This window comes from Salvelinus fontinalis, chromosome 14, assembly GCF_029448725.1.
Source record: "Salvelinus fontinalis isolate EN_2023a chromosome 14, ASM2944872v1, whole genome shotgun sequence".
Classification (NCBI taxonomy): Eukaryota; Metazoa; Chordata; class Actinopteri; order Salmoniformes; family Salmonidae; genus Salvelinus; species Salvelinus fontinalis.
In genome coordinates, this window is record NC_074678.1 from 22,238,319 (window position 1) to 22,310,407 (window position 72,089).

General features: G+C 43.0%; 3 protein-coding genes across 3 annotated transcripts; all 3 read right to left on the reverse strand.

The window, feature by feature from the left end:
• Positions 1-5,782: 5,782 nt before the first annotated feature.
• On the reverse strand, positions 5,783-27,784 carry LOC129869626 (platelet-derived growth factor receptor alpha-like). Its single transcript, XM_055944211.1, has 28 exons — positions 27,544-27,784; positions 24,806-24,884; positions 24,341-24,628; positions 23,967-24,230; positions 23,451-23,581; positions 21,514-21,676; positions 20,821-21,013; positions 20,598-20,713; positions 20,135-20,434; positions 19,640-20,040; positions 19,336-19,504; positions 19,002-19,191; positions 18,638-18,753; positions 18,308-18,434; positions 17,895-18,091; positions 15,624-15,718; positions 15,139-15,271; positions 14,207-14,311; positions 13,409-13,519; positions 12,436-12,589; positions 11,640-11,797; positions 11,149-11,264; positions 9,744-9,866; positions 9,474-9,585; positions 9,223-9,322; positions 8,839-8,944; positions 7,507-7,742; positions 5,783-7,268 (listed from the first exon to the last, which is right to left on the reverse strand). Exons 2-28 carry the CDS (start codon positions 24,861-24,863, stop codon positions 7,127-7,129), a joined length of 4,404 nt encoding a protein of 1,467 aa, XP_055800186.1. The 5' UTR covers positions 24,864-24,884; positions 27,544-27,784; the 3' UTR covers positions 5,783-7,126.
• Positions 27,785-35,906: 8,122 nt separating this feature from the next.
• Positions 35,907-36,874, reverse strand: LOC129811167 (pancreas/duodenum homeobox protein 1-like). The gene is made up of 2 exons (XM_055862366.1): positions 36,508-36,874; positions 35,907-36,292 (listed from the first exon to the last, which is right to left on the reverse strand). The coding sequence occupies exons 1-2, from the start codon at positions 36,872-36,874 to the stop codon at positions 36,030-36,032; spliced, it is 630 nt and encodes a 209-aa protein (XP_055718341.1). The 3' UTR covers positions 35,907-36,029.
• A 3,736-nt stretch (positions 36,875-40,610) lies between these two features.
• LOC129811168 (GS homeobox 2-like) lies at positions 40,611-42,224 on the reverse strand. The gene is made up of 2 exons (XM_055862368.1): positions 41,788-42,224; positions 40,611-41,469 (listed from the first exon to the last, which is right to left on the reverse strand). Exons 1-2 carry the CDS (start codon positions 42,158-42,160, stop codon positions 41,132-41,134), a joined length of 711 nt encoding a protein of 236 aa, XP_055718343.1. The 5' UTR covers positions 42,161-42,224; the 3' UTR covers positions 40,611-41,131.
• Between the last annotated feature and the right edge of the window lie 29,865 nt (positions 42,225-72,089).

Genomic DNA, 72,089 nt, shown 5'->3' on the forward strand with positions numbered 1-72,089 from the left:
AAATCATTTATTGAAATATAAATCATCTGACTGTACATAATGCATATTGAAACATGAGGATAACTTCCGAGTATTAGGGCTAACTAACTATATTTACTGTACCGTGGATTATACTTCAAGAGCCAAACCAAGCCCTTCCTCTCACATCAAATACAAGGACAATAGAAAAAAGTGCAACAGTTTTAAGGTGATGGCAGAGAACGTCTAAGTTGAGCCTGGTCTCAGAGTAGACATAACATAGTAGATGTAAATCCGGTATACCCAAATTAGTATGATATGTTAATAAGTTTGGTATGGTTACATATGACAGAAGGTTGCGTATGAAAGTAGGGCGGTTGGTCAGGGTGGATGGTCGGGCGTTGCAAATAATTAGCATGTTAGCTAACCCTTTAACCTAACCCCTTGCCTAGCTAATGTTAGCCACCTAGTTAATGTTAACCACCTAGCTAACATTAGCTACAACAAATTGGAATTCGTAATATGTACAAACTGCATATTCGTAACATATCGTACGAATACGAATTGTAATTCTTAACATGTCATATGAATTGGATAATGGACATCCACAAATTACCACATACCATACGAAACGTAACATATCATACTAATCAAGTGTTTTGTAATAGCATTTACTATGTTACATCTACCCTTGAGTCCAGGTTGCACAGTCAACCATAAAGACAGACAGAGAGGCAGTGAGGACAGCTAGTAGAAGATACTGCAAGATTAAACATTAAACATACACATAATGATGTATGACATCACGTTATATATCTCAACTAGTGTATTTTACATGGATAGAACACCCTACTGTTGTCTCTTTACAGGACGGCAACATGGCTGTAGATATAACATTAGCTAAATCACAACAACACATACATAATGTCCTCTCTGATTTGGAAGAAGATGTACTTCTTCCAGCTCCTTGGCTTTGAGAAGCACAGGAGCTGTCAAACAACCAAATCAGATGGCTATGTTGTTTTTCTCTCTGGTCCTCTTCCATTATCTGCAGCGAATAATGCTCTGTGTTTATTATTAACATAAATTCATTATTATTATTACAATGGCATAATCTCAAAGCTTGAAAAAATAAAATTCTTGCATGCTGTACTAATGCACATACATGTATTTTGGCCCAGGTTCAATGTCACTCATACTTAGCTTGAGTTCATTTTACAATTTGAATAAAACAAATTACCATTTCAAAATGTACATAAATGGCAGATTCCATTATGTAACAGATAATGTTCTATGGTTATTTTTGTAAAAGCCTAATGGTTACAGAAAAGAGTCAAGAGTGTTGAAAGATGGGTTTCACATGTTCAAATGGAGCTGCACATAAGTTGCATATAATACTGGCATGTTACCTCCAGTTCTTCTCTCAAATATAAAAACACTCTACCACTATTTACATTACAATCCAACTGGGGCCTTTCCTAAACATACCTCTGCATGTGAAAGAGAGACATTGGTTTACATAATGGTGTACAAATGTTGTCTTTTGGAAAGTGGTAAAGTTACAAGCCAGGTTAAGATAGCTGTATTCTTCAATTAAAACCTATATCATCACCTTCCTCCATCCATTATTCACAAATACACACACACACACACACACACACACACACACACACACACACACACACACACACACACACACACACACACACACACACACACACACACACACAGACACGACTCCAACACCATCAATAAGTTTGCCGATGACACAACAGTGGTAGGACTGATCACCGATATTGATGAGACAGCCTATAGCGAGGAGGTCAGAGACCTGGCCGTGTGGTGCCAGGACAACAACCTCTTCCTCAATGTGAGCAAGACAAAGGAGATGATTGTGGACTAAAGGAAAACGAGGACCGAGCACTCCCCCATACTCATCGACGGGGCTGTAGTGGAGCAGGTTGAGAGCTTCAAGTTCCTTGGTGTCCACATCACCAACAAACTAACATGGTCCAAGCACACCAAGACAGTTGTGAAGAGGGCACGACAAAACCTATTCGCCCTCAGGAGACTAAAACAATTTGGCATGAGTCCTCAGATCCTCAAAAGGTTCTACAGCTGCACCATTAAGAGCATCCTGACTGGTTGCATCACTGCCTGGTATGGCAACTGCTCGGCCTCCGACCACAAGGCCCTACAGAGGGTAGTGCGTACGGCCCAGTACATCACTGGAGCTAAGCTTCCTGCCATCCAGGACCTCTACACCAGGCGGTGTCAGAGGAAGGCCCTAAAAATTGACAAAGTCTTCCCGCATTCCCTAGTCATAGACTGTCCTCTGCTACCACACGGCAAGAGGTACCGGAGCGCCAAGTCTAGGTCCAAGACGCTTCTAAACAGCTTCTACCCCGAAGCCATAAGACTCCTGAACATCTACTCAAATGGCTACCCAGACTATTTGCATTTCCACTCCTCTTTTACGCTGCTGCTACTCTGTTATTATCTATGCATAGTCACTTTAATAATTCTACCTACATGTAAACTCAGCAAAAAAAGAAACATCCCTTTTTCAGGACCCTGTCTTTCAAACATAATTCGTAAAATCCAAATAACTTCACAGATCTTCATTATAAAGGGTTTAAACACTGTTTCCCATGCTTGTTCAATGAACCATAAACAATTAATGAACATGCACCTGTGGAACGGTCGTTAAGACACTAACAGCTTACAGACGGTAGGCAATTAAGGTCACAGTTATGAAAACTTAGGACACTAAAGAGGCCTTTCTACTGACTCTGAAAAACACCAAAAAAAGATGCCCAGGGTTCCTGCTCATCTGCGTGAACGTGCCATAGGCATGCTGCAAGGAGGCATGAGGACTGTAGATGTGGCCAGTGCAATAAATTGCAATGTCCGTACTGTGAGTCGCCTAAGACAGCGCTACAGGGAGACAGGACGGACCGCTGATCGTCCTCGCAGTTGTAGACCACGTGTAACAACACCTGCACAGGATCGGTACATCCGAACATCCCACCTGCGGGACAGCTCCATGATGGCAACAACAACTGCCCGAGTTACACCAGAAACGCACAATCCCTCCATCAGTGCTCAGTCTGTCCGCAATAGGGTGATAGAGGCTGGACTGATAGAGGTAGGCCTGTTGTAAGGCAGGTCCTCACCAGACATCACTGGCAACAACGTTGCCTATGGGCACAAACCCACCGTCGCTGGACCAGACAGGACTGGCAAAAAGTGCTCTTCACTGACGAGTCGCGTTTATCGTCAAAGGAATGAGCGTTACACCAAGGCATGTAATATGGAGCGGGATCGATTTGGAGGTGGAGGGTCCGTCATGGTCTGGGGCGGTGTGTCACAGCATCATCGGACTGAGCTTGTTGTCATTGCAGGCAATCTCAACGCTGTGCATTACAGGGAAGAAATCCTCCTCCCTCATGTGGTACCCTTCCTGCAGGCTCATCCTGACATGACCCTCCGGCATGACAATGCCACCAGCCATACTGCTCGTTCTGTGCGTAATTTCCTGCAAGACATGAATGTCAGTGTTCTGCCATGGCCAGCAAATAGCCCGGATCTCAATCCAATTGCGCACGTCTGGGACATGTTGGATCGGAGGTTGAGGGCTAGGGCCATTCCCCACAGAAATGTCTGGGAACTTGTAGGTGCCTTGGTGGAAAAGTTGGGTAACATCTCACAGCAAGAACTGGCAAATCTGGTGCAGTCCATTATTCCATTTCTGTTAGGCACATGTCTGTGGAACTTGTTCAGTTTATGTCTCAGTTGTTGAATCTTATGTTCATACAAATATTTTATACATGTTAAGTTTGCTGAAAATATACGCAGTTGACAGTGAGAGGACCTTTCTTTTTTTGCTGAGTTTACATATTACCTCAATTACATCGACTAACCGGTGCCCCCGCACATTGACTCTGTACCGGTAGCTACAATACATAGCCTCGCTATTGTTATTTTACTGTTGCTCTTTAATTATTTGTTACTTTTATTTATTTTTCTTATTTTTCTTATTATTTTTATTTGTTTAACTGCATTGTTGGTTAAGGACTTGTAAGTAAGCATTTCACTGTAAGGTCTGTAAGGTCTACCTGTTGTATTCGGCACATGTGACAAATAAAATTTGATTTGATATATAAATACACACACTACAGGATCAAAAGTATGTGAAAATCTCATTCCAAAATAATGGGCATTTATATGGAGTTGGTCCCCCCTGTCCTGCTATAACAGCCTCCACTCTTCTGGGAAGGCTTTCCACTAGATGTTGGAACATTGCTGCAGGGACTTGCTTCCATCCAACCACAAGAGTATTAGTGAGGTCGGGCACTGATTTTGGGCGATTAGGCTTGGCTCGCTGTCTGTGTTCCAATTCATCCGAAAGCTGTTCGATTGGATTGAGGTCAGGGCTCTGTGCAGGCCACTCAAGTTTTTCCACACCGATCTCAACAAACCATTTCTGTATGGACCTCGCTTTGTGCACGGGGTATTGTCATGCTGAAACAGGAAAGTGCCTTTCCCAAACCTTTGCCACAAAGTTGGAAGCACAGAATCGTCTACAATGTCATTGTATACTGTAGCGTTAAGAGTTCCCTTCACTGGAACTAAGAGCCTAGCCCGAACCATGAAAAACAGCCCCAGACCATTATTTCTCATCCAACTTTACAGTTGGCACTCCACATTGTGGCAGGTAGCATTCTCCAGGCATCCACCAAACCCAGATTCGCCCGTTGGACTGCCAGATGGTGAAGCGTGATTCATCATTCCAGAGAACGCGTTTCCACTGCTCCAGAGTCCAATGGCAGCGAGCTTTACACCACTCCAGCCGATACTTGGCATTGCGCATGGTGATCTAAGGCTTTTGTGCGGCTGTTCGGCCATGGAAACCCATTTCGTGAATCTCCCGACGAACAGTTCTTGTGCTGACGTTGCTTCCAGAGGCATTTTGTAACTCAGTAGTGAATGTGGCAACCGAGGACAGACAATTTTTACGAGCTGTGCGCTTCAGAACTCTGCGGTCCCATTTCGGAAAGCTTGTGTGGCTTACCACTTCGCGGCTGAGCCGTTGTTGCTCCTACACATTTCCACTTCACAATAGCAGCACTTACAGTTACTGGGACAGCTATAACGGTGCCACGTTGAAAGTCACTGAGCTCTTCAGTAAGGCCACTCTACTGCTAATGTTTGTCTATGGAGATTACATGGCTGTGTGCTAGATTTGATACCTGTCAGCAACTGGTGTGGCCAAAATAGCCGAATCCACTAATTTGAAGGGCTGTCCACATACTTTTTTATATATAGTGTGAACAAAAATATAAATGCAACATGTAAAATGTTGGTCCAATGTTTCATGAGCGGAAATAAAAAATCCCAGAATGTACAAATTTGTTTACGTCACTGTTAGTGAGCATTTCTCCTTTGCCAAGATAATCCATCCATCTGAAAGGTGTGGCATATCAAGAAGCTGATTAAACAGCATGAACATTACACAGGTGCACCTTGTACTGGGGCCAATCAAAGGCCACTTTAAAATGTGCAGTTTTGTCACAACACAATGCCACAGATGTCTCAAGTTTTAAGGGAGCGTGCAATTGGCATGCTGACTGCAGGAATGTCCACCAGAGCTGTTGCCAGAGAATTGAATGTTAATTTCTCTACCATAAACTGCCTCCAAAGTTTTTCAGAGAATTTGGCAGTACGTTCAACCAGCCTCACAACCGCAGAACATGTGTAGCCACGCCAGCTCAGGACCTCCACATCTGGCTTCTCCACCTGCAGGATAGTCTGAGAAGGGGGGGGGGGGGGGGGGCTGAGGAGTATTTATGTCTGTAATAAAGCCCTTTTGTGGGGGAAATGTTCTGATTGATTGGGCCTGGCTCCGCAGTGGGTGGGCCTGGCTGCCAAGTAGGTGGGCCTATGCCCTCCAAGGCCCACCCATGGCTGCACCCCTGCCCAGTCAGGTGGAATCCATAGATTAGGGCCTAATAAACTAGTTTAAATTGACAGATGTTCTTATATGAACTGTAATTCAGTAAAATCCTTGAAATGTTTTTTCCCCCCCTGTGTATGTATGTGTGTGTGTGTATATATATATATACACACACACACACTTAGGCTCCCGAGTGGCGCAGCGGTCTAAGGCACTGCATCTCAGTGCAAGAGGCATCCCTACAGTCCCTGGTTTGAATCCAGGCTGAATCACATTCCCATAGGGCGGCACACAATTGGCCCAGCATCGTCCAGGTTTGGCCGGGGTAGGCCGTCATTGTAAATAAGAATTTGTTCTTTTAACTGACTTGCCTGGTTGAATAACCAGGCAAGTCACCAGGCAAGTTTGCTATATAATATATATATATATAATATATATGATAAAATGTTTTTAAAAACACAAATGTTTGTACTGCTATTGACAACATATGCCATATGGGCAAATACAAAAACATGTTTTTTAATCAATGTATTGCTACTGATTGTGCCAGCATCAGATATACTGTAGTACATATACTGCAGGTAGGTGGGTTGTGAAGTAAAGCCGTCTGTTGTGTAGCTGGCCTCATACTGGTCTGTTTGCTGGCACTGGTGTGATGTAGTTTAAATAGTGGGTCTGTCTGTAGTGGTTCTGCATGGCTGAGATAAACTGCCCGTCATTCTGGGTCTTTGACTTTCACACCTGATGCATTCTGATCCCTCCATCCATCCTTGCTTATGATGCTGTTCGGAATGCCCATTACAATAAGGTTTTATACGTTTATATAAACATCTTCCTCCATGTTCTCCTCATGTGCTCTTATTCCCATCCAACACTAACGTTCCATAGAGACTCTGTAACCACATGGTAGTGGTGAGTCGTTAGTGTAGCATCCATCCATGCTGCTCGTCCCTCCAGCCCCACAAGGGGTGCTGTCAGTCTGACGAGGAAAACGGCAGGCGTACCATGATCTGGCCACAGACTCGTCCAAGCAGTGAAGTGGTTTTGCTCTGTCCTCCTGAGAGGAATGGAGGTGTATGGGCAGAGGATGAGGAGGGTTCGAGATAGGGGGTTGCGAGGAGGGGTCTTTGGGTGGTCTGAGAGTCTGTGTTCAGGTGTGTTTCCCCGCCCCCTCTCCCTCTCTTTAGCAGGCTTTTAGCTTCTCCAGGCCTTTCACAGGAAACTGTCTTCCACCAGCTCTGAGTCCAGACACATCTCATCCAACAGGCTGATGTCCTCCAGGGTCTCTCCTTCCCTCTTGGCCAGCGTGAAGCTGGAGCCTGTCTCTATGGCACTCTCTTCCGATGTCTGAGAGCTTCACAGGACAGAGAGGAGCAGGTCAGTGTTAGTAAACAGTTAAGTGAGTGATAGGGTATAGTAAACAGGAGGAGACCATTAATTAAATATAAAGGATATCTATCTTGTTTGCTGGATGTTTGCATTTGGTAAACAGAACTAGCACGTTAGGTTGTAAAATGGTGTTATCAACCTATACCGCATATAAGAATCTGAGATTTAAGATACACATGTCTGAGATTAAGGTGGTAGCCTACCTGTGGCGGATCCTCTTGATGTACTCATCATCAGACAGAGGGTCCAGGTCAGGGAGGGGGATAATGTAACCGCTGTCAGAGCTGAGGCGCTGCTCGTCGAAGCCACTCTCCCTGTCCTTCAACTTGTCCTGACTCTTATAGGTGATCCCAATGTAGGTGTCTTCACTCTCCACCTGGACCCTGGTCACTGCTGGATGGTCGCTCTTCAGAAACTCATGGCTTGCCCTCTCGAAGCACTGCACAGCAGAGAGAATGCCCAATGAATATCAACCTACAGTATCGAGGAGCATTGGATCATAATGTCTACAGTACCATGCAGAAAACTTAGCTATATGTCTAACCGTTTTTTTTAAAACAAGAGTGATGTGCATGTAAATAAAACATTTTTGGCCTGGAGTATTCAATAGTTATTTACTGCTCTGGTACCTCCCATACAGTACCTCCAAAACAGTAGCATCCCCTTCATAATCACAAAACATAAATCACTTCAACTCATAAATCAATCATAAAACAGATTTATCAGTTGAACCAGTTGAACCAGCTGTCAGTGGTGTGTGTTCTCACTCAGTCAGCCTGGTGGTGATCTCCCGTCCCACCCCACCCTAGCCCAGCCAACCCAACCCCAGCCTGAGGTGCTAAAACAGGAGCTAACTCCTCCACTCTCCTGGAACAGCAAAGCAGAATAGTGGGGGGAGGAGGAGTTTTGATGTGCCATGTGTGGCGTGCTGTTTAATAGGCTCATTATAGTTAGCCTAGCTGGTGGAGGGGAGGTGGAGGAGATATCTGGGGCTGCTGCTGCTGACCGCGTCATTACTGCGGTTGGGGCTGGTCACTGACCGCCAGCTGGAGCATTAGCACTCTAATCATCGCCAGAGCTGGGCTTTAATACAACGGAAATGCACAGTACTGAGCGCCCACATAAACAGCCTCAACTGGCAGAGCCCACAGAAACACACGACACTGGCAGCGTTGGGGGAAGTGGTTGGAGTTTGTGAGCCTGGTTTTAGATGAACTTCACTTTGTTAGTACTGTAGAACTATAACAAGCCCCAAGGCTAGGGGGAGCGCACTGGCTAGGAAAAGTGTGAGAAAGGGATGGAGAAAGAGGATGGTTGAAGCACTTACTCCCTTCCTGTGTAAAAATAGGATAGGTCAGGTAAGGTAAAAAGGGGATGAAACTGATTAGAAAGGACAAGAAACATTAAGAGGGAGGAGGAGGTCCAAACGTTGGAGGTCAGGGTCAGGAATTAAAGAGAGAGGGACATTAGAAAGCAGAGGTGAGGAACCCTGGGAGAGATGGTAAGGTCAGAGGTCATACTGAAGAGACGCTCACCCTCTTGTAGCCGGAAGGCAGCAGTGAAGCCACACTCTCACTCAGGCTGAGGAAGGAAGGCCTCTTCTCAGGCTCACTGTTCCAACACTTTATCATCATCTCATACCTGGAGGAAGGAAAACACCCTAGTTAAACAGAGAGAACGGGACAGACAGTACAGGGAGTGAAACGCCATGGTATAACAGTCATATAATTGTATTGTATATCACAGTTTAGTACTGTGCGTTAGACATTCACAGCAGTAGTAGCGTTCCATAGTATTTGCATGACATATGGGACAATGTTATCTGATCCAGTGTTTTAAAAATTGTTTTGGCATAAAAAGTGTTTCAACATAATGTACACAACACAATGTAGAATTATATAAAACAAATATGTACATACACATCAGCGGGGGCGTGCTCAGGTTTGGCCATCCTGTAGCCACTCTTGATCTTGTTGTAGAAGCTGGAGTCCACTACCATCCCTGGATATGGGGTGCCACCTTTAACACAAACACACTGCCATCAGTACACCAGCAAACAGTAGTATCACTGTCAACACTGTATCTACACACTGATCTGGAGTCAGATGTCTCCTTAACATGCTTCTCAAGATGTGTCTTTGTCACAGATTTGGGGTCAGCTAAGCCTCACCTAGAGAGAAAATCTCCCAGAGGAGGATGCCATAGGACCAGACATCACTGAGGGTGGTGTACATGTTGTCAAAGATACTCTCAGGAGCCATCCACTTCACTGGCAGGAAGGTCTATGGTCAACACACACAGCAGATGGATCAAACACACCGCACTCATATAACGGGCACTACAATAGTGGAACATAATGGAGTGCTAACATGAACAAGCAGGATACATGTCTATGCTTCGGGGACACAAACAAACAGTATGGTCATAGAGAAATACTCACACTGCCTTTGGAGACATAGTTGTTGTCATGCATGATGTCTCTGGCTAGGCCAAAGTCACAGATTTTCACTATCTTCCCCTGAGAGAGCAGGACGTTCCTAGCAGCCAGGTCACGATGCACACACTGTACCGCAAAACAGACACACAGAGAATTAATTTAATCTCAATTCAAAGAAACCATTTGTATGTTCTCCCTTTCCATTTATTCATTCTTTCCTCATGTGTTACAGGGTGGCTTTATATCAACAGGCCAGCCTAAGAGACAGCCTTGACTGAACACTCCTGGCCAGGGGATATTCAGGGATAATAACTGGGAGGCTGTATGAGGAGCTTATAGCTTCTTTGTACCCAGTGTAATTCCAGCCTACTGGGTGTTCTATATAAAGATCTGGCCTGTCTCCTGAGCAGTGAGCTCAGCCTTCACAGGGCCGCTTATCACACAACCCCTGATTTAGCCAACCTCTTGGCTTTCACAGCTGTCATCAAGCACAACAGCAGCCCACAACCTGCCTGCCATCATTACCGTGGTTACCACTGGAACATACAGACGGCAGGGTTGACGTGGCAACCAACCCACTCCCTGTTGTGTACCAACAGAGAGGTCAGAACAAGCTTGCCAGAGACACTAGCTTCTGCTAAGCCAATGGAATCATGTGACCATCACTTCCTTCCTTCGTTGCAAAGTCAGGCCAATAAAAGATGGCTATGGCATCCTAGGCTTACTTCTGTATCTCTTGTTGATATATTCTGGAAATTCCCTAGGTCTCTCCTGAGTTAGGTAAATCAGATTTTAGTTTTCTTGCACCTTATTTGTGTAAAAATCTAATAAATGTTGTTAAAGTGGATGTTTGTTTTGTTTCTTTTTACCTACGTATATTTTAATAGGGAAGACATATTGAGACCTAGCTCTCTTTTACAAATGCGCCCTTTATATACACAACATAAATATTCACATTATACCCAACCTACATATATACATTAACATACAAAAACACAGTCATGGGAAGCACAAATAAAACATCACAAATGACAGAAAAAAAAGTTACACTCCTCCAATAATAAGTCCCCAATCAATACTTTAAATTGCCCGATCTGCACCAGAATATCAAGATGAAATGTACAGCCTGTTTTGGTGCCTCTAGGGCAATTCACAACGCTGATTAAGGACCTTATTGCTGATGAATGCATTTCTTTTTTTTGACTGTGTTTTTCTTTCTGCTTACATTTTGTATTTATATTTTAATGTGTGTAATTTCTGTAATTCAGGGCTCATCTGTAAAAGAGACCTTGATCTCAATATAGCGTTTGTATTGTATGACATTGGCCTGTTATCCCCAGCCCACTGCACTGACCTAACATCATGTCCCACTGATCTCCAGTCATTCACAGCCCTTGGTCCCACTCACGTTCTTAGAGGACAGGAACTCCATGCCTCTGGCCACCTGGTAGGTAAAGCTGAGCAGGTCTGTGGTGCTGAGGCCCTCGTTGCCGTCTTCTGACAGCAGGCTGTCCATCTCATTATCTGGATCAGAAAAACACACAAATACAGACATTTAGCTTCAGTATGTCTATGAGTGAGTGAATAAAGTTTATTTGTATGTTTATGTGCATGTAAATATAGAACTGGCTGCTGTAACCTGGCTTTTCCTAATGGGAGGGAGAAATAGGCATTATTATGTGTCTGCTACAATTACCCTCTCTATATAACTACAGGCTGGACCCCGCAACCAACCCAACCAGCGCTGACTAAAACCCTGCGCCGAGAGAGAGAGAGAGAGAGAGAGAGAGAGAGAGAGAGAGAGAGAGAGAGAGAGAGAGAGAGAGAGAGAGAGAGAGAGAGAGAGAGAGAGAGAGAAAGAGAGAGAGAGAGAGAGAGACTGTTCGACTGTGTACTCACCACCCTTCTGTGATGGTGGGTGGTCATATTCAGACCTCTGGATGTCGGAGTACTTGGAGGCATCACTCATCTCCAGCATGGGCACGTACTGCATGGTGTCTGCCTGCTTCATCTCCATGTAGTCCCCTTTACCACTTTCAAAGGACAGGATCACATAGCTGCAGGGAAGGAGGGAGGGAGGAGGTTGGTAGAAAGACAACAACCATGGTATAATCACCATTCTCAAAGGACACCCAATGTATATACTGAGGTTCCCCCTACAAAGGGTGCAGTTGATGGTGTGGTCACTTTGAGATGTGGTCATTGTGTCAACACAGATCAGCAGAGCAGACAGGAGCAGGCAGGCCTCTCCCAGTGTTTCCCCCATGCTCATCTGGACAGAGACCATTAACAGGTACTAAACAATTGTCATGATTAGGCTGAAAGTCGAGCACCACTTCAGACACAGATTTGATTAGTGGAAGAAGCCAGATGACCTCCTCAGCCATGACCTCCTCAGCCACGTTATGTCACTGAGAGCCTGCAGTAGTGCTGTCAATGAGACAGAATGACTGAGTGGGGAGAGTTGGAGCAGGAACTGAGGAGGGGGACACATGACATAGTGTGTGCGTGCTAGTGCATGTGAGTGTGTGCGCCTGTGCCTGTGTGCGTCTGTGCCTGTGTGCGTCTGTGCCTGTGTGCGTCTGTGCCTGTGTGCGTCTGTGCCTGTGTGCGTCTGTGCCTGTGTGCGTCTGTGCCTGTGTGCGTCTGTGCCTGTGTGCGTCTGTGTGTGTTTCTGCAGCTGATGTCTCTTTACCTCCTGCTGCTCTCGTCTGCAGGGTTTATGCCAAAGATGTCCAGGTCTTTCTTGGTCTTCTCTGAGTGCAAGCTGAGGAAGTTCTCTCTGTTCTTGTGCAGGTAGTTGACCAGGTCTCCATAGAAGCAGTACTCAGTGATGATGTAGGTGGGGCCTGCATGGGAAGAGAGGAAAGAGAAAGAGACACACGTGTCAGTCTGCTGGCTTAACTTATCAGAGGCTCATGAAAGCTAAAAGCTACGCCAAGAGGGCAAGCCTTTACACTCATAAAAACACTATTAAAATACCACACCCACCAACGGCCCAGAGAGTAATGGCCACCGCCTTTCTTGACTGTCAAAACCATATGTGTGTGTGTGAGCATATCTGCAGCGGCGGAAAAAGTACCCAATGGTTACACTTGAGTAAAAGTAAAGATACCTTAATTTAATAGAAAATGACTAAAGTAAAAGTGAAAATCACCCAGTAAAATAAAACTAATTTCTAAAATATACTTAAGTATCAAAAGTAAAAGTAAAAGTATAAATAATTTCAAATCCCTTATATTAAGCAAACCAGATGGCACCATTTAAATAAATAAAATTACAGATAGCACACTCCAACACTCAGACATAATTTACAAACTAAGCATTTGTGTTTAGTGAGTCTGCCAGAGGCAGTATGGATGACCAGGAATGTTCTCTTGACAAGTGTAGGCATTGGACCATTTTCCAGTCCAGCTAAGCATTCAAAAGTACTTTGGTTGTCAGGGAAAATGTATGGAGTAAAAAGTACAATATTTTATTTAGGAATGTAGTGAAGTAAAAGTAATAGTAATAGTAGTCACAAATATAAATAGTAAAGTACCCAAAATAGTAAAGTAAAGTACCCCAAAAAATGACTTAAGCAGTAAGTATTTTTACTTAGGTACTTTACACCACTACATATCTGTAAGTGTGTGTGTGCGTGTGTGTGTGCATGTGTGTGTAGTCACCTGACTTGGTGCAGGCCCCTAGCAGGTTGACGATGTTGAGGTGAGGGCCCAGGTGAGTCATGATCTTCAGCTCTGACATCAGGGCCTGTTTCTCACTGGAGCGGGCTGTGGCTGCAACGCCAAACAGACAAACAATAAATCAACCTTCAACCAATCACACCGCACCTATCGGTCAATCACACCCAATCACACCGCACCTATCGGTCAATCACACACAATCACACCGCACCTATCGGTCAATCACACACAATCACACCGCACCTATCGGTCAATCACACACAATCACACCGCACCTATCGGTCAATCACACACAATCACACAAGATCCATCAATGACTGCCATTGTTTCATCAATCACAAAGTAAGCTGTCTGTGGTCAACTCTATAGCTGTCTGTATAGCTGTCTGTGGTCAACTCTATAGCTGTCTGTATAGCTGTCTGTGGTCAACTCTATAGCTGTCTGTGGTCAACACTATAGCTGTCTGTATAGCTGCCTGTGGTCAACTCTATAGCTGTCTGTATAGCTGTCTGTGGTCAACTCTATAGCTGTCTGTGGTCAACTCTATAGCTGTCTGTATAGCTGTCTGTGGTCAACTCTATAGCTGTCTATGGTCAACTCTATAGCTGTCTGTGGTCAACTCTATAGCTGTCTGTATAGCTGTCTGTGGTCAACTATAGCTGTCTGTGGTCAACTATAGCTGTCTGTGGTCAACTATAGCTGTCTGTGGTCAAATTTATAGCTGTCTGTGGTCAACTATAGCTGTATGTGGTCAACTATAGATGTCTGTGGTCAACTCACGTTTCAGCATCTTCACAGCCACCTTCATGACAGGCTGGGAGCGGCTGAGTCCATATGCAGTTCCCTCCACCACCTTCCCAAACGCCCCAGAGCCCAGGACACGACCTGCAGACACACCAGACATGGCACACGATCAGTTAACATGGAGGGTAAACAAATACACAAACATAGACAGACAGGCAAACACACACACACACTCTCAAGCACTGACTCTATACACATACACTGGACTCTACCCACACACTCACACTCCAACATACAGATACCTACACACAGTACATATGCCGACACAGACGCATAACATGCGCACACATGCATACTGGCGCCACACACACACACTTTCACACTCACCACATACTCTGCTGCTACTGTCTATCTATCCTGTTGCCTAATCACCTTACTCCTATCTATATCTACAGTGCACAGTTACCTCAATAGCCCCGTAACCCTGCACATTATCTCAGTACTGGTACTCCCTGTATATAGCCATGTTTACTTGTTATTGTTATTCACTGTGTATTTATTCCTTGCGTCACTATTTCTATTTTATATTTTTTACTCTGTATTGTTGGAAAAGGACCCATAAGTAAGCATTTCACTGTTAGTCTACGTCTGTTGTTTACGAAGCATGTGAAAAATAAAATGTTACTTGACACACACGTCTGCCTCTGCCCTCTCATCTGTGACTTCCCCAGTGAGTGAGATTCCCTTTGGTCAGTGAGTCACAACCCAAACCCAGGCAGCACGCCCCAACCTCCCCTTTCTGCCAGGCCAGATGGCCTTATCACATCCTCACTTCAAAGACCAGAGGGAGACATCCAGACCAAAGCCTGACTAGAACACGACCACCCAACCATGACGATGTGACACTCTGACCAGAACATGACCACAGTAAGACCACAGACAAAGGAAACAGTGCAGTCGGCGCTCACCCAGTACGAGCCCATCGTGAGAAAACTCCCATCTGGAGTCATAGGGCAGTTGCATGGGGTCCACGTAGATGTACTCATGGCCATCAGGGCTCACTGACTCTATCACCCTCCAGCGGATCTCATAGCGAGGCTTCTGTAAGATAGAGGACATAGATAAACAGATCCATACATAGGCTCTAGAGCAGCGTTTCCCAACTCCGGTCCACTAGTCCCCCAACAGTATACATTTTGGTTGTATCCCAGGGCAAACATACCTGACTGAACTCATCGAGGGCTTGATGATTAGTTGACAAGTTGAATCAGGTGTGCTTGTCCGGGGCTACAATTAAAATGTGTACTGTTGGGGGTACTGGAGGACCGGAGTTGGGAAGCAATGCTCTAAGACAAAGTGTAGGTGAGTGATTTAATGAGTCAATGAGAGAATGAGTCGGTGAGTGAGTGAGCGAGTTTGTGCGTGTGTGAGGGGCAGTGGTGATCTGTTGTACCTGTTTCCAGATAATGACCAGGACAATGAGTGAGATGATGACAATGACCAGCAGCACCAAAACAGCAGCAGTTACAGGCAGCTCAGAGTGGGGGCCTGTTCAGGAGGAGAACCACCACACACACATGAGATGGAATCACAACATGGAGAATGCCACAGAGAGAAAACAACATGGATAAGTCAATGTAAGTCAAATTGGCAATGTTAGTTTGATGAATTATTTGAAGAACCCAACATGAGGTAAAATATAAAGAACCCAGTATCCCAGGCTAACACACATCTACACAATGAAAGTCTGTGATCAACTGCTCTACCACAGACAATTTACCAGACAGCTAACTCAACACTGACAGCCCAGCCCAGTCTCTTCAATGCCTATCACACATCAAGTGTCACAAAGGGGTGCAACTACAGGAAGAACCTAGCTATTAAAAGAGGAGACTATAGCAGGAAGAACCTAGCTATTAAAAGACGAGACTATAGCAGGAAGAACCTAGCTATTAAAAGAGGAGACTATAGCAGGAAGAACCTAGCTATTAAAAGAGGAGACTATAGCAGGAAGAACCTAGCTATTAAAAGAGGAGACTATAGCAGGAAGAAAATATACGGTAGCAGGCAACCTAAGATACTGTGAATCTAGTCACCACACTATACCAACCATGTCTGTTGTACAGAGCCTATAGAAAGTCTACACCTCCTTGAATTTCTCCACATTTTATTATGCTACAAAGCGGGATTAAAATGGATTTAATTGTCATTTGTTTTGTCAACGATCTACAGAAAATACTCTGTAATGTCAAATTGGAAAAAAAGTCTAATTCTTTTTTAAAGATGAATGAAACATAAAACAATAATATACCTTGACTATTTATATAAGTATTCACCCCCCTGAGTAAATACATGTTAGAAACACCTTTGGCAGTGATTACAGCTGCGAGTCTTCTTGGGTAAGTCTCATGAGCGCTTTGCACACCTGGATTGTCCATTATTCGTTTCCAAAATGTTCAAGCTCTGTCAAGGTGTTGGGGATCATGACTAGACAGCAATGTTCAAGTCTTGCCATAGATTTTCAAGCAGATTTAAGTCAAAACTGGTAACTTGGCCACTCAGGAAGGTTCACTGTCTTCTTGGTAAGCAACTCCAGTGTAGATTTGGCTTTGTGTTGTAGGTTATTGTTCTGCTGAAAAGTGAATTCCTCTCTGTGTCTGGTGGAAAGCAGACTGAACCAGGTTTCCTCTAGGATTTCACCTGTGCTTAGCTCCATCCGGTCTCTTTTTATCCTGAAAACTCCCCAGTCTTTACCGATGTCAAGCATACCCATGTATGTGATGTATTGAGTTGGATTTGCCCCAAACATAAAGCTTTGCATTTAGGCCAAAAAGTGTATTTCTTTGCAGTGTTTTTTTGCAGTATTACTTCAGTTCCCTGTTGCATACATATGCATGTTTTGGAATCTTTTTATTCTGTATATTTGTATTCTTCTTTTCACTGTCATTTAGGTCATTATTGTCACCACAATGTTGTTGATCCATCCTCCATCCATTACAGCCATTGAAATCTGTAGCTGTTTTAAAATTACCAATGTCCTCATGGTGAAATCCCTAAACAGTTTTCTTCCTGTCCTGCAGCTCAGTTCAGAAGGACGACTGCATCTTTGACGTGTCTGGTGGTTTAATACATCATCCACAACAGAATTATTAACCAGACCATGCTTAAAGATATATTCAATGTCTGATGTGTTATTTTTACCCATCTACCGATCACTGCCCTTCTTTATGACACTTTCGAAAATCTCCCTGGTCTTTATAGTTGAATCTGTGCTTGAAATTCAATACTTGACTGAGGGACATTACAGGTGTTATATGTATGGGAGACACAGGACGGTGTAGTCATTACAAAATCAAGTCAACCCCTATTATTTCACACAGAGTGAGTCCATATAACTTATTATGTGATTTGTCATGCCAGATTTTACTTCTGAACTAATTTAGGCTTGCCTAAACAAAGGGGGTGATGACTACTTAAGAAACAACTATTTAGTTGTTTAATTTTTATTCATTTGTAAGAATGTGTAGAATTTTCTTTTCATTTTGACATTATGGAGTATTTTGTGTAGATAACATATATATATATATTTACAATGAAATCCATTTCAATCCCAGTTTGTAACACACAACAATGTGTTAAAAAGTGAATGATGTGTAGACTTTCTATAGGCCCTGTAACTGAGAGAGGAGGTGTGTAAGTGTGACTTTGTGAGTGTATGTCTCACCTTGTGACACCAGCTTCACCTCCCTGCTGACGACGGCCATCTCGTTCCTGGCCAGGCAGCGGACGGCCAGAGTGTTCTCAAGACGCACGAAGATCACCTGGCTCTCCAGCTGGTTGTCCTGATTAAAATGCGCTTCCACGGCGATATCTGTGTCGTTGGTTGGCAGGGGCACCCACTGAGACGAGTCGTTGGCACAGCTGGACAGGGGAGGAAGGAAGAGTAAAGACACGAGACCTGATAGCATGACATTATCACATTGGGCATAGTAGCATATGAAGTGGCCAGGTAGAGGTGAACAATGTAAAGTAGGTGTATTTTAATTTTAAGGAAGAAAACTGGCTATTGTTGGAGTGAAAGTGAGAGAATGGAGAGATGAAGAGGGAGAACGTGGGGTTGTGAGAGGGTATCCTTACTGTTTTATGTTCTTGCAGATGAACCACTCCACTTCAGGAGTGGGCATGCCTCCAGCGATACACACTACAGACTGGCCTGAGGCTGAGCCATGGTGGAGGTCCATCAGGCCCACAATGACTGCAGGTACTGGACACAGACAGAGAAAGAACAGGGGGTCAGACCACAATACAGACAGGGACAGAAGAAGCGAGGAAGAGAGAGAAAAAAAGAGAAATAGAGAAAGGGGGTCAAAGAGAGATGGTTAGAAAGTTATGTGAGTATGGGACCACAGGTGTCAGTGAGATAAAGGTAAATGAAAATTGAGGAGTTGGAGCATTCCTCTGCCTCACCTTTGACCTGCAGGCTGAAGCTGTGGCTGTGGGTCTGGTTCCCGTTCTGCACTCTGATGGTGTAGTTCCCACTGTCCTCCTCCTTGGCCCGGATCAGGGTCAGAACACTCTGGTACCTACAGAGACAAAACACCATGTATGGTTACACTCTAATCTCATGCGATCACTCTGCGATCACTCTGTTAAGTCTGTCATGAGAGACTAGTTCCAATCTAACATCTCACCACACCACACCTTAATAATAGACATCTGAACATCCTAGGTGAACTGGGGAACCTGTTATTAGCCACAGAGTTTAGTGTGCAGAACAGTGGTTTATCATATCTCTTCAGTCAGTGTTGAGTCATGTTAGAGGAAGTTTCACCTGGTCTCGCTGAGCTGCTGGAGGCTGGTGGTTATCTCAGCCGCCACATAGTTGAGGGGGAGGCCATCTTTGAGCCATGTGACCTGGGCGCTGGGGAAGGAGTCGATGTCGGCCCGGAACTCTCTGCTCTCATCCAGGTCTGCTGACTCCTGAGAACTGAACACAGGGCGCAGCGACACAAATGGGCTCTCTGTCAGGACAGAAAATGGAGAGAGAACCATTAATTAAATATGTACAGGTCACAGCTAGTTAAAACAATCTACCAGTTCAAGCAAGATGATAAACCAAGATAATTGCCTTGTTACTAGGTTAATAAACAGTGACAAAAACGTACCATAGACAGTGATGACCAGCTCCTTGGTCTGGCTCTCATTGCTGATGATGTCAGTAATGGAGCAGGCGTAGATGCCGCTGTCTTTGGCTGAGGCCTGGGGGACAGTCATGATGTACTGGATCTCCTGGTCCCTCTTATTCTCACGCACCGACTTCAAGCCACGGTTCACCTGACACACACACAGGACACACACACAAGTTAGGCCCATTTATAATCAAACAAACAAATGCATTTTCAAATTAATCAATTAATATGCTCTCCAAGAAGAGAGTAATAACTATGTACAGTATGTGATGTTGTTTACCAGTTTTCCAGGGTACTTCCAGTGGTCTTCCAGTATCTCAGACCCCCGGGCCACACAGGTGACAGTGATGGTGTCTCCCACCAAGAGAGCAGTCTTCTGGGCCTTCAGCTCCACACGCAGCTCTAACCCCCCTGCCCAGCCATGGACGATGTACTCCTCACTGAGGTGCTCCTCTCCATTGATGAGGGCCTTGCAGACATAGGTTCCTGCACTGAAGAAGCCCACGGCGCCCCTCTTGCTGTCGTAGACAGTCATGGGCACGGCCTGCTGGGTATCAGTGTTGACCAGGGTCACATTGGCACTGGGGTCCGACACGCGACACTGGATTTCCATCTCATCGTGACCATTCAGGACGTGGTTGCCAAAGGGCACCAGAGAGGGGACAAAGGGCACCTCTGGATCTGATGGGGTGAGAAGAGGGCATGGTAAGTCTCTAATCATTCAAACTTCTTACATAGATTTAACTGCAACACCACAGTGATGTCTTCCCTATACCTGGCACATATATGTAGATGCTGCTGTCCTCTCCCTCCTCAGTGGAGTTCCCTCCGTTGTAGAAGCAGGTGTAGAAACCAGTGTTTGCCGCAGTGGCGTTCTCTACGGTAATCGTGGTGACGAACAGGCCGCTGTTGTCCTCCTCTGTCTGCTCTGATAGGTAGACAGGCGTTTCCCAGGCCAGCTCGGCCTCGCCCCTGCAAGTCAGAGTGAAGGGGGTGTGGAGGGGAACAACCATCTCCTCTCTCTGGGGGATCAGCACCGGAGCTGAGGCTGGCTGGAACAGCACTGGGGCTGAGGCTGGAAGGCACACACACAGGCAGACATATGGTCAGATTTATGATTATTCTGAGACAATACACGCACACTGACACATTCACAATTCCTAAAACATTTGAACACATAAATGCATGTTCACACACATGTAAAAATGCATTTTCACTTGGCTTAAAGTTATTCTCACCTTTCACTTTGAGGGTGAAGGAGAACTGGGCAGTGTGAGGGATGCTGAGGACCATGATGGTGTAGTTACCACTGTCCTCCTCTAGTGGCTGCCGAAGAGTCAGAGTGCTATGATGCCTGAGAGATGGGAAGAGAACCACTTAGCTCAGTCCAGCACACACCACACAGAGGTCCACAGACAAACAAAAAAACAGCTTTGCTATATTCAGCTGTTATGATCTTACTGGTTCCCCTCCAGATGGCTGGTCTTGGTGAGGAAGTAGCTGTTCTCAGTGATAGCGATACCGTCTTTCAGCCAGGTGACTTTAGGAGCAGGGAAGGCTTCAATACTGATGGTGAACTCTGTCTCCTCCATCATACTGACAAACTCCACCACTCCAATCCCACTGTGGTCCAACATCACAAAGGTGTTCTCTTCTACAGAGAGAAGGGGTGGAAAATAGAGGGGAGCAGAGGGAGAGGGAGTGATGGAGAGTGGGGTAAAGTGAGTGAGAGAAAAAAGAAAGAGAGAGTGATAGAGAGGGGACACAGAAGGAAGGATGAGAAACAGAAAAAGTTAAATGAAATTCTGGCACACATCTGTTGAAGCCATCCCATAAAGCATTGGGGCTGTTGAAGCCATCCCATAAAGCATCCCTTCCCTCTAGCACGTCAAACTGACACTGATAGGCAGGATGAATTAACTCTACGCTTTTATGTGAATTCAAGGGGAGTACTTTTAAAGACTTATTCCAAGAAGTATCAGATGGACCCCAAGTCGTTTCTGTATAATACATCTACAGCTAAGTGGTATTGGTAGTAAAGAGTAATGCTGTTGAAGGATAAGCAATGTCTTGAGTGAAATTGACTAGTGATAGACATTGTGCATATGTTTTCAAAATGAGTTTTTGATTGGCCATAAGGAAGTGAGAGTGTACCAAAGACAGTGACAGCCACCCTGTTGGCTCTGATCTCTCCACTGACGTTGTTGGTGATGGAGCACTCATACACCCCACTGTCCTGAGAGGTGGCTGCTGGGATACTGAGGGTGTAGACCACTCTATCAGGCAGAGTCTGTTTCATCTGGACTGCATCCGCAGCCTAGATAGAGGAACAAAAAGAAGAAAGATGAAATACACTCTATACACACACACACCGTCTATACCCATCTCTCAGAAATAAAATATATTGTCTCTATGCTCTTCTCCACCTTTTTACAGGTTTAGAGATTCATTCTGTATGTCAGAGCAGTATGTCTCACTATCGGTCTGTGAGCTGATTTTGAAAACATGTGCTGGTCCACAGGAGATAAATCAGGTCCCCAGGGCCTTTAAATGCCTGTAATTGCAGATGAGACCAAAGCCAGGAATCAGGAGTCCGGTGCTCTTCTTACCCTAACTGTCTCTGGAAAAGGGCTTAGGGATCCCACCACTAAAACAGACACTCTGTCACAATGTGCTGCAGGGATTACTGAACAGTGCACACAAAGACAGAGGTGCACACACACACACACACCAAGACTATCACTTCAGACAATCCTCTATCTACACTACCATCTACACTGACACACAAACTTAAATGAACTACATTTATATTATATTGGTTATATCTGCGGGCAGGTTTAGGGTCATTAAATATTGTGTGGATGAAGGGCAGGTTTAGGGTCACTAAATATTGTGTGGATGAAGGGCAGGTTTAGGGTCATTAAATATTGTGTGGATGAAGGGCAGGTTTAGGGTCATTAAATATTGTGTGGATGAAGGGCAGGTTTAGGGTCATTAAATATTGTGTGGATGAAGGGCAGGTTTAGGGTCATTAAATATTGTGTGGATGAAGGGTGTGTTGAATATAGAGAAAACAATACCTTAAAAAAATCCATAAATGTATCATTCTTGTGCACTTTATATCTATAGGCAACATTGAGGTTTTTCTTTCATTATTTTAGGCTATCTGACATTAGCGCATAAGTCTAAACTTTAGGACCTAACTGTATTCGTGCCAAATAGCCTACATGCCAATCGCCAAATTCTTTTGGGAATGGGCAGAAAAGGTTAATGTCGATCTAAGGAGGCAAATAAGATAATGTCTGAGGTTTATTCAAGAAGAGAAAAGCTGTGAAATGGAGAGTTGAAAATAAAGAGAAGGGAGGGCCAGAAAAGTCATGTTTGGGAAAGATTTTGTGAAGTGTTAAAAGAGGTTGATAGCGGTGCTGGCAATGTTGTGTGTGGTGATTGTGAGGCGCTATACAAATTCCACAGTCACAAGATGGACTTCAAATAGGCCTATGGCACGTCAAGGGAACTGTAGCCTACTGTTCAGATGAGTTAAATGGAAACTGAAATCTGAACACTGACTGTAAGTCTATAACCTCTCACATAGACTTAATATTAACTCCTGCAGAATTAAGCATTTATTGCAGTAAAATGATACAACAAATGTAAGCAACATTTTTACTTGGGAACAGGAGTGGAGAAATTAGATTTCTTTATTTCAGTATCTTGAGAGAATGTGAATATGCAGTTAGATACCGCCTGTAGAGGTGCTTTCTTTATCAGCATCATAGCATGACAACCACATCAAGTATTAATCCAAGCCGAACTGAAAACTTATCAGAAACATGTTGGGTCATTTTCACAGCTTCTTTTATTTAATTTGGATATTTTGCACAAAAAATCTTTAATTTTTTTTTTGTTGTTGCATTTTCTCGTTTTGTTATTGCATTTTTAGTTATTGCATTTTCTCTAATTGAGGCTGTTCTGATGGAAAATGGAGGGGATGGACAAATGTTTTTGCCTGCACTAGATGTTTTTATTCTGATTTTACAGAGGGTGCTGCAGCACCACTACTTCGCGCGGATATGGGGGTGAGGCCTTGCCTGTTTCCTGGGGTGGAGCCACTGCTGCTGGTAGGGCAGTCCTGGAGGTGCCACACAGGTGATGTTGAAGGGTTCCCCCAGTCTCACTGCCTCTTCGGTGGCCTTCACCTCCACATGGATGTTCTCCATCTCTGTAAAGACCACCAGGGGAGGGAGAAAAAATACGGTCAACAGGGACAATATGGTCATCTACAGGCCTCTGCATGGTGTCCCCCTCTCTGAGTTCACTGCAGGCTGATGCCATCACATTCTTTCTGTCTGACTACAACTCTGTGAAGTCACGTCCCCGGTACTAATGACATGATGTCATCTCATCTCTCTCATGCAGTGAGACCACCTCATCTCTCTATCACACACACACACACACACACACACACACACACACACACACACACACACACACACACACACACACACACACACCCACACACACACACATTTTTACCCAATGTGATAATAAAACTAAGCAGCACAACCATTGTCATCAAACAAATCATGCACATTTGGACTCCTTACGTTTGTTGGCCTCCACGGTGTAAGTGTCACTCATCATTGTCATGCCGTTCACGGTGGTCTCACAGATGTACAAGCCAGCGTCCAGGTTGCCAATGAAGCCGATCTTGTTCTTATAAACTGCGTCCACCTCTACTCCACTGGGAGCGCTCTTTAGGACCAACTGGGATTGAGGGTCTGACACCCTGCATGGGATGATGGTTCTATTGGGATAGATTGGGACTAGCATGCGATCTGGCTCCTCAGGCACAAATGGAATCTCAGGATCTGAGGAACAAGGCAAGAACATGGTTGTTTGGTCAAAAAGCTATCAATATAGGAATTAATAGAATAGAATCCCAGAGCATGGATATGACAAACAATTCCACCATATTTACCTGGGACGAAAACGTATATGAACGCATCATTGGCTACGCCATCCACCTCTTCATCGCCCTCTTTGTATTGGTATTTGCAGGAGTAATATCCGGTGTGTGTCACAGAAGCGTTGTAAATGAAGAGCGTGGAAGTGTAATATCCAGGCAAAACGAATGTGTCGTCCGGTAGGGGCTCGACCCAAGCAACGTTCCTTTTACCGGTGCAGCTGATGTTGAACACGGAGAGCGGCTCGAGAACAAACTCATCTTCAGTTGATACAATGGTCGGTGTGGCCAGCCCGCGGGTAACTAATGGAAAACACAAGTTCACTGAATGTCGATAGTGTTTTCAAAAAAACAGGTTTGTATATTTAACAACGATAAAAACACATGTCGAAAGGAAAAGGCAAGTTAGGTGCGCTGGCAGAATATTTTCAGGTTATAAGAACCAAGAAACATTTTTACTTACTTAAATTAGTTTCTTACCTGATAACAACCCAAACAAGAAAACCCCAATGATGAGACATGTCTTCATTTCATCCATGGTCACGGATGGTTAATTCTCCTGGAAGAGTTTAAATACTTGCACGTCAGACATGGTTCCACCAGATGTTGCAAAAACAACACTAGTATCTGTCTAAGCTTAGAGAAAATGCGTTGATTTATGGGAGAAGATACCGCTGTCTCTACTACCTAAGCCTTTTGGAAAACATTGCAATTTAATCAATTAAAATCAATAGAGGGACTTTTACTGCTCCAGCACAGCAGTAAAACTGACTGGCTCTATCCTGTCTCCAACTATAGCCTACTGTGGCACACCAGGTCTTGTAAAGCGCACATTGAGTAATCTTGTTGAGCCGGGGTGATGATTGCACTGGTTTGGTCTCAGGAGATGTTTATAAAAACGTTGGACAGGGTTGAATCAGCAAAGTGGCGCCAACGTCTATTTTTTTGCCAAGAAGAGCTGGAATTCAATTCGGGCTCTGAAGTCGCTAGGGGGCGACATAGTTCACGTTTCGCCTGCATCAAGCAGACATCTGTGGGCTGTAACTTCTTTCTCCAGCAGGAAAGTTACATTATTGTTTGTCATTTCGTCGGAAATGGAATAGCCTATTTCTGTGGCAATGGCCAGGTATAGGCCTAGACTACAAACATGGCAACTGTATTAGGCTATTGTATAAGCCTATAGAGCTATAGGAATTGTGCGGTCTAGCAGCATCAATCAACACAAATTGTAAGTACTACAAAAGTTAAGTAGAATCGAAACAGAATTTCTGGATTGATTCTGATGTTTCAGTTAATAAATATGTTTGCATCTTGACTTATTCACTGCAACATAAAATCTAGACATGGCTACCATAGGCTTGTAAACCAAGCAACTCGACCCAACTAACTTTTTAGGCTGTTAAAGAACTCCTCCATCCAGGTTTAATCGTGCTTGCTGTCATGGGTCTGTGGTCAACAGACATTCCCCTTGTACGAGCGTTATCTCTCTGTCTGGTGCGCGGGACCCTGGATTCCATCAACGCACGAGCTGAGAGAGACGCAACTCCAAACACTGGCGCGCTCAACTCTGAAACGTTTATATACCTACCTGTTTTACTCTAAGTATTCAATAGAAAAACTTAGTTTAAACCTAATTTGTAACTATAGGATAATAATTGTTCATTTTCTTCTAATTGTTATCTCCCATTGGCTCGATTAAAATACATTATTTTAATCCATAATCAAAATCCCTTTTGTCTCAAAACGTTTGCTGCTACTTTTAACAGTGTAGGCCTAAGTGATTCATTTGAGGTAGTCAGCTCTATCTCACCCGGGACTGGCTAATTATCCCTGGCAAACCTAACCCTGGGTTAGAGAGGGACTATAATTAAGAGAAGTCTGTATGACAAATATTCGCGTGGGAATCCTGATTTATACACTTTGACACGTTTGCGCATATTTTCTATTCCAGCCGAGTGGGCAAATTTAGGGCTTGTCAGTCTTCTTCTTTTCTCGCCCCAACAAAACACTACAGTCCCAGCAAATGTGCAGCCTGCCAAAAGCCCCCTTCTACTGGGCTTGACACTTTGGAGCAACGGCTGAGAGATGGTTGATCAGCTCTCTGTCCTCCACAGACACTTAAACTGTTAAATTCAATCCCCCATGTGCAGAATTGATTTCCATGGGAATATAGCAGAGAGATGTCTAAATATAGCATTTTGAAATGAAGAGGATGGTAGGGGCATTGGGGCAAGCAATAGCCTACACTCAAAAATGTCCAAGGCAGTGAGTTTCACTGATGGAAAACTTAAACATTTGTATCTAACTTGACAGTTACATTCGTGCAGCGCGCAACTCTATTCTATTGCAATCTCAACAAATATGCATAGATATTTTGTGCATGTTATATTGGCCATCATTAAATTGAAGGTTAATTATGAAGAATTATCTTGGGGGCAAATGTAGGATATTTGCATTTTGTTGTCTGGTGCACTGAAATTACATCCAACCAGGAATAGGTTCCACTCTATAGGCTACTATACTTTTTTTAGTGGGCCAAAAAAAATACCCTTCTATCTACTTTTGAATTCCGTTCGGCTACAGCTTGAGTCCAATCTCTGAAAGCAAATGGCAAGGCACAATATTCCATTTAATTCCACACATTCCAAGCGCAATAACGAAAACAACTTGAAATCCAATTTCCAATGTGTTTTCCATTAGATGTCAAGGCAGGCAGCAGTATCCCACAATGGACCCTCAGTCCTAGAGGTGACACCTCCAGCTGTGAGGCCGAAATTGAGCGCTTTTATCCAGCCGAGTCAGCGACATCTCTCCGCTTGGCATCCGGAGGTGAACTGAATCCCGTTCAAAGCATAATTCATTATGCATAACGCATAGCCTGCAAACTAATGCATCTCCAAAGTTTCAAAAAGTTTACTGGAACGTTTCCTCGTAGCGAAATTAGGCTAATGAAAGCCCCCAAAGTGTGATGGATGGATCAAGTCAGATTAATAATTTCTTCTCGGTAAAAGTTTTCACAATATGGTGCTATCCTAATAAGAAGCTAGGCTATTTCGTGAATATTCACTAAGGAGGACAAATTGAACTAGCCTAAAAGTGTCCAGTTGGATAACCTTTTTATTTTTGAAGATTTGAAATTCTCTCAATTGATAGCCTTATTGAGAAAATAACCGTTAGCAAAAGCAAACCATTTTTGCTAATTTGTTTTAAATACAAACCTTTTAAATTCCCTTGGATTATGTGTCTTGATTTTAAATCCCAATAGAATGAAATTAGGAGCATAAAAGCGCTCCGGTCGCCTCAGTGAAGGCTCCTCTACTCAATTGTGTTGCAGTGGTAGTAATCCTATGGCCACGATCCTTCACTGTGAGAGCTAGCATATGTGCGCCCCTCCGTCTGCGTCCACTGCCGTGCTCACAATGCGCTTGAGCTACAGCGACCAGTAATTGATTCAATGTTACAGCCCATCCTTCCCAAAAAAAACTAATCATCTGGCTCAAAGTAAATAACTCTCAGGAAATGACCCCCCTCTCCTCCCCTACAGGAGGCTCCAGCTCTGGGGTTTCTTTCAAAATAAGAGTCCTGTTTTCTCAGTGAGACTGGAGCTGGACTCTGCTGGGCAATGATGTAGGAAAGAGGGACGAGAAATATATATGCTCAAAGATCCGGTGTCGAGCGTATTTTTGAAGAAAAGCAAACGATATAACTTATCAAGCGACATTGACAGATGTTTTCAAATAGATAAATACATTTCACCATTCCGCAAATACGCAAAGGTAACGTTAAAATGTACAAACAAACATGTTGTTTCATGAGTTATTAAGATATAATGTATTTATCTTCTTATAAACAGGCTATTGTTCGTATACACATATAATTATATGGTAACAATACTTGAATGGAGTTTTGTTCGAACATTAGTGCTCAGTTCATTAGCACTTTTCAAAACCTGAAACTTGCTAACATGAGCGTCCAAGCCTCCATTGCCCACAGGGGGCGCTCCAACACCAGGCACTACACACACAACTCAACTCTCTCTTCCTCTCAAGTCAACCACATATTGGCTTCATTATATTCTCCAAGAGGGAGGAATTTCCAGTAAATCTTATTTTTTGGGGCAATTTCTTATGAAGAAAAAGTGAGAAATGTTCGTTATGTTTTTTGTTTGTTGCCCGTTTGGCACTCTGTTGTTTGCCGACTCTGTGAAGGTGTTTTGTGACCCCAGCTCCCTCGCCCCCGGCCCTGAGGCTGGCCTAATAGCTGGGATAAAGGGTCATTATGAATTACCTATCTCACTGCACTCAGGGATGTGGAGCCAAGTCAGCCGACCAGGCCGGTTTTCATGGAGTGGAGCCCCGGGGCTGACCACCCCCAACCCCTCTCTCAGCAGCACTTCCAGCGGAGCACGGCCCGTCCCGCAGCGCTCCCCTTGCAGAGAAACACATCTCTCCAGCCGCTCAGCGCGATTACTTCCACGTGTTACCTCAGCCGAAGCGCGCAAAAGAACAGTATACCTTGTTCTCCAAACAAAAAAAATCGAATGTTTGTGCCTCAAACTGGTAGAGTTCCTTACTGAAGGCTCTCCTCTTATTTTACCCTCTACAACAATACATTCATAACGCCAGTCCATTAAAATAGTATGCTTATTTAATTTAAGTTAATAGATTTTTTTGGAATTGTGATTTGTAGTAAGCCTCGACATACAGTGGGCTATAAAAAACTGTTCCAATGCATTGGTGCAAAATCAGTTGTATACCTATTAGGGTTAGTGTGTAGCCAATTTCTTTCAGACATTTTCCAACTCTGTAAAAGGTCATGCAAGCTGGCTTTTGAGGAAGTTGTTTGTGATAACTGGCTCATCTAAGGCACTTTCCAAGTTTCTCGTGATAACTCATTTCTATCGCATTGCGCGCTTGTAAACAGGTACAATGGCGTTTTGTGGATGTGATATGATTACATTTGGAAGTTAATTCAGCATTCCACATCTTTAAACAGAGTGGAATGTAATCTATGGCACAACTGCGCAAGCAAGAGTGACTGTTGAGTATAAATCAAATCAAAGCAAATTGTATTTGTCATATGCACCGAATACAATAGGTGTAGACCTTACCGTGATTTGCTTACGTACAAGCCCTTAACCAACAATGCAGTTCAACAAATAGAGTTAAAAAAATATTTACTGAATAAACTAAAGTAAAAAAATCGAATAAAAAAGTAACACAAGAAAATTACATAACAATAACCAGGCTATATACAGGGTCAATTTGCGGGGCTACAGGTTAGTCGACGTAATTTGTACATGTAGGTAGGGGTAAAGTGACTATGCATAGAAAGTTACTATAGACTATGCATATAGCACACATGTACGCGTGCACAAACACACACACACATTCCTAGCATTACTTAATACATAATTGGGCCTATTACAGTCTACAGTAACAATCCAGAAATATAATTCATGAATTGTGTAGCCCAGTTACGAACTGTTGATCAGGATGGACCACATTTATTGACTGCCAATAAGAAAAGATGACCTGTGGAAATGACATACTTCTACTTAGAAGCAAACATCCACAAGGGGGCATTCAAATGTTTATGGTTTCATCTGGAGGATTTTTGATATATGAGCCTAAACAGTGTCTTTTCCCAGACCGGTTTATTGTTTGAACCCAGCATCAGTCAAAATGAAGTAGTTTCAGTAGCCTATAATAAGCCCATAGAAATGAATAAGAATAGACTATCTATGGTTACGCCACTGTTCCTGCTTTTCTACTGTAACATTGTTACACTAGTGCGCCCATGTGTTATACTAGGGAAATTGTGTTTCCATAGCTATAAGGCTGACAATGAGGACTTGTGAAGAGAAAAATCAACAAACTCTGCATAATCAACAAAGTTGCTTTGTGAGAAGGTGTTAAAGTTCACAGACAGCCATTGTTATGTAAATGTCTGCTGAAAAGTACCAGTGACCTGGCTTTGGCCCGTGAGAGCAGATCCACCGGAGCCATGGCCTGACAACACCTCGATCACACCTACAAAGTCATTGCGTAATGGTACACCAGAAGTACATTCATTTCCAATGGAACTATGCATTTGCCTTGCAGAATGTGCATACATTGAATAAATCAAATCAAACTGTCACATGTCACATGTCACATGCGCCGAATACTACAGGTGTAGACCTTACAGTGAAATCCTTACTTACAACTGCATTGTTGGGTAAGGGCTTGTAAGGGCTTGTAAGAAAAATAAGAGTTAAGAAAATGTTTACTAAATAAACGTTTTTGTTTTTTAAGTAACACAATAAAATAACAATAATGAGGCTATATATAAAGTTGATACCGGTACCGAGTCAATGTGTGGGGGTACAGGTTAGTCGAGGTAATTGAGGTAATATGCACATGTAGGTAGGGGTAAAGTGATTATGCATAGATTTTAAAAAACAGTGAGTATGAGCAGCGTAAATAAAAGAGGGGTCAATGCAAATATGGCTTTTATGGCTTGTGGGTAGAAGCTGTTAAGGAGCCTTTTGGACCTAAACCTGGCGCTCTGGTACTGCTTCCTGTGCAGTAGCAGAGAGAACAGTCTATGACTAAGGTGGCTGGAGTCTTTGGCAATTTTTAGGGCCTTCATCTAACTCCCCAGGTATAGAGATTCGGGATGGCAAGAAGCTTTGCCCCAGTGATGTACTGTGCCATACGCACTACCCTCTGTAGCGCCTTGCGGTTGGATGCCGAGCAGTTGCCATACCAAGCGGTGATGCAAACAGTCAGGATGCAGTTGCCATACCAAGCGGTGATGCAACCAGTCAGGATGCTCTCGATGGTGCAGCCATATAACTGTAGTCCATGATCATCTTCTTTGTCTTGATTACATTGAGGGAGAGGTTGTTGTCCTGGCACCACACTGCCAGGTCTCTGACCTCCTCCCTATAGGCTGTCTCATCGTTGTCGGTGATCAGGCCTACCACCGTTGTGTCATCGGCAAACTTAATGATGGTGTTGGAGTCGTGCTTGGCCACGCAGTCGTGGGTGAACAGGGAGAACAGGAGGGGACCAAGCACGCATCATTGAGGGGCCCCGGTGTTAAGGATCAGCGTGGCAGATGTGTTGTTGCCTGCCCTTACTACCTGGGGGTGGCCCGTCAGGAAGTCCAAGATCCAGTTGCAGAGGGAGGTGTTTAGTCCCAGGGACCTTAGCTTAGTGTTGAGCTTCGAGAGCACTATGGTGTTGAACACTGAGCTGTAATTAATGAACAGCATTCTCACGTAGGTTTTCCTTTTGTTCAGGTGGGAAAGGGCAGTGTGGAGTGCAATAGAGATTGTGTGATATGTTGGGGCGGGCGGTATGCAAGCTTGAGTGGGTCTAGGGTTTCTGGGATAATGGTGTTGATGTGAGCCATGACCAGCCATTCAAAGACCTTCCTGGCTACAGACGTGAGGGCTACGGGTCAGTAGTCATTTAGGCAGGTTACCTTGGTATTCTTGGGCACAGGGAGTATGGTGGTCTGCTTGAAACATGTTGGTATTACAGACTCAGTCAGGGACAGGTTAAAAATGTCAGGGAAGACACTTGACGGTTGGTCAGCGCATGCTCTGAGTACACATCCTGGTAATCCATCTGGCCCTGCGGCCTTGTCAATGTTTACCTGCTTAAAGGTCTTACTCACATCGACTATCTAGAGAGTGATCACATATTCTTCCGGAACAGCTGGTGCTCTCATTCATGCTTCAGTGTTGCTTGCCTCGAAGCGCGCATAGAAGTAATTGAGCTCGTCTGAAAGGCTTGTCACTGGGCAGCTCACGGCTGGGGATTCCTTTGTAGTCTGGAATAGTTTGCAAGCCCTGCCACATCCGACGAGTGTCATAGACGGTGTAGTAAGATTAAATCTTAGTCCTGTATTGATGCTTTGCCTCTTTGATGGTTCGTCGAAGAGCATAGCGGGATTTCTTATAAACGCTCATTGAAAGCGGCAGCTCTACCCTTAAGTTCAGTGCTGATGTTGCCTGTAATCCATGGCTTCTGTTTGAGGTTTGTACGTACAGTCACTGTGGGGACGACGTCATCAATGCACTTATTGATGAAGCCAGTGACTGATCAGATGAATCCTGGAACAGTCTGTGCTAGCAAAAAAGTCTGGTAGCTTCTGTATTGAGCTGGTCACTGGTACTTCCTGCTTTAGTATTTGCTTGTCAGCAGGAGTCAGGAGGATAGAATTATGGTCAGATTTGCCAATTGGAGGGTATCAAATTGTATGCGGAGAATGCTTGACAGAAATGGTAACATAAATGGTAGCGTAAATCCTCGATCACACCTACAGCGTCATTGCACAAAATGGTAAGCAGCCTCATCTGGATATGTATGCAACAAAAGTTCAATATTCACCTTCTGCTACTATTTCTGTCAAGCCTTCTATGCATACAATTTGATGCATACATTCATTAGCAGCGTTCTAGCTAGCTAAATTGCCATAAATGTTAAATGCTTTTTGACCTGTCACCAAATTAATATAATTGGTTCAGAGTGTGTTTTGATATTTCAACCTGCGTGTCCTGATTGTGTCTGGTGTGGGGGTTCAAAATCAACATGCGCGTGATGGAGCACGCAGGGGCACGGTTTGGTCAGCATTATAGGCTATACGAAGAAAATAATGTTGTTTTATACACAAAAGTATGTGGACACCCCTTCAAATTAGTGGATTCAGCTATTTCATCCACCCCCTTTGCTGACAGGTGTATAAATTCGAGCACACAACCATGCAATCTAGACAAACATTGGCAGCAGAATGGCCTGTACTGAAGAGCTCAGTGACTTTCAATGTGGAACCATCATAGGATGCCACCTTTCCAACAAGTCAGTTCGTCAAATTTCTGCCCTGCTAGAGCTGCCCCTGTCAACTGTAAGTGCTGTTATTGTGAAGTGGAAACATCTAGGAGCAACAAGTGGTAGGCCACACATTATTAACGCTACAGCATAAAATGAAATTCTAGACAATACTGTGCTTCCAACTTTGTGGCACCAGTTTGGGGAAGGCTCTTTATTGTTTCAGCATGACAATGCCCCAGTGCACAAAGCGAGGTCCATACAGAAATGATTTGTTGAGATCTGTGTGGAAGAACTTGACTGCCATGCACAATGCCCTGACCTCAACCCCTCGAACACATTTGGGATGAATTGGAATGCCGACTGCGAGCCAGGCCTAATCGCCCAACATCAGTGCCTGACCTCACTAATGCTCCTGTGGCTGTAAGTCCCCGTAGCAGTGTTCCAACATCTAGTGGAAAGCCTTCCCAGAAGAGTGAAGGCTGTTATAGCAGCAAATGACCAACTCCATATTAATGCCCATGATTTTGGAATGAGATGTTCGATGAGTAGGTGTCCACATACTTTTGGCATTTACGTAAGGTTTTAGAGGGATGGACAGCTCTGATCGAGGTGGGGGCCACAAAAAATCTGAACTCATCATGAGGTGCCGCAGTTGCTTGCAAATCTGTCTACCCACATGTGCACTTGCAATTTTATAACAAATTTCATACAATTCTACAATTTTTTTCCATGGGACTGAGAGGAAAATTTGCAGTTTTAAAGCAAATTTCCTGCAACTCTATAATTGTATTTTTTGCCATAGGGTGGAGAGAAATGTTTACAGTTTTACAAAGGATATCTGAGGGCCTTCAAAGGGAGGGCCAGGGTCCGCATGCAGCTGCAGGCTGCCATTTGCCTATCCCTGCTCTAGACTAGAGCATACCCAGTGGTCAGTGCATGGTATAGGGCTATCTGTCCCCTCTAGCCTGTCCAGCGTGCTGAAACGTGGTCTCCCAATTTGGCAAAAACTGATTGAATCAAAGTTGTTGTTGCCACGTCATTTCAACAACAGAAATCAATGTTACAACGTTGATTCAACGTGGAAAACTAATTGGATTTGCAAAACATCATCAACATAAAGGAATTTTGAATTTTTTTACTTTTAAAATACCTCTAATGACGTGGGGACATTTTTTTATTGATTTCATGTTGAATTGACGTTAGTTGGCAACTCAACCAAATGTAAATCAAAACTAGACGTTGAAATTACTATATATTTGTTTCGCAGTGTGCATAAGCTGCAGCTCATGCAAACACAAATGTCCTTATCTTAGTATTCTAACAACATGAAAATATATCGTGTATACATCTTTCTTTGGCTTAAAAGGTTCGTCCAGATGACAGAGAACACAACCTGTAGAGATCTGAATAACTGATATTAATGTACAAGGAAACTTGGGCTTATAGTTACAACCGCCAGTCTATTCTAAAAAATATACTTTAATGCACTTCAATACATCAACAAATAACTTGTTCATATCAGCCAACATTGATGTTTCACAAACAGCACAGACTTTGCAAAAAGTACCCTGTAGGCCAGGGGTGTCAAACTCATTCCACGGAGGGCCTAGTGTCTGCAGGTTTTTGGTTTTTCCTTTCAATAAAGCCCTAGACAACCAGGTGTGGGGAGTTCCTAACTAATTAGTGATGTTAATTCATCAATCAAGTACAAGGGAGGAGCGAAAACCCGCAGACACTCGGCCCTCCGTGGAATGAGTTTGACACCTGTGCTGTAGGCTATTTATCCGACGCCTATAGGTCTAACTTCACCTCGCTCAGGTGTGTTGATGTCTGTTGATGAGTGTTGCTGGGCGGGCGACCTGCATTTGCACGACCAGCGGAAATGACACAGTGACTTAATTGTTTGCTCAAACCTGGGGGGCAAAAGTCATTCTATTTGTATTTGCCATCATCCCTTTTTCTTATTTTGACTTTCTCTGAGTTAGGTAACCAACCGTGCCCTGAAAGAGAACATGTTGCCATATGCATTGTTCCTCATTTTCAAAAGGTATTTTGTTATCTTTAAGTTTTGTAAACGTTGGCCTGCAATTGTAAAGCGAAATCATATCTTAACCACTCATAAATCATTTGTCCACAAATTACGGGTCGTGACGCCCATAAGATAAACCCTTTGCAGGTGCCTTTTAGACTTATGAGACCAACCATTCTGCTGGCAAAATGCCTCTTGTGTTAGTTATAGCCTATCACACAGGCTATATGTGGAACAAGGAGGAAAATTATAAGCATTGTTAATTAATCTGCATATTAAGTAGGCTAAAGGTAAGACATTTCTTAATCATATTATTGGCTACTTCTAGCTTATTGGTATCTTTTCAGTTATTCGACACTGTCATTCATTGATACATAGTCTGCATGTAGGCCTCTAATTAATTAATGTATGCTCTGTTATCATAACATGCGTTTAAAACGCAGAGAACAGGTCAATCATTTCCAGTGGGCTGGAAATTTCCAATGGCAACTATTGTGTATCTAAAATAAATTAGACAATACATTCTGAAGTAAATGGATGCTCTTATCCATTTTAATTAAAATTCCAGATATTTTCAGTCATTTAAAATTGAGCCATTTTTACCAAAATGTTAGATATGCACATGACAAATAATTTAATTAGTCGCAAATTTATCAACATTCTATATACGCACAAGACAAAGAATTGAATAGCTCGCAAATTCAAATTGTAAACTGTCCCTCCAGCCACAGCATAGGCCTAACGTAGGCTATAAAGTTTAAGCACATATAGGCCTATCATTTTATAGACACGTGCAACAAATTATCTGGATTTCAAACCCAGGGTCATATGCTGCTATCCTAACGTTTTATCAATCCTTATTGGAAGACTCCGGTTCATGGTGGTCAGAGGGTCTTCGTTTTTTCGTTTCTTCTTTTTTCCACTTCATCCGCCGGTTCTGGAACCAGATTTTGATGTGTCTCTCTGTCAGTTTAAGTGTGGTGGCTAGTTCATATCTGCGGGGCCTGGATATATACTTGCTAAAGAGGAACTCCTTCTCCAGCTCCAATAACTGAGCCCGGCTATATGCGGTTCGGCTCCGCTTGTATTCGTCCCCGTTCTGGGAATAACCACCTTAAAAGAATCATCCATATAAAAGGTGTGTCGTTAGTTGTTCAGTTAATCTATCTAGACTTTGTTTGCATTTTCACGCCTTGTTTGTTTCAGGTTAGGCCAAGTTTTGAGGCCTTGTGAAACCTTTTCTCCCATCTCCTCATTTTACCTGTCAGACAAAATCGCGTCACAACTATGTATGTTATGAAGTTGCACCTATAAAGTATCCTGCTCACCTGGGAGTGATTGGTATGAGTGAACTCTGGAGCTCCTCATCCAGGGGAATGGCACTTGTGCCGGGGACTCTCCTTCCACCACTGGGCTGTCTCCTGGATGGTAGTCGTTCGGTACACGACCCTGACCTGTCAGGTATTCCTGTTCCTGGGTCTGTGTCTGAACAGGCCTCGAGTACTGACAGGGAGGTAGATCGTAGGGCAGTAAAGTTCCCTTGCTCCGGTGCTCGACAGAGGCACAAGGGGGCATGGGGATCCGTACCTGCTCCGTGTCACCGCTGTAGCGGCAGGAGGGCGGGTTGTAGTCATATTCTTCCGGTGACTGCAGTTGGAAGCGCCCACCGTCATAGTAAATATCCGATGTATCCATTATTGAGCAGATTTTCCCAGCGATATTTTTTACAGGATGTCCATGTACGTCCCTGCAATATATCCTTTAAGTGAGGCCACAACTTGGAGTGCACCTATGAGTGAATACCTATCCCTAGTCACGTGACTGACACAACTCATAACTGGCTATGGGCCAGATTGTCCAAAGTTTGCACTGGTGCAAAGTTGAACCTGTTATTTCCAGAGGGGAATGAATCACAAACAAAAGAGAACATGAAACTTACTTTATCCTCATCTTTAACCTGAAACCTTTCGATCTATTAACCTATTTCTTAGGTAACGGGTGCAAACTTTGGAGCACTACAATCGCTTATGGTTACATAAACCCACCATGTTCCATATTTACTGAATGAAATAATATTTATATTTACATAAATATTATTTAAACAAGGACATATTCTTGGAGGCACACAACGTTTCTATTGTGTCGGGTGGAATTACACAGAAGCATATTCAAATGCTTGAGTTCAATATGACTTGTGGCATGGCATGTACTTCGGCCACCTTTCGTAATCAAATGGGTGTATAATTTATTTCCTTTGTAAATATGTAAAGCTGTCATTCTGGCTTAGCTGATAAAATAACACTGGCTGCTTTTATGGAACTACTTGAATCATATGTAAGTAGCGCAGTGATTAGTAATGCTGTTACACACACAAACACACGCAGACACTCAGACACACACACACACAGACACACACACACATTCACATACGTGCCATTATGATAGTGATACAACTGAATCGAATAATTGATCTATAACATCTCTATAATGAGGTGGTATAGTTATTCATAAGTCACTTGGGCTAAGCCTATATTACTCTCCATTAAAAAAATGTGTTTAAGATATAATTATTATTTTGCATGGGTCTCCAATTTGGGCTTTGTGAAATGTATGTATATTTCAAGGATATAAATCGTCATATTCAGTTCGTTATCCTCTGTTTCGGAGAGCCATATTCATTAATTCAGCGACTAAATGCAGTTGATGATTTAAGAGGCACGCTCTAACCCAACAAAATAATGGATTTTAAAGTGGTTGACATTTTAGAAAAGGCCTATTCTGAAGAGCATGACAAAAGCTCATGGCACATATTGTGTAGTGACCGGGCTCCCACTAGATTAAGTCACCAAAGACGGCATTGATGGGGCACGTGTCCAGAATTCACAGTTTCATCATCATTTGAAACAAGCAACTCACTGGACACTCCTGGACCCCTGCCTTTACCAGGGCTGGATGATTCATCGCCACTCGAAGCACTTGGACTCAGAAGAGAGGGTTGTCACATTTATCGAGGGCCAAAATTGTACTTGCAGATTCATGACCAAAGCAGAGTTCTCCGCATGCAAAGACAAAACTTTTTCTCTCCTTTTCTCATTGACACTTGAGTTTGCTCTTATATCTCCACACGAGACAGCAGCTGCACACTGGTGAAAAGCAGTCGTATTAATTGTCTTTTGTAATGCGTAATTGCCACATTTTCAATAGTAATTATGTCGTCTTTGGAGTGCTGGTTTTGGTGGCTATTGTATTTGAACAGGCCTCATACCTCATCCAAAGTAACAATGTCTCAATTTTACATTCCACAATATTTGGGGCTGTGTGACGGTTTAGGCTTTAGACCTATAATTGCATAACTTTTCTATTAAGACATTTTGTAAATCGACCATGCAAATGAAAAGTATGAAAGTCATGCCACACGAATTGGGGAAACTGCTTCATGCTATTGCTTTTCTTTTGATTATAGCCAAAAACCCGACTGTCCTACACGCCTACTATGATAGTGTTTTTGAGAGTTTACTTTGTCTCCCCAGCTAGTCTTGCCATGGCGTGAAGGTATAATACACATGAGCTTCAGGCTATTATAGCGGACTGACAGTTCGAGGTCAGGGCCCATCGGTCTGAAAAGGGGGAGACTTTCCCAAATCTGCAGTTAGCTCCATTGTCAATCGGTTTTAATGGGCCGGTGGTCTTTCACTTTCACACCTGCGAGGGGTAAAATCTAATTCGATTAATAGGAACTTCAATATATATTCATTAGGTGGCTTTCGCTCAATAATATATGATCACCAGCGGGATGTGAAAAGAGACCATTTATTCCCAGTCTGAATGGACCTGCGTGGGACCAAAACTTCACCTGCTTCCCCTCTCAATTAGGAATGTATCCCAAACTCCGACTGAAACGAGTTAAATTAACCGTTAGCTAATTTCCTATCGCCCTTCTTACGCAGTCCTTCTATTTCAGCATGCCCCCTCAATTTACCATAAGTTGAAAGGTTCAACTAGTGCTTAATGAAACAGTGACTAAATCGTTCTCTCGCGCTCAGAGGAACCCTGTAGCTGTCTCTTCAAAGGCCGCAGAGTCTGCAGCCGTCGGGGGTCCACTGCTAAATGCGAGTCCCAAGACAGGACAATCTAACCTGTCAAAGCCTTTGCCCAGTTCTATATATCCTTGTTCTGTGGTTTCGAAGGAATTGCAGCATAATCAGCCAACGTGGGACTGAAACTGCAATTAAACTCATTTTGGACAAGAAAAATCTCTTCAAAAGCGAACATAACATGGATGATCGAGGCTATTACCCCGGTTTAGCCCTGGGCTTAATCGGGTAGGGCTTTGTGGGCAGGATACATTATGGGCCTAGTACTTCATATAGCCTCTAAATAAAGTCCAGGTATCAATAATAACGTCATAATAATGATGATGTTAATAATAATAACAATACTACTACTACTAATAATAATAGCACTTAAAACAAATGGAAATATTATTTTTTTATTAGGTTCTATTTCATTTCAGAATACCATTTTTTTTTTATTAGAGTGTTTTATTAGAGTGTGAGTTTAAATATGGTCAGTATAGGTTAGGCTACATGTTCGTTTTTCTCTAATGCTATCATGTGTTATACCTTTTTATAATTACCCATTTTGGCTATTGTCAGGCTATACGAATATACTAACATGTAAATACTGTTTTTTTAAATGCACCAGAGAATAAATTGGCAATAATTCAACTGAAACTCAGATCTAATGTAATAATCTAAAACTGACCCCCTAAAGTTATGCTTTTAGCCATTAGGGATACCATAGGAACCATAGGCCACAGCTTTTATATTCGGACTATTTTTATTTTCTGCTTATGTTTGGGGGGATGGGAGTGTGTTTGTGTGTGAGAGAGAGAGAGGGTCAGAGAGTTGTTAAGTATAGACAACATCAACTTAACTCTTTAATTAAGTGCCAGTATAGTTCACAGGTAATGCACTCCTTGTTGACATCTTTTATCAACCTGTTACCTAATCAGAGAGGGACTCAATATAACATGCAACATGGTTAACCCGAGCAGGGCACTGCCAAAGCCAGCTCTAGGAACAGACAGAAAATGTCAAGATTTATTAAACTATTAATCTATTCTTGATCATCTTAAAAAGAGTACAGTATATGCATTTGGCTGTAAATGACGGTAAACCTGGATGTAAATCTAATACTGTTTATATTCGTGTCACTGATCACCTGCACATGATGACATTAATGTGTTCCTTGAAATGGTCTCATGAGAAAATTCGTGTAATTATTATATTAAATTGACTATTTACTCAAAATACAGACTCAACGTTGATTTCTTGACAATTATATAATTCAAACACAAAAGCTCAAACAATAGCCTTTAAGGGCCGAATCAAAGATACACCTGCCAACCGGTCAAAAAACATAGCATATCCATTTTTGTCTGAGATACAACTCACCAAAGTTTTATTCAAATAAATACAAATATACATATTATTTACATAATAGTCTACTAAGCACATACAAATTCAGGTGGATAAATCAGATGTGAAACAGAGTAGATCAACAGCGTCATTACCACATCGGATAAATATGATATTTATCTAATCACATGGAAGAGGAAAGATACCAAGCATTGTATGACAACTACTGAGGATGTACAACTTTGACGTTGGTTGAACCCTGAATGATTTAACATTACATTTATGTTTCTAAATGTTTTAACAAATAAAACATGTATTCACAATTTGTTCATATTGGACAGTTAACATAAAACGAAGGACAAATAGGCCTACACGATTTAACCAGAGGGAACCAAAGATATTCCCAATAGTTCTTCTCAGACTGGAAGTAGCATATCATGGCCATGAGGTCGTCTGGTATTGCTGAATCCGCGTTGAACAAGGGTAGACTATGCCAGTAGTGTAATGGAAGTATGTATAGTGTGAGATGGCCTCAGATTGGGGAGATCTCTTTCTCTGACGCTGATGCAGGGGATAAAGATTCCTCGTCCTCAGACCTCGGGTAGTCCGTGTGACCACTTGCGCACTTGCAACCACTGTGCGCGCTCCTCTGTGTGCCCTTGCCCTCCTTCTTGTGTTTCACCCTCCGGTTCTGGAACCAGATTTTCACCTGCTTCTCCGAGAGGTTCAGATACGTCGCAATTTCGATTCTTCTGAGCCGGGAAAGATACATGTTGGAGGAGAACTCTCTCTCCAGTTCCAATAGTTGCGTGCTGGTGAAAGCCGTGCGCATCCTTTTGCCATTCTGGATGTGACTGCTCTCAGAGGCGCCTGATGGAGACAGCACAACGATTTAGCCACATCATTGTTCTATTCACATTTCTAACAGTGCACTACATACTTTATGCAAGAAATGGCATTGGTTGTACTGTGTGTAATTGCGCGTAATTGGATAGACTAATACAAAATAACAAACATTATAATGTTCGTTATTTCGTATTTGTTATTTCTTACTAGTCTCTTCAATTACGCATAATATATGTGGTGCAATTAAGATATGTTGCTCTAATTTCAAAGGTTGAATTGACAGGTTGTTACATTGCGTTGAATTGCAGATACAGGTGGTCAGAGAGCACAACAAATTCTTACCTATGGAGAGACAGTGGTACCTCCTGGGGTCAGTGACGCTGTACGTAGGCGTGCAGACAGGTGCGTGTCCCAGCGCCGGAGACTGTTGGTGGTGTGATATCCTCTGACAATATTGGGGCTCCGCTCCCGGGAACTGACTCTTCAGCATCGAAATGCCGCCGCGGGATGAGTGGAGATGGGACGTGACGCAAACCGGGCAGACGCAGAATGTGCCGGTCTTCCTGGATGGGCACACCGGCGCGTTGACCGTCATCATGGTGGGCGAATGCATGCTGATGGGGATGAAGAAGTCTTGTCCGAGATGCTCATTTAGAGGCGCGGGTCGCACGGTGTCCTTGATAATCAAAGAGTCGACATAAAAGGATCTAGACATGGCTGCAGAACGATAAGCGGTCAGTCAGTATTGGTCCTTGCACAAGATGTTGACCGTTTCTCATCTGAAGCCCTCAGGATCTCGGAAGGTCCTTATGTTTGATGGTTAAACAAAAGGGACCCCGGAGAGGGCTGGCCCTAGCGTCACCCACGTGCGCAGCCGGCTCCAAGGGCTTCAGTATACTGCAAGTTGCTCAAACCACGTGATTTCTCAGAGAACTTCCAATCAAAATCTCCACATTCGCTCATTTTACCCCCAATATAGTGATATATGTTAATAAACAAATCACTCAAAAAACATACCATGAGTAGATAAACAAAGTTTATCTACAGCATCATCAGCTGCCTGAGACAATAGTGCCCACATCTCATGCAATATTTTGTTTCTGTGCGGTAATGTAATTTGATGAAGAAAATTATATTTAAAATATAAAATCCATATTTTATCTAAACAACAATCCGATTTTAAATGAATTTAAACGGTTGCACTGATTAAGGAATAGCAACAGAACAAACAGCCTAAATTCGTCGGGCGATGGAGTCTCCAAGGTATCGAAGGGTTCGATAGGGATGCTGGCTCATGTTGACTCCAATGCTTCCCAAAGTTGTGTCAAGTTGGCTGGATGTCCTTTGGGTGGTGGACCATTGTTGATAGACATGGAAAACTGTTAAGCGTGAAAAACTCAGCAGCATTGCAGTTCTTGACACACACCAGTGCGTCTGGCACCTACTACCATACTTCCTTCAAAGACACTTAAATCTTTTGTCTTGCCCATTCATCTTCTGAATGGCACACATACACAATCCATGTCTCAATTGTCTCGGGGCTTAAAAATCCTTATTTAACCTGTCTATTCTCCTTCATCTACACTGATTGAAGTGGATTTAACAAGTGCAATCAATAAGGGATCATATAGCTTTCACCTTGATTCACCTGATGAGTCTGTGTCATGGAAAGAGCAGGTGTCCTTAATGTTTTGTACAGTCAGTGTCTATGGTCAATTAAGACCTAACACTGATGTGTCCCAGAAATTGTCTGTACACCTGTTCATGATCGATTCCAATGTGAACTTTGACGGATAGGCTACATATATTCATATAACAGTAGGCCTCTATAGCTAAAATTGATCACAGACATCTGCAATAGTCTATTGGAGCTACCTCTAATAGCCTACCTCTAGTATCATATCAATTCATCTCCAGCCTCTGAATATACTGTAGCTCTCAGCAAACTCACATACAAACCACATGCATTATCTACAATGTGAGCAGCTGCCTTGGGTAGCCTATGGGTGATGGTTCTTGTACTGTTTGTTACCAGACTTGATCGTCCATAATACTGTTGGTCTAAACAATGAGCTCTCTATTAGCAGGGATTCAAACCAGCGTAATGCCTCCAGTTGGTTATTCGTTTTGTTTTAAATCCCAATTAATTAGCAAACTATGCTTAGATAATGACTTTATAATTGACAGAATTGTATGGCCAAGCCTTGTATATTGTGACAATGAGAGTCATTCTACTTTCTGTGTGAGAGTTTATTTGTGGAAATGCGATTTGAAGTTGTAAATCTCGTGACTACCTGGACTAAATATAATTGCAGTATAATCATTCCCTGGATGCGTCCCTTTGCTAAAGATTTCAGGTCCAGCAATTAAAGAATTATGAATGTCTCTGTCTGGGTTGTGACTATTTGATAGCGATTAGAATTAAATTAGAAAGTGTTTATTACGCTGGGTTTCTGCCGGGTAAACAGGCAGCTATTTCAGAAATGCGTTAATCCCTTATCTTGTGACAATAATTAGCGAGTTTGATCTCCAGGCGGGTCACCAGTGGGTTTACCTTCTACTTTCATCTGCGGACTAACGCCTCGAACCTCCAGACAGAGCGCATGGAAGCGAGCGGCGTGCGCGGTTTCCGAAGTTTAATTGTGCAAACATTACAAGCGTAAACATTCATTCAGTCTCTTGAGCAAAGGACAAGTATGCATACAAGAGTTCAGTTTAAGGATTGCAATATTGAGGTAAAACTGGACTATAAACCGCACTACGTTGGCTATACATTTTCCAATGAAACTAGGCCTATATATCCAAGATCATACAATTTTATTTTTGTGGGGTTTACAACTGTTTGCTCTACGTGTAAATTAGCCTTATAAGGGAAGGGAACATGGTCAATTCGTCGTATGTTTTTTCTCTGCTTAATTTGTGGAAGCAACCAGTGGGTAACCAGTGCTCATACGATTTTAATTGGCATCTTTAAACGAATTAGAATATGACTTAATACAGCCAGGTATAAATGACAGAAACAAACACGTCTGTCACGCAGACTGTAATTGCTATAATAAAGTGAACACCGTGTATGACATGAGAAGCGCAATGGGTTGTTATGGTACGGAGAACAGTTTCCAGAGAGAGAGAGAGAGAGAGGACAAACCAGGCGGAATGATGTGTGGCGCGCGCCCTCATCACACCATCCTAGCTCCAATATTATTTTTCCATAATTCTACACGATAAAATTTCATTGTCTATTAAGTAATCCCACAAATGAGATCCTTTATGAGGCTATAATGAGCTCTAATTGCCACGACCAGTCGAGCCACGTGGAAGGGTTTAGCAGGCATTAAGCCGTCGGGTACAGAGCGCAGGCTGTTACCTAGCCATTACTTTCATAATTCAAGAAGAAAATTAGTCCATTTAAGGTAAAAATCCTTTGATTCTTTTTATTCTGCTTGGGGTGACAGGACTACAGCTTTGTATGCTTCAGTTAAAAAGCGGCTGCCGCCAATGGGACCGTTACCAAATTACCCCCTTAAAAACGAAACGTCTGAGTTTGAAAAGAATGTCAGAAATCCATAAAGCTCAGAGGGCCCCACTGCAATGAGTTCCTCTCCCATGTTGTGTGCAAACGATATAACCATTCAGCAGTTAGTCCATTCAGCCCTATTCAAGTCATGTTGATGTGGCAATTAATCATGTGCCCATTAATTATAATGAAGATCAAATTAGTAATAAATCACACTTTAGAAATTAATGCACACTGCTTTGTCCTCCACATATTAGCTGTTGATATTTTCCTTGTTAGTGGGAAGATACACCAGGCCTTTGCTTGTTTGTGACCAACAAACTGTTAGGCTGTTAGTTATTAGGGATACCATAAGAACCATATGCCACATGTTTCTATTCTGACAATAATTTTCTTATCTTATGGTGGGGTGGGAGGGGGGGGGGGGGGCGTGGACACAGTGCTTTGAGTTTCTCAGAAACAAAAACACACAAACGTGTTAATGTGCTTTGCTGAGGCAGCCCCCTCTCATTCTCAGTCCATATTATACCGTGAAGAAGTCCATTAATGTTTTGTTGAACAAGCGTCATTAACTTGTTGTATCAACGCCTTTTTACAAAAGTTGCATTGTTGCACAGGGCCGGCTTGCGGCCCATCTTGGCCAATACAGTGGGTGATTTCCTCCTTTATTAGTAACCAGGCAACAGATCCTGAATACCAAAACTGAATAGAAACACTCGGGTTCTCAATATAGTTTTCAATGGCGATGGAAAAATGAACAATGATCCTGCAGACAACATAATGACACGCAGTGACTTTTCATTTACAATTATCTCGTTCATGTGAATAGCAGCTGCAGTGGCTACTCTCCATCTCATGGGTTTCAGTGAAAAGAGAGAGTGAGAGAAAGAGCCAGTAGGAGAAGTTGAATAGGATTCTGCAGGAGTCATGGTCCCACTCAGTGTGGAATCTAATTTATATCTCAATTAATAATTTGATCTCTATACAAAAATGAGTTAGAAATAAAACCTTTTTCTTTAAGTGCATCTAACCATCCATCAGTTCATGCTATGAAAGATAATTTGGGATATTTCTGTGCACAGAACATCAGATAAACGTTAACTGTGGAGCTAAACCCTGAATAACAATTTTACACCTGCATTGCTTGCTGTTTGGCGTTTTAGGCTGGGTTTCTGTACAGCACTTAGTGACATAGGCTGATGTAAAAAGTGCTTTATAAATACATTTGATTGAATAACAAAATAAGGGTTTTGCTCCTCATTCAGAATTGTCAAACCTGGAACTTAGTAGGCCTACTCTGGCAAACCATTTCTAATAGGCCATATAAGGCTTTATTCACTGTTTTACCCTACATTTAAATCGAAAACACCATTCCAGGCAATCCTCCTCAGGACAGTGACACCCACAACACTGGGTGAGCCTTGTGAACCAAGCCACTTACAGGCCCTCATTGTCGGCGGAAGAGATGCGCTTGGCTCCCACTAATTAGAGCAACGTTTCTAGCTCTCACCGAGCTGCTTAGCCGAGACACTCGAGACTGAAGTGTGTCCGTCAGACAAGAAGTGTCTGGATGTCCACACAAACAAACACAGAAATATGTCTGCGTTTCAATACCATGCGCAATTAAGGAGAGTCTAGAAAACGAGATAAATACCAACCCAATGGTTGCCTTCTCTCTTCCCCGTATTAGGGCCCTGGTCCCCCTCTCTTCCCCTTATTAGGGCCCTGGTTCCCCTCTCTGCCTCTTCTCTTCCCCTTATTAGGGCTTGCTCCCCCTCTCTTCCTTCTAAAAGACTAAGCAAATAGTCATTACTGAGCCAAAATGAACTACAGAAAATAAAATAGCCCTTATAGCAATCTCCTCTTGCTTGAGTTGCCAAAGAAAAGTCCTGAATATTCATCCTCATTTTGATCAGAAGATATTTCAGACGTTGCCTTGTGATGCTTCTCTGTTCTGTCGTCACTGTTGCTGCTAATGGTTATTGTTGTCTGCCTTTTGGAACTTATTATTTGGGACATGCACTCTCTTACTGGTCACTCTGGACATCAACACCCTGTTATTGGGGACATGCACTCTCTTACTGGTCACTCTGGACATCAACACCCTGTTATTGGGAACATGCACTCTCTTACTGGTCACTCTGGACATCAACACCCTGTTATTGGGGACATGCACTCTCTTACTGGTCACTCTGGACATCAACACCCTGTTATTGGGGACATGCACTCTCTTACTGGTCACTCTGGACATCAACACCCTGTTATTAGGGACATGCACTCTCTTACTGGTCACTCTGGACATCAACACCCTGTTATTGGGGACATGCACTCTCTTACTGGTCACTCTGGACATCAACACCCTGTTATTGGGGACATGCACTCTCTTACTGGTCACTCTGGACATCAACACCCTGTTATTGGGGACATGCACTCTCTTACTGGTCACTCTGGACATCAACACCCTGTTATTAGGGACATGCACTCTCTTACTGGTCACTCTGAACATCAACACCCTGTTATTGGGGACATGCACTCTCTTACTGGTCACTCTGGACATCAACACCCTGTTATTGGGGACATGCACTCTCTTACTGGTCACTCTGGACATCAACACCCTGTTATTGGGGACATGCACTCTCTTACTGGTCACTCTGGACATCAACACCCTGTTATTGGGGACATGCACTCTCTTACTGGTCACTCTGGACATCAACACCCTGTTATTGGGGACATGCACTCTCTTACTGGTCACTCTGGACATCAACACCCTGTTATTGGGGACATGCACTCTCTTACTGGTCACTCTGGACATCAACACCCTGTTATTGGGGACATGCACTCTCTTACTGGTCACTCTGGACATCAACACCCTGTTTTTTAATGGGTGGTCTTTTACCATAACAGCTGCATTGTTGAAGCCTGCCTCTGTACACTATACACCAAACATTTCCTTTTAAATTATGGTCTCCCCTATTTCCTGACACCAAAACACAAAATAACAGAATATGCACAATTTGTGTAATAGAGACAACCTTTGTCTTTGCATCCATGGAGAGCAAAAATAATAGTGGAACAATCAATGTATTAATTTATAGCAGTGATGATCAGTTTTCATTTTCTCTATTATTTATAGTCATGACAACTTCTTGGCCTAGACAGTGGGAACGGTATTATTGAACTGCCATGCTCTGAGTATTCTACAGTGGGTTGTTCACAAGTTCAACATAGATGCATGTCTGAATTTCATCCTTACAGGTTCTCAGCCATTCCCCCTCTTGTCAAGCACCTGCCCCACAACAAGAGGATGATTCTGACTTCCTGTTTGGCTGTGAACCAGGAAATGTATCCCAGAGTGAGTGATGGCTCTCCTATCCATCTAGTTACCACAGCCATCTCTCCCAGAACATAAAAGAGGTGATATTGTAACCGTTTTCTGCTTCTGAAAGGGGAAATCCCTAGGATTGAGCTTGTGTGCTGGAGCGGAAGCAGTCTGGAATGTGTGGCCAGGCCATGTCTTTTGTCACCAGGCCTTGGCTGAATAGGCATGGGGTACAATCTGCTCCTGTGGGCTCAGGAAAAGCCTATAGCCAGCTGATGGAAGCCTTCACTCTTACACCTTTTATAGCATCCTACACCTGTCAATCATTTAGTCCTGTCATATACAAAGATTTCCTTAATTATCAGTCAGTTGTTATGCTGGGGGATTGTACAAATAAAAAGACAAAGGATTAGCACCAAATTATTGATGATAATATGTCAAATCTTCTAGATATTTCAATGTGTGACTCGTGCACTGTCAGCTAAATACAGATTTTCATCCCATCCCATAGTGAATAGAATGCCCATTACTGGGATTTAGAGGATGTTTTCAAGGGCATGCGAATGCTCTGGTGATTCAGGCTCTTGTGATGTTTAGCAAATTGACACAATAGGCTTTGATGAGGAGGAAGTTTTATTTATTTCTAAATAAATAATTTATCTTTCTGATTTATTTTTCTTTCACTGCAGTTTCCCATCCTCAGACAAACTATTGATTGGATAACATGTCAGCCTCATCCAGAGAAGTGTTTGTCGTTATGCTGATGTTCATCATTGCCAGTTAGTGTCCGCTACCATGTCCCTTCAACCACATCCCATGCCTTCACACAGGCAGGCAACACAACTATATCTGAGGCAAATGAGAGGAGAGGCCATACATCCCTAGTCTCCTAACGACCCTTCACACATCTGGATGGGCAAAGTCACACATCTCTTAATTGAGATTGTGTCTGCATTTTTCCACCTATTATCCACTGTGTTATTCTAATGCGACACTTAGCGAAATGTGCTGAGCAGAATAGGAGGAAGAGAGGGGGGTTAGCGGTCAAGATGCAGCCCCACACTGGGCCTATGCCATACTGTACTCATTTAAACAATTGAGTGCATCAATTTGTTTTTTGTCTGTATCTTTCTTAAATCTGTTGCCACTTCACTGCTCGTTTGTATTCATTTCACAGAGCTGCTAGCACAATCAGACATAATTGAAATTGTCTTTGTTTTATAAAACAAAGCTCAGTTCTTCTGTTACATCTAGAAAGTGCTTTTTCGCCATGTAGAACTTAGAGGGAAATTATTCTCTCTCTATCTGTAAGAGATGACTATCAGCCAAGCTCAGCTCCAATGATTCATTTACATCTGTTTTCATATTTTAAAATAGTCATTTTATGGCCCAATGTGAGGTCTTAAAGATACAGTACTCTCTGCTTTTAAGATAAAGTGAGATTTAACAGCTGATAGTTGCCAAAAAAACAGCTTGATAGAATCCTTTCTATGTCATAATACTTTGCTTATATGAATTAAGCAAACAGTTATTAGAATCAAATTGCTACAGATGTAGGATCTTAATTTGAGCCAGTTTGCTACAGCAACAAGACATGTAAATTATTGTGTAGATTATAATTAATAGGCATTTTTGTGTAGGGGTTGATACATTTTTCGTTAGGGCAAATCAAGTCTGACGTTTTAAAGTGGGAATTGCAAACTTTATAAGCCTTTTTAAACCTTGAATACACTACAAGTTTGCATTTCCTGCCGTGTAGGATCAAATTCAGATCCTACATCTGTATCAACTTTTTATTAGAGGATTGGACTGTATTTTGTTTTCAAACCTAAAAATACAGTACATTTATTTTGTCTATCATCAGTTAATGTGAATAATATAGTTAATTCACTTGCAGTAAAGCTAATTCCTTAGTTGGTGGATTAAAGAAGCTTGTGTGTGGGGTGGGGTGGGGGGTGGGGGGGTGGGTCCCAGGCTTAAAGGTGCTTAGTATGTACGTCATCAGGTCTTATTGTTCCTCAAGTCATCTGAGGTTTTATATGTTTACATGAATTTCAGCTAATACATGCTCTTCGTGTGTTCCCATGCTCCCCTTTGAATCATATTTGAGTTCTGTTAAGTAGTCTTTGAGTAAACAGAGTTGTATAGGATAATGTGTGAACACATTTGAAAGTTAGTGGATTAGAGTGTTTCAACAGGATATGCTTAATACATAAAGATTATGTCCAATGATAAGAAGCATACTGCGGTCCAGATTATAATGTAAACTAACAAGTCGTAAGGCCCTGATGTTTCCCCCCACCTCCATTCCCTGAGAATAATATTACAGTAGGGGAGGGTATTGTAGTAGCTAGTTGGATTGAGTACATCAAGGCTGATGGCGTACAAAGTCATAAAGTGTTTTAAACCCAGCAGAGCCTATTATACAACAGGCGCTTAATTGTGCGGTAGGTAGATTGGTACATCACATGAACTGGCTGTTTTTTTTTGCACAGCTGCATCACACTTGCAGCTCTGTGTGCTCTGGAGCATTTCACTTGGGAGGTGTAATTCTCCGGCGGGAAGAGCTGCTCTCCAGCTGCTAGCTGGTTCCGACTGGAGGGCCCGTCTCAGCCACTTTCCTGGCTGTGAGTGAGGACAGTAGATCTACACTCATCTGAGAGCAAGGACAGTTATTCTTTAGTGTTTTAACCCATCATCTATCGTAGTAATAGGGTGAATGTGGGGCAGACACCCTGAAATTATCTCACACTCTATGATACAATTTTAGTAGCCTAATACAATAAAGGCATGTGGAAATATTGTAGCATACGTTGCCTGAATTGAATTGCTTTTAATTATTTATTTAATAAGGTTTTCCCCAGTTTACCAGTAACAATCCACTTATATAGTGTCCACCACTAGCTGTATCCAGTCGGTGACAGTACTGAGTGCTCCTATTGTGGGGTTAGTTTCAGTAGACAGGGGCACAGCGCTGAGGTCAGGGACAGGAGGCTGCATCATCTCCCTGCTCTGTGCCAGGCTGATAAATGGAGAGGGGTTTCTAAGCCGTCTGAGCTTTGTGTTTGCACAGAGTGTCAAAACTCCAAGTGTTTGTGTCCATGATGGGGGTTTGGGGGGGATGACATTTGTATGCAGACTGCATACAGTGCCTACACCCCCCACACCCCTACACCCGCTCTATGTCCTCTCACCTGCCTGTTGCTGTGAATCATAGAGCTGTCAAGTGAAGCGTGTTAATGTGTCTGCACGTGCAAGGGCTTTTCTGCACCTGTCAGTGTGTATGTATATGTGTGTGAGAGATAAATGTATGTATTTATTTGAGCTGTTGAAATTGATATTTATGTTTCTTTTATTCTTGTCTTGTGTGTGTGTGTGTGCGTTTGTGTGCGTGAGTGAATGCTTGCGAATGTGTGAGAGAGATTGAGGCTGTAAGTTTGAGTGAGATGGAGATATGTTGCATGTGTATGTTTCAGGTAGACTTGTATATTCGTATACAGGTAGACTTGTGTGTATTTGTGAAGTGTACAGAGTTAGACCTGTGTGTGAGGTAGCTGGGTGTCAGGCAGATGCCGTCCCGTCGGTCCGGTTGAGAGCTGCGAGGTTCTTCCCTTTGACAGAGTATCCATTCAGAGTCGATGAGCTGGGTCAAAGCCTGCGCGTCAGGCTGCAGCTCGGCCTAGCGCTGGGGCGGTCCGAGAGGTCAGGCCCATTCAGACATCGCTGTCATGCAAATGAACCCACCCACGCTTAAACAACTCTTGGAATTTTTATCTCTGCTCCCTGGCCCTTTTCCCCTTTTTTCCCCTCCCTCCCTCGTTATTTCTCTCTCTCTCTCCCTCTCCAAATCTCTCTCCTATGTATTCACAAAGTCATTGACGAGACATTCAAAGCTTTTTAAATTGGCCAGCTTCATTGTGTTTGAAATAAGAGGGGGGAGGGGGGGATAGGAGTGGGCCTAAATTTACTCCGGCCTGAAAGCAGTTAGATCATGTTCTTTTCATGGTCCGATTATAATCAAATCGATCCCCCCGCCCCTCCTGACACTCCAGGTCTTTTAGAGGAGCGGGCCAAACAAAGACTTTTGGGGCGAGACGAGGGAAGGAGTGACCGAACCGGAATGTTAAACAGACTCTTAAAGTCTTCTCTTTTAAGCCCAACAATACACAGGAGAGGAAATGTTTTCAGAATATGATAAATGTATCTCGGCCTACTGTACATCTAGAATAGATACATCTACAATTATGATATAGGGATCTTTGGCTTAGACCTTATCTGCATAGTAATCAGAAAAACAATAAACCCCAGTGGTTAAAAGGGCTTTAACTCTTACATTTACAAAGGGAGGGATTTAAGGACTTCTTCAGAGTCAGTGAGGGTATGTTAAAGAGTACTTTATCAAAGACTAGTATCTGGTGAAGAAAGGTTAATTAGAAAGTATTTTGTGTAATGGCTGACGCCTTTTGTTCAGTAGGAGATTTGGGTATACAAGTGGCTTTGGCTGTCTATGCTGGAGTTTCATAGAGGTACACTGTTAAATTAGTGTAGTCTGTGGAGTTTAGATGAAGTGGTATGGGGATGATGGTATGGAGCGCTTAGTATTATTGTGGTGAATGTGGGTTATCATGCACTTGGGGTGGGTGACACACTGCTAGCCCACTCTAGAGGGGGTATTAACGGGGGGGGGGGGGGGGTCTGGGAGGAGAGTATAAGAGGGGGTTGAGGGGGCTAAACTTGGTGACAACATCTCTGCACCTGCAGTGCATGGATCCTACCATCACCTCCCTCAGCCTTTGATCGGACTGTCATCACTCTCTCTTTTGCAGACACTTTTTTTGTAAACATAGTTATTAGCATTTCTACTTAGATATTTTGGTTGATATATATTTTCCTGGAATATAAGTAATGGAGTGGCTTCGGATCAGACTTTTTTGGCCCCCTCCTCCCGACAGCTGAAGGTCCTGAATCTTCTGCGCATGTGCAGCTTAATAAAGTTAGATCAAAGCTGAATCAATGTCTGCAAGATCACATTATGATAGTATTCTACATAACAGAACTGTATATAATAGCATAGTATAAGATTACTGTAAGACATGAACACCACCTAATTTCTTGAGATTTTAGGATGATTCTGCTCATGTGGCCAAAATTCCACAGCTCGCGCCACTAGGCAAAATATGTGCTTTGATTTAAACTAAACACAGGTAGGCTAACAGCATCTGCTCTAAAATTCTCTTACTGCACATTCTCTTACTCCACAATACTGTAGGCTACTTTGAAATAACACTGTACATCTAAGAAGATCTAAATGCATATCCCCATGAAACTGATTGAGATCAAATGGTTGGAATGCAGATGCTGCTGCATGGACGTTTCACCTGTAAAGACTGAAGAATTGTCATTCACAATTGTGAGAAATGTGAAGAGGGGGGGAGGGGTCACATAAATGTGTGTGTAAAGTAGAGGTAAAGAAACACATGCACAGAACGTGATTCGGATCTTCAGCTCTGGGGAAAAGGGATCCGGGGGGCAGGATGGAGACGGGACAGGGTAGGTCACCTACGGATCCGCAGCCTCAGCCTACAAATAAATATGATAATTGCCTAATACATTTTTACTTTCTGTGAGACTATTATATAAGTACCAGTACATTCCATTTGGTGCTAATTAGTTACCAATTGACATTAATTCTTAAGTACTTATTGTTTTCACATATTTTCTTTGTAAATTCCAGGCAAATACCAGCTTTTTAATTCATAGTATAACACTTAACAGTTAAACTGCTTGAAAACATAAGCAAAAAAATGTAAGGAACTATTTGCAGCAAATCAAATTGGTTGATTAGGACAGCACTGTGTTGGGCTGCTGTTTCTCCAGAACAGCGCGTTAATCCCAGTGAAGTCATATTCATACTCATAACTACAACTATAACCAACTGAGATTTCAGAGATTTCATAACCACTTTGATCCATCTCCTACTCCTAGTTTTTCTCTTTGAGTTTTTCCTTTGAAAATGTTCAGTCGATTATTATTAGGTTGTTTGTTCGTCTGTGGCTTACAATAAATCTAATGGTTGAGTCTGGGGACAAGCAGGCTAGAATACTATTTAAGCCTCAGTGAGATCTGGCTTTGGCACAGATAAGAGTTAAGACAACTCAGTAATTAACATCTAGTAATTTACTTTATGTGCTCAACTTGTTATAGCGGAACCTTGTTTGTTTGTGTACATACAGTATGTGTGAGACCGCTCTTCTCCTTCTCTCTCTATTTACACATAGTCTTATTCCCTTCATCTCCTCTCTCTATTTTTCACTATTCCATACATCCGCAACTCCACCCCCTCCATCTCTCCTCTGTCTCCTTATGTGTCATAAGGTGGTGTCTGTTCTGTGCCCAGAGTGGGTCAGTCAGCTTGGAAGAGGAATCCACAACTCCACCCCCTCTCTATAGCTCCCCCTCCATCTCTCCTCTGTCTCCTTATGTGTCATAAAGTGGTGTCTGTTCTGTGCCCAGAGTGGGTCAGTCAGCTTGGAAGAGGAGAGAGGAGGAGAGGCCTGGCTGTTTGTGTCCTGGTTAGTGGGCTGGGACTCTGGAGGTGGGGGAGCAGAGGGCAGGACCACCCTGCAGCTGCCCCCCTTCTCTTCTCCCATCTCTCAATCCCACCTCTCTCATCCCCTCATCATCCCCTCTTCTATTCATTCGGCAGCTGCAGTTCTGTGCCCCTCTCTCTCTCTCTCTCTCTCTCTAACTCTTTCTCTCACACACTTTCTCTCTCATTTGTCCCCCAGACACGAAGATGGATGGAGAAGCTCCTGGAAATGGTAGAACAATGGCCTGTGCCACAAGGTGAGCAGCCGCAGCTGCATAAGGCCCAATGCTGCCTTTTTCCCCGTCCGCTAGCTCTCCGTCCGACCCGGGTGTGTGTGTGTACGGGGGGGTCTGAGCGGGGCAGTATGGCAACAGATGCTTTTGTTCAGCCAAAAGTCTGAAAGGGGCCATGGGTGGGGGGCTTAGCAGTGTCAGAGCGCAGAGTCATTTTTCTCTCCTTTTTCTCTCTCTCTCCCTCTCTTTCTCTCCCTCTCCTTCCACCCAGCTGTGTCTGCCGCGGCGGCTGAGCAAGAGGAAATGTGAGGGCAACAGCATGATGGAATACGTAAGTGGGGCGCGCGGTTTTGGCCTGTTTTGTGGCCGCCTTCATTAAAGGGTCGTTTATCTGGCCTGTGATCCCATTGTCCTGGGCCTTCTTTATCGGCCCCGGTGTGTCAGGGGGGTGTAATTGGCCGATTGGCCACGGTCCGTGCATGCTGAGGTGATTTATAAAGCTGTGAATGGAGCTGACTCCTCTCCAGGCAGCACCCTCTCTCACACAGGAGAGACACTGCCTGTGCTCCAGAATAACGCTGAATAAACGCAGAAGAAACGTGAAAAGGATGAAACGTCCCCAAAGCTCTTTGTGCAAGTGTGAAATCAGAGACTTGAACAAAGAGGGCCCTGGACTCTCTCTTTCTCTCGCTCCCTCCTTCGCCTTGTCATCAATTTTTTCCCCACCTTTATACTTTATTTGACATTGTTGTTTCACCTCTCTCTACCCTCTATCCTGCTCTCTGTTCCTCTCCTCCTCCCTCTCTCCCTACCCTTTTCACCCTTCTGCACTCTTTTTGCTACTCTTCCCCCCACACTGGCGGTTCCTGGGAGTATTGGCAGTCTACGTCTTCTTACAGCTGACTTATGTCCAACAGTTCTTTTGTTATTCTCTCTCTGAGAAGACAGTCACTTTGGTTTGACCTTCTCGGGATAAACGTCATAGAAATAATGATAATTTACCTTCACTACTTGCTATTCACAAGCAATCAGGCCTTTTATTGTAGACAGTCTGTGTAGTGAGGTCACATTTTGGACCTGTGTCCAGGTGAGGGGTTTTGTCTCTACTGGTAGAATGTATGAGTGCAAATGTGTGTAAATAAATAGCTCCAAAAGTGGCTCTGAGTGTGAGTGTATGTATATGTGTCATTCAGTCTGTGTGCTGAGATGGCTTTATATGCTCCCATGTGGGGCTGGGGCGTCTCTTTAATGACCTCCTAATTAAAGCAGTCCTGCCCCTCCTCTTAATGGCCTGATCATGTCTGGAGGTCAAGGGTCATTTACAGGGCTTCTGGTGGCCAGTGTTCCAGCTCCATGCTAATTACCCTGTTAGATGCACAGCAGCCTAGTAGATCCACCTCTACTATGTCAGATAGACAAGAGAGCAAAAGCACATAGAAACACAAACACCAATGCATAAACCACAACTCTGAAACACACCAAGATTCAAACGCATATTATAACACCAACACATTCACACACCCACGCGATTATGAGATAGGTCTGTTCTAACCCACAATTAATTTAGTCTACAATATTCCCTCCCCTTCTATCTCACGCTCCATCACTCTCTCTTCCTCTCTTCAGCCTAAACTAGCCCAACTTGGTGTGTCAGAACCAGTTCGAGGGATGTTCCATTCTGCCATCTCTGATCCCAGGTGCATCTCTCTTCCATTCCCCTACTCTCCCCTCTCTATCTTTCCCAGACAGACTAGGTCCTCAGAGATGCTTCAGACCAGTGCATTGTGCTGTAGGAGACAGACCATGAGCTCATAAAGTAAGGCAGTGTGTTTGGATAAAGGCTAGACAAGAGCCAGAGACAATGAGCACTTCAACTTGAGGAAAGCGTTTGTATAAATACTGAATATGTTCCAGGATCTCACTAATGTAGTTGAAGTATTTACAGGCGTATGTTCCATTTGTGTGTGGTTATTAAGATAATTGGGGATTTTATTGCATGATTTCATGTCCGGGGAACCACTGCATGAAGCTCCCATGCTTTATGTCTAAGTTCCAGCTGGGCTATTGTATGATGGTATAGATAAACATTTAAATGAATTAACTCTTTGGTCAAGACCAAATTTATACATTCAATAAATCACTTCTAATTTACCCAAAAATTATTGATAAATAATTGCTACATTTATAAAAAATGTAATATTTGTCAATCAATAATTTTCAAGCCTGAATGAATGTACTTGTTTTTAGTTTGAAATATTTACTTTGCATGCGTAACACATAACTAAATGTGTTTATTCCAGGGATCAGTTACTTTACATTCCCTGTAGAGCTCTGTATAGAGTCCAGCACCCCTCTCCTCCCCTCCTGTCCCCTTCTCCATCTAATGGCTGTTTAAGGGGGGCTGGGATTTAATAGCGTTGATTGTGCTCCTGTGAAAAAGGAACAGTTTCTTCTGTGTTAATTTTCTATTTTGTTGCTGTCTGTGTCCCCAGCTTTGTGTCCAATTCTTCTTCCCTTCCTAAACGCCACTGCCTCCCCCTCTCTTATTCCTGTCTTTTCATTTCTCTTCTTGTCAGACCATCTAGATTATGTTGCTAAGGAGATTTTTTGCTTTTTTCACTGTTTCCCATTGATTTGGTGTTAATGCGTTTTGAATGCCCCTTGGTGTGTGCCGAGCGCGGGGGGACGAGGGGAGCACAGGGTCTTGCTGAGTGGAGGAATTTCAATCTGAAGCGGTTAGGTGGGGGGGGGGGGGGTTAATGCCCAAAGAGAGGCACTCAAGTGAGAAATGAAGTGGTTTGCAGAGCCCAGGAACCCCTTAGGCATCCGCCTCCTTCACTGCACCCCTTTTCTCCTCCCTCCCTCCCTCCCTCCCTCCCTCCCTCCCTGCTTCTCTCCCCCCTCCCTCTCTCCTCCCTCCCCCATCTCTCTTCCCTCAGTCGTCTTTACTCCATCCCCCCTTCTCTCCTCACTTATCCTTAGAGTCTGGTCCACTGACAGCTCACAGGTGCACTGTCCATCTCCCCCTCTCTCTCACTGAAAACCAGCTCTAGATGAGTCAAAACAAATGCTGATTTGCTGCCCCATTAGATAGATGTGTGTGGTTATACTATAAGTGGCTCTACTATATACAGTAATACACTACATGACCAAAAGTATGTGGACACCTGCTCGTCAAACTTCTCATTCCAAAATCATGGGCATTAATATGGAGTTGGTCCCCGTTTTGCTTCTATAACAGCCTCCAGTCCTCTGGGAAGGCTTTTCACTAGATGTTGGAACATTGCTGCAGGGACTTGCCTCCACTTAGCCACAAGAGCATTAGTGAGGTTGTGCAGTGATGTTGGCTCACTGTTAGCGTTCCAATTCATCCCAAAGGTGTTCAATGGGGTTGAGGTCAGGGCTCTGTTCAGGCCAGTCAAGTTCTTCCCCACCGATCTGGACAAACCATTTCTCTATGAACCTCGCTTTGTCAACGGGGGCATTGCCATGCTGAAAAAGGAAAGGGCCTTCCCCGAACTGTTGCCACACAGTTGGAAGCACAGAATTGTCTAGAATGTCATTGTATGCTGTAGTGTTAAGATTTCCCTTCACTGGAACTAAGGGGCCTAACCCGAACCTTGAAAAACAGCCCCAGACCATTATTCCTCATCCACCAAACTTTACAGTTGCCATTATTCATTCAGGCAGGTAGATTTCACCTGGCATCCGCCAAACCCAGATTTGTCCGTCGAACTGACAGATGGTGAAGCGTGAGTCATCACTCCAGAGAACGCATTTCCACTGCTCCAGAGTCCAATTGCGGCAAGCTTTACACCACTCCAGCCAACACTTGGCATTGTGCATGTTAATCTTAGGCTTGTGTGCGGCTGCTTGACCATGGAAACCCATTTCATGAAGCTCCCGATGAACAGCTCGTGCTGACATTGATTTTTACGTGTTATATTTTTCAGCACTCAGCGGTCCCGTTCTTTGAGCATGCTGAGCCGCTGAGCCGTCTGTTATATCTGGAGTATTTCTCCTGTCTTTTCTGGTGTCCTGTGTGAATTTTAGTATGCTCTCTCTAATTCTCTCTCTCTCTCTTTCTCTCTTCTTTCTCTCTCTCTCTCCGTTCTTTCTTTCTTTCTCTCTGAGGATCTGAGCCCTAGGACCATGCCTCAGGACTACCTGGCCTGATGACTCCTTGCTGTCCCCAGTCCACCTGAGTTACATACCAATACTTATTACATTTTAGTAGTTATGGTGTGGTGTCAGTATAATTGCAGAAAGGGTGTCCTCTCTTCAGTCCTTGAATGCCGCCTCATCCCCCTCTCACACACACACACACACACACACACACACACACACACACACACACACACACACACACACACACACACACACACACACACACACACACACACACACACACACACACACACACACACACACACACACACACACACACACACACACACACACACACACACACACATGCAGGGTTGGGTACCCAACCCTGCAGCTGTGAGCAGATTGCAAATGACCCCCGCACCCATAATGACCTCTTGGGCCAATTTATCCATGCTTGCTCTTAATCAAGGGTTACCTAATGCTAGAGAGGTTGTTTCTATAGCTCCTGTTCCTTTCAAACAGCTGGGGTTTTCCTGTGAGGCACCTTGGTTTGGCTTGCTTTGACCCCATATATTTTGAGTACATGTTCCATGCACCCGAAGCCATGTTCCTGAAGGTTTTTCCTGTACTTTAGAATGGATGTGTCTTTGTTTTTCTGCTCTCTAGTTAGTCAGGAGGTCTGTTTCGCTGCCTGACTTTGGGGTTACAGGTGATTGCCTGGGGGTGTTTTCCAAATCTCCTCCAGACCCGGCCTGATTTAACCTCTAACATTTGACCCTGATCTATCAGTACGCCAGTGGTCAACCATTTCCAGATGCCAATGCTGTAACTGGCTATTAACTGGAAAATACGAACACCTCACCTCAACATGCAATGGCTTTTGGTTTCTCAAACTCTTTTCTCAAAAGGTTTGATTGAGTTAGTCTGAGTTACTAGTTTAAGACGCAAGTATATTAAGATACTCCAGACACATATGTTAATTGGGAGTGTCACCAAACAATGTTATTCAAAAAGAAATAGTGTGAAATACTATTTATATTCAACAGTAAATATAAACTAAATTGATATTTTTACATTTACTAAGTCATAATTTTTTTTAAACTATACAACATATCTTCCTGTCAGCTTAATATTTACTGAGATTAACAATCGGGACATTTTATTCAAATATTCCAGCTTGCTGATGTTTGCGTTGCTGGGAAACTATCAGAGTAAACATTTTTCTTTATGCCTTCCGTCTCATCCTTGCTGAGCGGAGCTTGTGTGTTTGTGTATACAATGCTGAGAGTGGACGATCCATCTGACACATTTGTGATTTAGTCTTTTATTTTGGTAATGAGAGTGTGTTTGGTCGGAGGACAAACGGTAGGAAAAACGTATTAGTGTCGTTCAGAAAACCAACAATGCCACCATTAATTAAGGTTTACATTAGTTTGTATGTTTATTTGTTTGTTTCTGACTATGGATGATGACAGGTTGAGCTTTGAGATGCAGTATGGATGAACATAGAGCACCCTGGTGCTTTAACCATGGCAACATACATACCAGTGGATGTAGCCTATACTACCACCTATACTTTAGATATTGAACAATATGAACTACGGGCTGTTGATCCCATTCTACTCCCTCCAGTGTATAGACTTCTGTTTATGTCATGGACTGTGCCTACTTGCCATTACTAGACAGCAGAGGTATAGTTTCAAGTTGTCTGACGACCCCGTGGTAAGTAATGCCAAGCTTTCCCTCAATGTGACACCACATGGTCGACAGACTGTCATGTAAACATATAACAGCATATCACACATCTACTTACACCATATACTTACACACAGACATCCTTCACCAGACAAAATACTCACAGGCATACTTGGAGACCGACACACTTGTTGCAGCCACCTGTTTTGCACTTCTGCAACAGTAGCTGTAGAACTAACAGCTGATCTCCAGTCAAGACAGGGAGGCGTGGGGGTGCCATCATTCGTCATATCTTCATACGTTTGATCCTTTAGGCCGAGAGCTTTACTGCCGGAGGAGAGAAAATCAGCAAAACTGAGTTAATGTGTCTTTGTCCTCCATAGGAGGGGAGAGCCTTTCTTCTTACCCAAGTACAAATCGCACAACGTTGGAAGCTTTCTCCGAGGACAGAGGGAGGCAATGGGAGAGAGAAAGATCTCAATCAGACATTGATCTGAACAAAACTAATCCCCTATTGGTGCCAATGTGACCCTAAAAAATCGGCTTAGAGCAGCTCGGTTAAACTGGACACGGTTTTCTTTTTAAATGGCCCCTCTCTACCCCCCTGCCTAATTCTGCCACCCACAGACATGAGTAGAACAGAATTAAGACACATACATTCATAACGCTTTTTATTACAGGCGGGTCGGGATAGGGTGGGGTGGAAGGGTGTATCTGGGGTATATTGGACGCCCCCACACAGAGTGACAGCGCTGCAGGCAAAGACACACGCTGGTACTGATGTGGCGGAACAGGATCTCTGTTCTGTCTGGTCTGTGTGAACGCTGCCAACACTTTATGTTTCAGGGTGTTTTTAAACTGAAACTTAATCAGGTAAAAGGTCTTTACTTCCAACAGCTACATTTTTTGTGCCTTTTTCTGCAACTCCCATTTTTAGAGAGATACAGTAGCTTTAGAAAAGTGCATGCACTGCAGCCACAGTCACAGGAACCTAGCAAAATCAGAGTTAAAGGAGGGTTTGTGTGTAAAATGTAATTGTCCCTAAAGAGAAAGTTTATTACCCATGATGAGTAATAAAATACAGATAAATGAATCCTTGGGTAGCACCAAAAACGAAGTAATGTAGCTCAATTCTCCATGTGCTAAAACATGTTCTCCACACATGCCACTATTATTTTTACACCCTGGCTGTCATTAGAAAAGCACAGAGTTTCACTGCTTTTCTGTGTGTCTGTGGCTAAATTTCTTATATATGGCAAATAGAGGTTTGAGCTCGTCCTCTTGTACATAAAAATAGTTATGTCCGGAAGTGTGGGACTTTTCAGCATGTAAGAGTGGACCATGATAAAGGAGTGATGATTCGATTGTTACTGTGGTGTGGTCTGTTGATAGAGGCTGTAAACACAGAGGATTTTCAGAAGAGGCCTTGTTTAGCATGGGGAAATACAGAAATGCATTCATAGAGCAGCAGACAATAGTAGGCTGAACCACTCTAGACCCACTCCAGAGACAGAGGAAAAATGCAACCACAATAAAAATGACCATATCCCATGATTTATGTACCTCCAAATGCATCGCTGATCCTCCCGCACCACTTCCAGGGATCAACGGCTAAATCAACAGCAAAGATTTTGGATTACTGGCAGAGTGCCAGGACACAGAGCAGTTCCCATGACAGTGAGACTCCTTTAGTACATCACACACTAGACAGCCACAGAGAGTTACACAGACAGACCACGCAGATAGACCACGCAGACAGACCACGCAGATAGACCACACAGATAGACCACACAGACAGACCACGCAGATAGACAACATAGACAGACCACGCAGATAGACCACACAGACAGACCACGCAGACAGACCACGCAGACAGACCACACAGATAGACCACGCAGACAGACCACACAGATAGACCACGCAGATAGACCACGCAGACAGACCACGCAGATAGACCACGCAGATAGACCACACAGACAGACCACGCAGATAGACCACATAGACAGACCACGCAGATAGATCACACAGACAGACCACGCAGATAGACCACATAGACAGACCACATAGACAGACCACGCAGATAGACCACGCAGACAGACCACGCAGATAGACCACGCAGATAGACCACACAGACAGACCACACAGACAGACCACGCAGATAGACCACACAGACAGACCACGCAGACAGACCACGCAGACAGACCACGCAGATAGACCACATAGACAGACCACGCAGATAGACCACGCAGACAGACCACGCAGACAGACCACGCAGATAGACCACGCAGATAGACCACACAGACAGACCACGCAGATAGACCACATAGACAGACCACGCAGATAGACCACACAGACAGACCATGCAGATAGACCACGCAGATAGACCACACAGACAGACCACACAGACAGACCACGCAGATAGACCACACAGACAGACCACGCAGACAGACCACGCAGACAGACCACGCAGATAGACCACATAGACAGACCACGCAGATAGACCAACTAGGCAACAAAGACATGCTCACTCAGATGAATTCACATACTCTCACAAAGACTGAAACACATAGTCACAGATGCAAATTCTTCAAATGGTGAAGCAATTACGCTGATTATGCAAAGGAAACATTGCTCTACCTACATGTATGTGTTTGTGTGTAGACATACAAATATGAATGCATGTAGGTTTGTTTATCTATTAGTGTGACGTGTTGGTGTTTATGTGCAAGGCATATACACGTGTATATTTTTCTTGTACTGTATATGTCTGTGTCTTGGGCAGTTGTGTAAACACTGTCCCTGTCTGGTGAGGAGTCTGTTTGCTGTTTAGCCTGGACTGGGGCTATCCTGAGAGCACTGCCCCTCCCTGGGTCCTGTCATCCATCCTGTCCTATCTGTCTGTCCTGTCTGCTCCTCTGGATGTTGAAGGGAGGGAGAGGCAACCTACCAAGAGGAGAGGGATTTGCCTCCTAATCTCTTGGAGTGATGCTGTGTTTCTCCTGGTTGCCTGTAAAGGTCGTGGCTAGGTGAAACCCATTCCTTGTTGGCTGACCTTATCCTGAACTGACCTTTTACCCTGTGACCTCACCCTCATACTGGATACCGGACTATAATGATGATGTGGGCCTCGACGGGTCCAGCGGATGGAAACTTTTCAAAGAAAGCTTAGCGTTGTGCAGTGATGTCATCATCATGTTAGTTTTAAGTTTCAACGTTTATTCACCACTTGCACAGGATACAACAAGTGTAAAACATTACAGTGAAATTCTTACCTTGAGAGCTCTTTCCCAACAATGCAGTGATAATACTAATATAGATAATATACATAGTAATAAAATATAGAATAAAAAATAAAAAACACACAAACTACGATGTGAGTTCAAGAAACACGAGAATTAGGCTAGCGGCCAATCCTCCATTTTTTTTTAGATCCCCCTACCCCAGGTAGAACAAAACACAACCATGTTTTTCACATCTTTAATGTCTCCCATTTATTAAATGGATGGTTGTGAAAAAATATTTTACTGCAAAAGTGGTTAAATGTATAGATTTTGTGACACCCCGTAAACTCAAAAGGTGCAGAATAATGCCTAGCTGAAGGGGGGGGGGGGGGGGGGGGGGGGGGGGGGGGGGGGTGAGCCACATAAGCTCATGTAACAATATTGTTCTGATATTGCAAAAATGTGTAATACAAGTAGTTGTCTATCATGCATACACAAACAAACAGCATTAGGATATCTTAACGCTCTTGGAAATACAGTACATTCGGAAAGTATTCAGACCCTTTGAATTTTTCCTCATTTTGTTACGTTACAGCCTTACTCTAAAATGGATTAAATATAATATGTTCTTCATCAATCTACACACAATACCCCATATGACAATGCGAAAACCTTTTTTTATTTTTTATTTTAGCAAATTTCAACAACAAAAAACTGAAATACCTTATTTACGTAAGTATTCAGACCTTTTGCTATGAGACTCGAAATTGAGCTCAGGTGCATCCTGTTTCCATTGGTCATCCTTAAGATGTTTCTACAACTTGATTGGAGTCCACCTGTGGTAAATTCAATTGATTTGACATGATTTGGAAAGGCACACACCTGTCTATATAAAGTTGACAGTGCATGTCAGAGCAAAAACCAAGACATGGGGTAGAAGAAATTGTCCTTAGAGCTCTGAGACAGGATTGTGTCGAGGCACAGATCTGGGGAAGGGTACCAAAAATGTCTGCAGCATTGAAAGTACCCAAGATCTCAGTGGCCTTCATCATTCTGAAATGGAAGAAGTTTGTAACCACCAAGACTCTTCCTAGAGCTGGCTGCCTAGCCAAACTGAGCAATTGGGGGAGAAGGGCCTTGGTCAGAGTGGTGACCATCCAATCTGACAGACCTTGAGAGGATCTGCAGAGAAGAATGGGAGAAAATCCCTAAATACAGGTGTGCCAAGCTTGTAGCGTCATACCCAAGAAGACTCGAGACTGTAATCACTGCCAAAGGTACTTCAACAAAGTACTGAGTAAAGGGTCTGAATAATTCTGTAAATGTCAAATTTCAGTTTTGGTTTTTGCTTTGTCATTATGGGTTATTGTGTGTAGATTGATGAGGGGAAAAAACAATTGAATCCACTTTAGAATAAGTCAACGGGTCGGAAATACTTTGCACGGTATAAACCTGTAAACACAGAGATACAATAGGTGGAAATATAAACTGTTAACTATTGATGAATGTAAGCTTTACCTTTAGGTAGCTTATTAATTAACAACTTTTCAAGTCAAATTTGCTCTCACTCAGTGCTGTATGGTCCTGCCTGACAAAAAATACATGCAGTTACACATGTTTTTTGATGTTGTGGCTTTTGTAATCTAATCATCTCTAAGGAAACAAGTGGGCTGAGACAGTGAAAACTGCCATTTCTTTTCAGTCAAAGGTTCCTGTTGATTTTATATTTTCAACCTCTTGCAATTGCTTTACCCCCCCCCCCAATCCATTATGGTGTCCAAAATCAAATATGGCTGCCAGAATACAATTAAATGGTGGTTCAATTACCTATACATGTTTTAAATGTGAGATATCTTTCATATTTGTGTACTGTACTTATGACCTCTACTCAATAAAATGTTTGTGTAATTCAACTAGACTCTTAGAAAAAAGGGTTCCAAAATGGTTCTTCGGCTCTCCCCATAGGAGAACCCCTTTTGGTTACAGGTAGAACTCTTTTGGGTTCCATGTGTGGAGGGTTTTTTCTAAGAGTGTATGTTGGGAATCCAATAGGCCTGCCATAATGACACTCAAACACCATTGTCTAGATATAGAAAAGGCAGCAGACTGCGTTGCATGGCAACACCAAGTATTCCAAGTTACGAACCTCTTTGCAACTTGGAGGCTCCAACAAAAGGAAAGAGAACCCTGGGCACCCTCGCCCTAGCTCTACAACTTGCGGTATACCGCAATATATAACTGTGGTATAACTTGCACCTCCAGGATTGGGATCTTAAGTCACCTCATCATTTAGAAGTAGTCTTTGATTCATTACTCCCGAGTTGTGCGGTGGTCAAAGGCACTACATCTCAATGCAATAGGTGTCACTACAGTCCCTGGTTCGATTCCAGTGTGTATCACTTCCGGCTATGATTGGGAGTCCCATAGGCGGTGCACAATTGGCCCATTGTTGTCCCGGTTTGTCCCGGGTAGGCCGTCATTGTAAATAAGAATTTGTTCTTAACTAACTTGCCTAGTTAAATAAATACAAATATTTTTTAAATTGCTAATCCAATACGGCTGCCTGAATCCAACATGCCCTTCCACTGTCTCACTGCATTGTGATACGCATTGGGATGTTCTGGTGCACTCTTCTGCTGTTTGGGTTGAGCTAACACATTGCTTTAAAAAATAAGTTATGTTCACCATCCTGGCTGTCTGCCCTGGAGTTGCCATATATGTTGACATCATGGTGTATGGGGTGGATGCAACCACACATGATGACAAGCGCATAAGGCAGGTAGGTGTTCACTACGATAAACCAACACAACCTGACACTCATTGACAAGTAATGCCATCAACTTAGTGGGCCTTCACATATCATAGGAATTGTGCCTATCCAATGTCAATGCAATTTGAATTTTCCAGTCTGTGCTGGAGTTACCGAACATGTTGACTTGGTGACCACATAGATGACAAGCTTATAAGGCAGGTGTTCACCACATTGAACCAACATGCCTCTCCATTGTCAATGCCATTCTGAATAGCCCAGAACTCTCCTTGATAGGTCCACTCCACCATCAGTCCCCCTCTGGCAGTTAATAGAGACACCATGGAACTGGACTGCCACATGTCAGGAGGCCATTCAACAGACAAAGTTACATCTGGAAAGTGCTGGCATGCATTGCCCTCATATGTATCTATTTTGCTTCCACCCAAGTCTGGCCAGCCCATGTGACACCTGAACTGGACTCGCATGTGAAGAATGAGCTCTTATACTGTGGTGGGTCATGTATTAGTCTGGGAAACTGTTCACTAATCCCAACATCCCTATAAGGACATAATGCCATCTACGGCAAACAAGAGGCCCTTAAAGATTTGGCATGGGCCCTCTACAGCTGCACCATTGACAGCATCTTGACTGGTGATTGACAGCATCATCACTGCTTCGTATGGCAACAGCACCACCCTTGATCGTATGGTCCTACAGTGGGTGGTGCGGACAGCCCAGTACATCACTAGGGCTGAGCTCCCTGCCATCCAGGACCTCTATATCAAGCGGTGTGAAAGGAAGGCCTGGAAAATCGTTAAAGTCTCCAACCACCCAAGCCATTGACTGTTCTCTCTGCTTCCGCACGGCAAGCTGTACCGGTGCATCAAGTCCGACACCAACAGGCTCCGTAACAGCTTCTATCCCCAAGCCAGAAGGCTGCTAAATAGGTAACAGAATCACTACACGGACTATCTGAGTTGACCTTTGTATTTTATTTTGTATTTTTGCCCCAGATCTACAACCACTACTGGCTACGTTGTCTCCTCACGCTGTTAGGACACACTCATGTCCTGGTCATCTCAAAGACTTAGTTTCAGTGAGGAAAAGAGGGGAACTAGAGCTGTACATATACTCTACTAGAATAGCTGACTGTTGTACTACAGATTGCTTTCCTGGAGCTTGGTTACACTACTGTGTGCTTGTGTCGTGAAAAATATGAACACACATTGAATAGCTAGTTGGCTTCAGCTATTCAAACACAACAGAGGCATGGTAGTGCCACTCTAGTCCTAGGGCTCTATTCAATCTGTAACAGATTCTGCGATATGAATGTTAAGGTAATTTCTGATTGAGCTGACGTATGAAGCATTTACCATGAATGCAGTCTCCGCTAAAGCGGGAACTTTGCCTTAAAATTTCAAACATGTTGTAAAGCTGAACTTCTGCGATGCGGATCGAACTGAGCCGCTAATTATACCAAGAGCCTTATGAAACCCTTTTAAAGACAGAATAGCACTATATAAAAGAAACTAGGGCAATTTATATGCAGGAGAAGGTGTTTGAGTGTGATTATGTTGGCCATATTCGATTCAGAGTAACATTTATTTACACCAAAACAGTCTTTACAGGCATTAGTGTTGTACACAATTCTTTAAAAAATGTCTCTCATCTACAAAATTCATATTTACATGTGATTTGACCCACATCAAATGGTATTATGGCAGACCTATTGGATTTTGAACGCCATATTGGATTTGAGGCACCAAAGATAATCTGTGGTGCACCACTGACTAAATTGCATGAGTATGAGCTAAAGATACAAACATTTTTATTTCGACGTCTGAGCCCACTTGTTATCCTTAGAGCCGATTACAATAACCAAACATCAAAATACATGTGTAGCTGTATGTATTTTTGTCAGGCAGACATGGAAAGTTGTCTATTAAACCTGTTTGGGCTGCACGCTGAATATTGAAAAAACTGGAAAATGTGTGCACATTTTCAAACGGCCTCCTAAGAAACTTTTTATTTTCCAATATGCATATATTTACTACTGTTGGATAGATAACAGTCTGTAGTTTCTAAAAAGGTTTGAATTGTTTCTCTAAGTCGAACAGAAATATTTTTACAGCCATTTTCCCAGCCGAATTGAGTTTCCCAAAATGCGATGTGTCTCTTTAAGACCTTCTCTATAAAAGGCCATTTGACTTGGGACCATAGGGACACGTCAGAGGCGTACGTCAGACTGTAATGCGGAAGTGAGAATTGAAAGGAGTCGAATATCTCGTCCCTGGACTGAATAACAGAACTTCTTGTGAGAGCTGCGCAGTTAAAATAAAAATCCGGGCGCGAAGGATAATTTGATCTCGGCTTCTGGAACAAGGTAGGTAACGTTGAATATGATGCCTGACTACGATATTATTTGCTACATGTCACAAAATCATCCTAAAGTAGGTTTTTTCAATATACTTTAATTATATTATTGCAATTTATTCTGGACTTTAGATGTGAAACGACGGAAGAATTTTTTGAAGAAACGCTTTCTGGCGCAGCAATGCTACCGTGCTAGCTAACCAAAGAGGGAAATAATTCGTTCTGGAACCCAACTAAAGACTCTACTGGACATTGGACCCCGTTACAACATTCTGATGGAGTACCAAGAAAGATAAGACCCAATTTGGGATGCTTTTTCATATATATGTCGAACTGTTGAATGCTAACGCTGCTAACTATGCTAGGCTAGCGCTTGACTAGAATCAATGCTGCCTTATGCTAGCTTATGATGTTAGCTAATATAACGATATATTGTGTTTTCGCTGTAAAACACTTCAAAAATCGGAAATGTTGTCTGTATTCACAAGATATCTGTCTTTCATTAGTTATCCACCATATGTTTTTCTGAAATGTTTTATGAGGTGTAATTAGTAGCCGACGTTGGTGTATGTATTTTCTCTGGCTACTCCCGGCTGGATTCAGACTGTAGCTATGTATTAGCATTTTTGGGTAGCATCAATGTAAAACAGATTTATAGCTAAAATATGCACTTTTTATGAACAAAACATAGATTTATTGTGTAACATGTTATATGACTGTCATCTGAGGTCGTTTTTTCTGGGCTCTTTAGGTTGGTTTTAGTTTATTTCGGTTGGTTGTGCATGCTACTTCAATCATAATTCATACTTCATAATCATAATTCATACGTGTCTGTCCACTTTTGTATTTGGTGGTGAGCTAACATAAATATATGTGGTGTTTTCTCTGTAAAACATTTAAAAAATCGGACATGTTGGCTGGATTGACAAGATGTTTATCTTTCAAATGCTGTATTGGACTTGTTAATGTGTAAAAGTTAAATATTTTTAAAAAATAGATTTTGAATTTCGCGCTCTGCAGCTGTTGTCATTTTCGGTCCGAGGTCGGGCTTGCACCCCAAACAGGTTAATCAACTACCAAAAGGTAAAGCTTACATTCATCAATAGTTATTAGTTGATATTTATATTATTAGTTGATATTTCTATTTCTGTGTTTACAGGTCTATATTTCCAAGATGATTAAAGATATCCTAGTGATGTTTGTTTGTGTACTGTATGTAGGGAAGACAACTGACTACTTGTTTAACAAATTTGAGCAATATCAGAACTTGCAATGTTGTGTTACATGAGTTTAAATGGCCTATCCCACCTTCAGCCAGGCATTATTCTGCACTATTTGAGTTTAGAGAGTGTCACAATATCTATCAATTTAACCACTTTTGCAGTAAAATATTTTTACACAACCATCCATTTCATAAATGGGAGACATTAGAGATGTGAAAAACATGGTTGAGAAGAGATGATAACTGATTTACCTTCAATGCGATAGGACCAAGTTCTCCATCCAATGTGCTGACTGTGTCCCCTTTTGGAGGGCTAGTATAGTACACATTTGTCTGATAATGCAATTTTTACATAATCAAAGCCGTATCACGGCCTGTCAAAGATCTTCTGAAAGAGAATGTCAACAGTGTGAGACACGTTTGAGCCAGTGCAGTCATGATTCTTGATCAGATTTCTGGTATATTCTTTTTTGTTTTCATAACAATTCTAGTTCCATAACTGTATCACTCCCAGGCTGCACTGTGTCTTTCATGGCTGTGAGGGCCAGGAGGGGACAGAGGCACTCTTGGTAAATGAGGCAGCTTACAAAGACTGCAGCACTCTTAGCAAGTTCCTTAAGAGAGACAGACACACTCAAGACAAAAACACACCCTGAAGAGCGAGCGAGAGGCTGAAACATCAAATAAAAAATAGATCATATGAAGGACCCGCAGCTGGAATAAGGTTCTAAAGAACAATTGTTGTCATCCTCAGTTCAGGAGAAAGGTTTAAACCCATTAGGGTACTAAATCAGTAAGAGTAGTTCATTAACTCCACCAGCCGGGGTAGGAGCATCACACACACACTTGTATGAGAAGGAACATGTTTTGTCCTTGACCATGAAGATAAAAGTCTTAACATTTTTCACTTTCAAGTGGTACTGTTGACAGCTATGTTTCTGGGCAGTGTTTAACACACCAAGCAGTAGTTCTGACTGAGGTAATAGTGAGTCAATCATGTTGTTTCAGAGAGGCAGTGCACAGATGGAAGCAGTGAGTCATAACGAGCAGAATGCGAAGAGTGGAAAAGAGTGGGGGATATCAAGAATCCATCTTCAAAATGAGATGGACAGTCGTGTCAACCTCCTGATGTCAACCTCCTGATTATAACTGTCAACCAGACTGTCCGGGGTCGCTATAAAGAAAAGCCATGATTGATACATCAACATTCAATGAGGGACAACCTTGTCTGAGCAAGGTTAAGACTCATTAGAGTTACGGTGTTATGATGTACTCAAACTCAAACTGATTTGATTCATTCACTATCGGAAATATCTGCTTCCACTGAGCATTATTAAGGATTGTTTTATTTTCAAGCATGTTGCTAACTGTGCTATATGGTATCTGCATCTACATGTCATACGCTATTTTTCATGTTGGCTGAGCACATATAATCAAATGACTGGGTAACCTCACACAGAGGAGCATATATAATCAAATGACTGGGTAACCACACACAGAGGAGCACATATAATCAAATGACTGGGTAACCTCACACAGAGGAGCACATATAATCAAATTACTGGGTAACCACACACAGAGGAGCACATATATTCAAATGACTGGGTAACCAC

Bases quoted from the DNA above. Each gene is read 5' to 3' on its own strand.
- LOC129811168 (XM_055862368.1), bottom strand. From the start codon at position 42,160: ATGTCTAGATCCTTTTATGTCGACTCTTTGATTATCAAGGACACCGTG. The intron at 41,470-41,787 runs GTAAGAATTTGT...TGTCTCCATCAG, and splicing joins GTACCACTGTCTCTCCATAG to GCGCCTCTGAGAGCAGTCAC.
- LOC129869626 (XM_055944211.1), bottom strand. From the start codon at position 24,863: ATGGATGAAATGAAGACATGTCTCATCATTGGGGTTTTCTTGTTTGGG. The intron at 20,041-20,134 runs GTATAGGGAAGA...TCACCCCATCAG, and splicing joins CATCTACATATATGTGCCAG to ATCCAGAGGTGCCCTTTGTC. The intron at 15,719-17,894 runs GTGAGACATACA...CCTCCTGAACAG, and splicing joins GGTGAAGCTGGTGTCACAAG to GCCCCCACTCTGAGCTGCCT.
- LOC129811167 (XM_055862366.1), bottom strand. From the start codon at position 36,874: ATGGATACATCGGATATTTACTATGACGGTGGGCGCTTCCAACTGCAG. The intron at 36,293-36,507 runs GTGAGCAGGATA...GATTCTTTTAAG, and splicing joins CTCATACCAATCACTCCCAG to GTGGTTATTCCCAGAACGGG.